At 27.8% G+C, this 70,581-nt stretch overlaps 4 protein-coding genes across 4 annotated transcripts in view; 2 read left to right on the top strand and 2 right to left on the bottom strand.

Moving 5' to 3' along the window:
* Positions 1-40,641: 40,641 nt before the first annotated feature.
* On the bottom strand, positions 40,642-42,761 carry Seipin (lipid droplet biogenesis associated protein seipin). Its single transcript, XM_011498995.1, has 5 exons — positions 42,445-42,761; positions 42,223-42,368; positions 41,674-41,876; positions 41,051-41,336; positions 40,642-40,981 (listed from the first exon to the last, which is right to left on the bottom strand). The coding sequence occupies exons 1-5, from the start codon at positions 42,666-42,668 to the stop codon at positions 40,839-40,841; spliced, it is 1,002 nt and encodes a 333-aa protein (XP_011497297.1). The 5' UTR covers positions 42,669-42,761; the 3' UTR covers positions 40,642-40,838.
* A 909-nt stretch (positions 42,762-43,670) lies between these two features.
* Syngr (synaptogyrin) lies at positions 43,671-47,022 on the top strand. The gene is made up of 4 exons (XM_011498994.1): positions 43,671-44,076; positions 45,926-46,149; positions 46,298-46,445; positions 46,544-47,022. Exons 1-4 carry the CDS (start codon positions 43,975-43,977, stop codon positions 46,739-46,741), a joined length of 672 nt encoding a protein of 223 aa, XP_011497296.1. The 5' UTR covers positions 43,671-43,974; the 3' UTR covers positions 46,742-47,022.
* A 10,404-nt stretch (positions 47,023-57,426) lies between these two features.
* SCCRO3 (defective in cullin neddylation 1 domain containing SCCRO3) lies at positions 57,427-60,889 on the bottom strand. Its single transcript, XM_011498992.1, has 4 exons — positions 60,318-60,889; positions 59,447-59,610; positions 58,956-59,269; positions 57,427-58,169 (listed from the first exon to the last, which is right to left on the bottom strand). The coding sequence occupies exons 2-4, from the start codon at positions 59,526-59,528 to the stop codon at positions 57,570-57,572; spliced, it is 996 nt and encodes a 331-aa protein (XP_011497294.1). The 5' UTR covers positions 59,529-59,610; positions 60,318-60,889; the 3' UTR covers positions 57,427-57,569.
* A 9,285-nt stretch (positions 60,890-70,174) lies between these two features.
* LOC105361987 (calcium-activated potassium channel slowpoke-like) overlaps positions 70,175-70,581 on the top strand; it is a 41,321-nt gene continuing 40,914 nt past the window's right edge. Inside the window, exon 1 of the mRNA XM_011499313.1 lies at positions 70,175-70,477. Coding sequence (XP_011497615.1) covers positions 70,175-70,477 — 303 coding nt within the window. The remainder of the gene's footprint in view (positions 70,478-70,581) is intronic.

Below are 70,581 nucleotides of genomic sequence, written 5' to 3'. Positions count from 1 at the left end.
AGCTCCTTGCATAACTGTGTAATTTTACTCTTCTAGAAAAAGATTTTATATCAAGACAAAGTAAAAAGAATAAAAAGTGTTATAAAAAGATAGGCAATGAAATGAGAATAAGAGATGGGAATGAGAGAGATGGACAAATAATGTGTATACGTAGAGAGAGAGAGAGAGAGAGAGAGAGAGAGAGAGGGATGGGGCAGTGGAGAGATTACAATCAAAATAGCGGAAAAGAGAAACGGCGATATTATAGAATTCGTTTTTAACTACCAGGCCAGTCAAATTATGCTGTGCTAGATTTACACAAAGTTTAGCTTTACAGTCTTTATTGTCTAGTGAACAATGTAATTTATCTTACCTTATTAAAGTGATTAAAGCTTTTCAGTACTTGCTGCTATAAAAGTGTATTATTTCTATAAAATAGAATAATTTATTTGTATTACAACTAATTTTGTAATATTAAATAAGTATATAATAACCTATTCTCTTCGAACGCATAGTTTAAATTTATATTAGTATTTACAATTAATATTTATAATTAACGTATAATTAATGTCAGCATAAATAATTTTGAAGTATATATTTAATAAATATAACGTGAATAGGTTGCAAACTTAAAATATATACTTTAAACAACAAAAATTTTAATACTGCCGAAGCATGAATTGTAAAATTTAATAAATTTTAAGAAAAATTAAATAAATTTAAAAGTTTTATGGCAATGATTACTCTATTTAAATGATTACTTTATTTAAATTGAAATAATAGTTTTTAAAATGTCTCATTTCTACGAAGTAGTTAATATAAAGTATAACTGTTTAGTATATTATTGTAATATTACATATATATATACAATTTTAATATTTAATATTTTAGTTTATTAATTGTATATTTTTATAAATAACCATATAATCTGTAATAACTCAAGTATCAGTAAATTTTCATTGCATTATTTATATTTATGAAAATTTCATAATTTTATTCATATTAAATTATATCCTTAATTTAAAAAATTCTTGTAAATTTAATAAGAATAAATATCATTTTACAAACATATTTTTTTTTTGTTATGTTCAATTACAATTAAAGCCTACATGTTATATTATAAATTTTAGCATAATACAATTAACAATTATTTATATAATAATATTAGTGCTTATATATTAAAATCGTATACTTTATGTATCTAAATATGTTATTCGTTATAATTGACAATCGAATATTTATCAGTTTTTTTGTTTAAATTAATAGTCAGAATTTTTAATTATAACTAGATTATTATCACTTATAAATTTTTTAAAATTTATATATTACTATATACGTATAAATAAGTTATGACAATTTATCATCAGAATAAATTTGTTATATATTATAATAAATTTAGATTAAATCAGATTCATGTTTACATTAGAATTCGAAAATTCATTTATTTATAAAAATATACAGGAATAAAATGTTATTTCTGCTGAAAAGAAAAAGATCTAAATTCTTAATTATTATCATTACTACCTGCATATAATTTCTTTTTCAACATTTTCGTGTCCAAGTAAGCGACTTTTCTATCATCATTATAGTTTATGAAATGAAACCAATAAAAGTTTCTAACACAGATACATACTGTTCACTGCCGTACTCGTTTTAATTACATGAAACATATATCCACACAGCGTATAATCGTAAGCGAGTTTCTAAACCATTAAACTGGCTCTTCTCGTGGTATCTATGAGACCCACACATATACCCTACATTACCAATGTTGTACTTCGTCTGATCAGTTCATTTTCACACACTTTACGCATATGCGATAACTGTATGGGTGCGCATGAGTAACCGAATAAAACTCGAATTTCACATGCCTCGAGATACATATAGAGAAATATTTTATGTAAAAGTAATAAGAAGATTACGCGAACTCTTTTGCACTAACGTGCACAGGTCCATGCAGACGCGCGCACGAGCGCATAAAGAATATCGAAACCGCGATGCTCTCATATTCCATCGCACGATTGCGCCCTTATGAAATGGATCCAGACTTGGTGCAAATGCCAACCGGACATATGCAAAAAGAGGAAAATAAGAAGACGCATAGATAGATTGTAATTACAGTAAAATATAGACAGACTCATCGTCTTTGATGTAATTCTAATCTTATTCTAAGGTCGTTGAGAGACATAATAACGTAATAACGAATAATTACCATTTACAGGTAGGCGGAAATGTATTAACAGTTCAACTAAATCACAATTTGACATATAAATTGATTGTAATAATATGTATCTGTATATTATTATCCGTCAATGTTTTATACGTTTAAATAAAATGTCATTTTTACTTACGATCTTATGACACTCGAGAAATAATAATATATAAACGTTTTTTAATGTCAAATATATGACCCTGTTACACACTCATTTACATGATCCCTAACTATGTAAACACAGCATCCCTATGTCAGTTTCTACACTTCACAGACAAATGTCACCATAGGTCTTTCTGGTTTTAGAAACTCGTTACTCGTAGTTCTATTATCACTCGTGTTATTTTATATTGGAATATTAAAGGATTGCGTGTGAACACTGATTTTCAAAACTTTATAATATGGTAGAATATATACGTATAATTAAGTGTCATATAAGATGGAAGCTACGATAAGTTCATAAATCAGTTGTTAAGTATCAGGTGTCTTATTAATGGCATAATAGTAAAAAAAAATTTAACTTTCATAAGTTCTATGTGATATACAATAGAATTGACAGTATTTTTATTTCGTTAAAATGTAAATGTAGCGTATGCGATCACCGAACTAAGTAAATTTTTAAAAAGTAGCGTGTAACGCATGGCAACATTAAACCACACATGTAGACTTTCGCGAAAAGTGCAACGCATATGCACGTACTTATGTATATATGATATACGCATGGTGAAAAGAAGAAAAGTCCCTTCTAACATACTTGAATAATCAATCGAATTGTCGAATACGTCGAAAATTTATTCCTACCTTCTCTAGAATTTTTTTTTATTCATTTTTTTATCTCCACCCCCCCCCCCTTATACATGTCTTTGTTTCTCTATTAGCATCGTACATTCTATAATACATATGCATGGGTATACGTGGGTACATATGTATGTGTATATGCAAGTATGTATCTATGCACATGTATATATATATATATATATATATATATATATATAAGTCGTTTGAGCAGGAATAAGAATCTGAAGAGGAGAATTGGATTCTCAAGATAGATATATCTCAATATGAGATAAGGCATTGAACCGTAGCCAATAATGCATCTCTTTCTTCTGATCAGCGGTGCATAAAAATATCCTTTTCCCTTGCGATAGTACTATGCGACTACGTCATCGACAAAGAGTACGATTTTGGACTATTTCTTCTCCCTTTACACCCAGACACTGTTGAAGGAGGGAATGGAAAATAGAGGCAAAAAAGTCCAATGGGTAAAAATTCGTCGCCTAGACGGCGAGAAAAATATGATTGGGTGAATTTTAAGATGCCACCACCTAATACTTCTCGGCACAAGTGCAGCTAAAATTTTCGCATAATAAATTCAGAAGCCAATATTGAAAAAATATGAGATAATCAGGACTCGGAGAATTAGCCAGTATTTATTCAGTTTCGATGAAAGACTTTTAAAATTCAAATTTTTCAGATTGTACCTACAATATTAAAGTCTTTCATTATTTCACATTAATAGCGATTAATATTATGTAAGCCACATTAGGAACGGATTCGTATGTTAAATTCGTATGTTGGTCATGTTTTTTTTAACTATTTGCTTCGATCTTTTGTTTCAATTTTTTTTCATTTAAAATATTTAAAAAATTGAAGATTTTTCAACTCGTAAATACGTTGTTAATAAATGTATTAAGAATTAATGATTGAATGTTCATCATCGAATCTTAAAATCATAGAATCATAAAAATATTAACGTCCAGTAGATATTTATTTCATAAGAAAATAGTATTCTTTTGCATTCGATATATAATAGATCATATTAATAAGAATTGTATTTATCCTTAATTAGTAATGCTATAAAACTCTTTATAACGTTGCGCACAAAGTATTGATGATTAATTTACTGTGAACTAATTTACTTTGAATCTAGCAAACGTATAATTTATAACGAACTAAAAAGAAAATTTTCTGAATTTACATAGTTATTCAATCTATAAATAATGGCTACTATTTTTTGTTTTTTTTTTTTTTAATATATTTTCAATAAATTTTATTAACTATTATTGTTGAAAATGTTTATAATAAATTTATTATATATATATCTGATGTCACTAAATAAACACGCAAAACAAACTTAAAATTTATAATAATTAATATAATAACTTGTAAAAAAAACATTTATTTAAAAAAGTGTTAATTAAATGTACTAATAAATTAAATACTATATATATACTTTTTTTCTCTTTGTTTATTTTTATTATTTTTATTAAAAGTATATTGAAATTCAATCGGTGTACCTTTTTGTAGAATTATTAATTTTATATGGCAAAGCAAATATATGTAAATTCAAAGACAACTTAATTAATTACTTACAGAATATACATATGATAGCCGAGAGAATGTAAACTAAGAGAGAAAAATTTTATGAAAATTGTATGACAATGTATGACATGTATTGTATGAAATGACGCAAAAACCGCGACGGAAACATTGAGATGTACCTTTATTTTTAATTAATCTAAAGATTTATCGTGCTTGTTGCAATGCTTTTAAATCATTTATTCTATTAATTGTTTCAATTTTATTGAGTGATATAATATTAAAAAATTCATATAACATATTTTATTTCATAAACAATATAATTAAATAATACATTGATTTAATTATATTTTATTCAATTATTAAAGATATTAATTGATAAATGATTATTAACAAATAAATTAGAGGTGCAATATTGATGAGTATGAAGTGCACTTTCTTAAATTGTAAACAATTCATGAATGATATTGTAACACTGAAGTAATTTCATCTAATTATATATCAAAAAGGATCGTTTATAAATTGCTTGCTTGTACGCGTAAATAAATCTAGACGCAACAAAGAAAAATTTTATATAATAAGATACACGGTCAATTTTTCAAAAAGATAGTTGCATTGGTAACTTGTCAATTATTTTTATTTATTAATAAATAATTCTTTATTTACACGACACATCTGCTATTGTATATATATATATATATATATATATTAATATTTGTGTAAATGTAATTTATAAAATTATATTCATCAAATACTAGAGATTTTAAATAATTATTATTTAATGAAAATACAACACTCGTAAAAGTTTCGTATGTTTACATTACATAGATTGAATAGATTTTAATGCTTAACATAAAAAAATGTATGAATCTTAAATTATTGTATCGAAATCATTTTCATACGGTTATATTCAGAAGTCCATCATTAATGCATATAAAGTACCATTATTACATAATCAATATAGTATTTATAAGTATTAATATCAATCATAATAAAATTTTAATAAAACCGTATTCATAAAAACGTTGACATCAGCATAATATATGATGTACAAAATTTTATATAGAAATGAATAATTTTATATGCCAAATTTTTTTTTGCATACGTACGAACCCAATATAATTATAATATTAAAAAAATATGAATAATATTAAAATAGTAGTCCGTAATAAAATTGTGAATTTTATTTAACTCCGACGTTCCTTTGACCAGATTATTAAAAATAAAGATTGAATATTTTTCCAAAAATTAAATTTGGGTTTGGAATTCTGATTATTTTTATTTTTTTTTTATAAAAATTTTAGTTTTCCTAATTTAATAATCTCACTTTGTGAATTAAATAAATAAAAAAAAATTATTAAAATGGCATAGTTTCAATTTTTTAAGCAAAGCTTGTAGATTTGATAGTATATGGTAAATGTATTTGTAGATATAAATTTATGCGTAAATTGATAATTAAAAACACATACCGAAATTACCATTGAAATACATAATGTACGAACAAATAGAATTGATATTTTGCACAAGTAATTTAATATACATGACGGTAATATGAATCAATTTAATTTATAATAAAAGTAAATGTAAGAAAAATCTTATTTTTAACCGTAACGACCAAACCTTTAAAAGTTTCAAAACGAAACAGAATCTAAAAGCAATATATAATGCAGGTTCTGTTTTAAAAAAATGATTCGAATAAGAAGCTTTTCACATAAAATGTATATATTTACAAATTAATGTGCATTTGTCTTGGAGCTTTATCCAGAAAATTATTCGCAGAATGATCACAATGGAGCTATAAAAGCTTGGGAAAAAAAACAAAAGAGAAGGAATAAAGCATTACCGAAACACTAACACAACGTCTTCGTGAAAAGCCAATGTCGAAAGAAAAAATGCGATGGAAACGAAGTGCACGAATTTTGTCTTCGCGAAAGCATTCTATAAATATCGATGGTCATTACTCGAGAGAGTTGAGGTCCAGCGCGGACGCCACTAGCACCTGTCGTGTGGCTCGTTCTCTCAGGTAGGAGAGATACAGTGCGCTGATCTCGCCATAAACGAGAGAGACACGTAGGATTTACGAGCCTCTTAAGTAGCAAAAGAGAGAAGAGCGAAGAAACGGGAGAGGTGAGAGAGAAAGAGGGAGAGACTGAGACTACGATCTCTATATAGTAACCGTGTAATGTACATGAACGTAAGAAAGAGACAGGGCGAAGGAAAGAAAGCTTAAAAAATAAGAGGAAAAAAAGAGCGAAAGGAGAGGGAGAAGATCTGGTCACGCGGGCGCGCGCCGTACGGATGCAGGAACCGGTCCAGGAATCCAGGGCCACGCTTACGAACCAGTGACTATCAACTTGCACGTATCTTCCTTCACCTGCTCCTCCTCTTGAAAGTATCATCCATTACACTTTACACTCGCACGCTCGCACACATGAACTTCCATATATATATATATGCATATGAATATGTATACGCGCGCGCGCGCGCGTGTGTGTATCCCATCTATAATAACTTATGCATAAAACAGAAAACCCCTTCGCGGTATATGTCGTGGAGTAGGTGTGCACCGTCGAACTAGAATCCAGTTCGAAAGTTAAACTTAATTTACGTAAGACTGTGGTGTAGTTATTTATCATCCGAAGTCCGAATCGAACCATACTACATAACACCCAGATAATTTACGAATGACGTGGAAAATTTGAAAAAAATTCTGAAAAATGGAGCCCCGCTCAAGCTTTCCAATGAGATTATACGATGTTATAGATAATAAAATATTGCGACGCGCGATATCTTTCAATAGCTTTGCTTTATACCAAAGTTATTTGCACTCGAATATCATACTGACACGTTATATATCAATTTTACAGTTTTTCGAAAAATCATTTTGGATAAGCTACGACTTAATGCACGATCTGGAAAGCACCAGGGCATATTTTGAAAATTTGATAATACTTATATACGATAATTTGTCCACAACCTTGGAGGGATATAACTTTGGCAAAAAGCGGAAATTAGTCTCTTTAATATAAAACCTGAAACTGAAAATTAATGTCTCTTTCTTTCAAAAGACATTCGAATTTATACCATCACTACTGTAGAAATATATATACATTGTGGAAAAGGGAAGAGGAGAAAAAAATTTGTGCTTGGCAAAAGAATCAACGAGCGGTCGCTCTTGTACCACCGCGCAAGTGAACATATTTCCGTGTACAGGTATACGAACTTAGGTTGGTGCGAGTGTTGGCGAAGTGCGTAATACAAGCCAAGCAGGTTACTGCTAAAGCTACTATATATCTCTGCCGGCCAAGTGCGTTCATTCGCTCCACTTCTAACCACCAGCACATGCTGTTGATACTGCAAGAAGCTGGAAAGAAGTCGAAGGAGATATATATATATATATAAAGAGAGAGAGAGAGAGATAGATAGATAGATAGATAGATAGATAGATAGATAGAGAGAGAGAGAGAGAGAGAGAGAGAGAGAGAGAGAAAGATATAGGATACGAACTATATAGGCATCCATTAGACAACCTATATGTGTAGTTATATACAGATAAATTGAATTTGATCGAACGGTTGGATTTATTTATAGATTTTCTATAGTACACTTTTGTTTTCGGCTTTCAAGATATGAAGATCGGTGCTTTTTCAATTCAGGCTAGATGTCCAATACGTATTGTGTATACAAGCTTCTGTATGCCGTTTTTTTTCTTTTTTTTTTTGACATATGTGCTAAAAGATTATACGGCTAAAACTAGCACAGGTAAAGTATCTAAATATTCTATGAATATTCTACATTAATTGAGTAACCATTCGAAATGAACGGAAAAATATTAATTTATTATGATATGACATGGACAATGGCAATGACAATTAAGAATTACGGTGACTATTTTATAATATATCATTATAATATCCATTAAAGAATGTTAAAATAATACATGCAAATGGCGACAAAATTTTAATATGTCTACATTTTCATTATGATAATATAAAATTTAATTTTCGGATTTACTTTATAATCTCTTGAACAGTGTATTTTATTCATTTAAACAATTTATTACATGCACTCATTACTAAAATATCCATAACATAAATCCATCTAAACATTTTAAATAGCTGATTAATTACAAATACAGCTTTATAAACTCAAAAGTTACTACGCTATTATTACAAGTTAGTGCGAATAAGTACTACCAAATTTTCAAAATGTAGTCTCCACATTTTATAAATATTTTAAATAATAATGTTTCTAAAACACATAAACAGTTGAGAAAGCATATTTTTCCCTACCGATACTATAACAATGTGATTAGGTGATTGCACAAACAAAAAATTTCTAAACGTATTTCATTCCTTCTTGAAATATAGGAAGCAGTGCGCCCTCTATTGAAAATTCGAGACAATACATTCTAAGTCGGAATACGTAGTAAAGTAAAATTTATAATCAACCAATATATTTGAGCGTTATTATTAATACGGTGATCCATATAACAATGATGAACTTTAAAATAATTCATTTAAAAATAATCATATTAATATTTATAACTTTAAATCTGTTTAATTTGTATGTTTGTTTCTTTTCATACAAAATTTAAAGACTTTTAATACCATAAATAGCATTAATATAAAAAGAACTAAATTTCTGCAATTAATATTAATAAATATATACATCATTTGCATTCAGCTTATGAAAGCTATATCATTTTTATTAATAATTCAGTTAGTGTTATTTAATTATTTGAACGCATAAAGAATATATTAGTCAAAATTTCAGTTTTTGAATTATAAAATAATTTGAGTTCATGATTAGAATAATTTATCAATATTAATTATTTCTAGTGTTGTTTTCAATTTTCAAGTAATCTAAACACTTTTAATATAGATTTCCTATTAATTGCATTTATTATACTTATTATCCATAATATTTAAAATAAATACGATAGCGCACTAATTAATTATTAATCAAATGTTTTTTATATAAAATTTAAATATTGATAAAATTATTAATTATTATTAATTATTAATTAGATATAAAGATTTAATAACTATTCCAAAAAATCATTGAAAAACCGATTTTAATTAATATTGTAAAACATTAAAAGAAAACTACAAGCAAACAAAAATATAATGTACAGAAACAAATAAGATAGTACTATTTTCAATAAAATAAAGTACTAAGGAATCGAGCAATGCATGTATCGTGATTATCGCTATTTTCTTACATTGTATATGGTTGGTTAATTATTTTATTCCCTTGTTTTCTGAAAAACGAATTGAGGAAGAGAAAACTGTAATGAAATATTTAAGTACTTTCGACTCATGATGGCGTGCACCCGTAAAAGGAATCTTCTTTTGCGTGTTTTCCGTTAGACTCAAAATTTTGGACTAAAAAGGGCTCGACAGCAAGAGAGAGAAAGAGAGAGAGAGAGAGAGAGAGAGAGTGAGGCACAAAGAAAGAGGGGAAGAGAGATAGTATAAGATACAAATACATAGAGGATACTCGTATCTACGGTTTTTCGTGCATTGACCATAATGATTAGACCATAATAGTGGGCAGAGTTCGTTGAAGCACAATTACAGTTATATACTTTTAATATATTTAAACCGATTTTTTAAAAATATTTTCTTTCTTTAGCTTTTCTCATAAACAGTAATTGCACATTTGATTTTGTACACATGTCAACTTGAACAAATTCAAGGTATTAATGAAGTGACTAGAAAACTAAACTGTAATTTGTTGAAAGTTTTTAATAAAAATTTAGTTTTTATGTATTTTATATTTATTCTGTAAATAGAGTTTATAATAATAATCAATAAAGTTCAAAGGTTATCGAACCAATGATGCTATAATAGTGTATTATTTTGGTTATTGATAAATTAAAATGCTTTTTAAAATTTCAATATTCTGAAGTAATTTTTTATGCTATTCATAATCTACCAAATATAATTATTTTTATAAATGAAAAGCTATAAAATAATTTCATATGTACAGCGAATTCACTGTTTCATTCATCAGACATTCTCGATGAATTATTTAATAGAAACAGTGCTTGTGACTTTTAGAATAATGCGTGCTAAATTCAGATGCTAACTTTAACATGACACACGTGATTATTTAAAAAGTTTCATATCATAAATTCGTTGCTAGAATTTATTCTTTACATTTTGATTTTTATAGTGTATTTAGACAAATATATTGGCAATAAGAAGTATTAGTGTTGAATTATCAAAATTATCTATAAAATCTAGAAGCTTACATTAAGGAAGTGTGATTATTAGGCATGTAACTAAATATTTGATTTCGAGATAAATTTACAGTACTATACTTCATAAATTGATATACATACAAGTATATTTGTGTATGTGTAGGGTCGATATATAGTATATGCGACTATATTATGCAATTACCCAAATAATTTGACTAACAATGTGTTCTGGAACCAATTTAAGCAATACCAAAGTCTGCGCTCGCACGACTATAAATGCAAATGAAAAAGTCCGCTGTCTCCTTTTTGCGGCACTGTAGTGAATCATTCGCGGCTCTTGAGCTTTTCATAGTCAACACAAATTGCGAGACGAATTTGCAATTGCATGGCGAGTGATTATAGTAGCCGTCCATGACCAATCACTCGACAGGCCGGAAAAATGTCCTTGGAACAATAACAAATTGCACGTAGAGTGCTCGTCCTGTGGATCCTCCTCATCCCTACCCTGATAATCTACGTATGATGCAGGTGTAACTCCAATTCGACAATCCTTTCGATGCTCGGCCACGGCAATCCATTAAATTCTCGATCAATATCACGCGATAATCGTCTGCCTGATCGAACATATCCTTCGGCTACTCCATGCTTCCATCCTAACATCATACCCTTCGGTCCACATCGATCTGTGTTGGCGGATCTTGGATACCTAATGTCCGTTTTTGCTGCCCGGAGAATCACACACATCAATTTTGTGAAAGAAATCATGGAAGCGCTGGACGGGTCAAGATTTTGATAAGACGATCGCAAGCCACTGATACGCGACGGGGTTCGATTGACAAACACATGGCTAGATCTTCGGATGAATGGATAAATCGTTATATAATTAGATAGTTAATGTATCGTTTAAACACTCAGCAATATATTTGCACTTGATAGATAAATAAAGATAGCTATATCGATAGATAAAATTAGGCCTACACAGTTAGAGTGATAGTTAGTTGGAATTCGATAAGCAGATAAACAGATAAATGGAAAGATTTATAAATAGTTATATTAATAGATACACGGACAGGTAGATAAATAGATAGATAATCAGAGAAGAGGTGAGAGAAAAAACAAGAATTTGGATAAACATGGTTAAATAGATACAATTTATGGGCAAACGCAATATTGTATCGAAGTTTTACTAAACATCGAATTTTTTACTCAATTTTACTCTCTCTCTCTCTCTCTCTCTCTCTATATATATATATATATATATATATATATATATATATCTATCTATCTATCTATCTATCTATCTCATTCTCTTTCTTTCATTAACTTTCCCTATTTTATCTTCAATTATTTTATGTATTATCGATTTAATGTCTTTACACTTGAGTTAAATATTGAAGATTATACGTTTTCACAATAAAATGAATTTAAAAAATTCATTTATATTTGAATATAAACATTTTCTAATCCTATATTTAAGATTTTCAAATGCTAATAGTCAAAATCAACAGAAATATAACCATAAGATTTTATTTCTAATTTTATATGTAAATATCATAAATTAACTTGAGCAATAAGAAATACAAAAAAAATAAATTATATTTCTTATCGCGTTTGTTGAATATAACGTAATTATAATCACAAAGTAATCATAGATCGTATAAATTTCTGTTGTTGGAATAAAATAAATTACATTTCTTCTTCTACTATCATTTCTTCTACGAACTACAATAAGATATTAAACGTTGATATTAGACTTTACAGAAATATCCGTACAAAGCCCATTTTGGTCTACAAGTTCTTTAAAAGTAAATGACTTTCGCATATAAGAAAATGTTATACAAGATGATAAAACGAAGTTACCAACTAGAATTTATGTAAAATTTGATGTTTATGATAAAAAGTATATTATTTTTAACATAATTTTAGAAAAATATTTCATTTAACGCCCGAGACTTTGAATACTTTCGCATAATATAAAAAAAAAACATATTTCCTTTGGCGCGTGAAATTTTTGAATTCACGATTTTGGCTCGAATTTTACTTCGTGATTCAATATTTCGACAGCATAAATATCAACATAAATCTATAGATATAAAGTATAAAGCCGAAATGAGAGCAAATGAAGCACGGATTCTCACTCTAATAAAGACCCAAGTGCAACTCATTATGTGGCCGTCGTTTCGTGGAATAAAAAATTTTATGTCCGCGAGCTACCGTCAGCTTGTTGCGTGTGCGCATATTATACCCGCCACCCTCACCCCTCATATTATTCTAGTGGCCATTACCGTAGTTGCATAAGACAGCCTGATCCGGACGCCCTACTCTTCTTCTGCCACGCTGGCATCATTTCGACTAGCGCAGGATGAGGTTTTTTATTATGCAGTTTTCGTTTTTCAACTTACTCCCGCAGCACACCGCCTATAATTTTTATAAGCCCAACTTTTAATGCTGCTTAATGAAAATTCATAAGTTGTCGCCATTTTGCCAATATACTTTTACTGTTTAACCACTATAATGTTATTATAATTTATTCATTTAATGGGCGATCGCAAATATTTAAAAATACGTCGATTCGGCTTAAAACTTAGATTTCGGCGATTTCATATTCGACTTTAACTGACAGAGGCATTTTCAACATATATTAGAATAGAAAAATCTTTTCATTGTTCATTTATTTATGTAAGAATTTCCGCGTTACAAGAGTTCTACAAATATTTGTGAAATTCAAAGTGCAACGAAATCTAAGTATTTTCGTATTATCACGCATATAAATATAATTTATATAAGTATGTGTTAAAAAAATTCAATTTATTTCATGCACCTTCAATAAGCAGATCCAGTTTGCTAATGAAATTTAATAAATAAGTGAAATCGCTCGAATTAATAGTTTTTAAAAATGTAACGTATACAACAGTATCTATTAAAAAAATCCTATAATATTATAACATATTATGAACAATATTATTAAATTTCATCGAAGAGAATATAAATGAAAATATTAAAAAATAATCATTGTATCTTGAAAGAGCTTTGACAAATTTTCAAAATTACCGTTGAAATATAATAGTTTAAATTTAGTAAAATTTTAATAATCATATCCAATATTAATCACTGTATGATTATTGAGTTTTAATATTGAAAATAAGTAGTATTAAGAAATAATACGAAATAGTCAGTAGTGAATTAAAAGATAAAAAAACGAAACAGTGAAATGTTAATATTTTATATAACAATAGGCAAGAGAATTTTTACTAGAACAGCTAACTAAAAAACAATAATCATACGGATAATTTTTATTCGTAAATCTGTATAAAATCGGACAAGTTTATCAATGAAAAAAAAACTAATTTGATACCATAATAATATATATACGTTTGATTTTTCAAAAGATAACAGTAATGAACTTGTGATCGAAAATGAAGATAAAGAAATATTTGTAAAAGTAAAAAATCAAATAATCACTGATACGATTAAATTGCTAAAACACCAGTCTACAAAGTCATTTAACATGCTAATTAAACTTATCTTTTAAGAAGTAATAATAAACAATAAAAGTAAAAGGTAAGAAGGAAAGATTAGACTGCACAAAATTTTTCTTCGTTTAAATTAACTAAGAAAATATGTATGATGTAGTTATTTATAAATGCAATACATAAGTGAGCAGCAAATTTTTCAGTTGACTTTTAAATAAAAGTTATTAAATATATTGTGAAATATAATAAAAAATGAAAGTATCTGAGATTTTCTAATAAAATAGCAAATGAAATATTGATGTACATAATTAGATTCTGTTTTTGAATCTGAAATTGTTTCTATTTCTAAAAAAAATATATATAATGAATAATAAGAATCAATATAGAGAATATATCATATATAAGATTTATATAATTCAAAGTTTCATTTGTAAAATCGATTTTAATCATTATTTATATAATACATAATATAATATAACTAACTTTTTTATAAATAGAATAATTATGTGATTTGATTTATCTAATAGAGAAAAGCTTATTTGGTTTATTATCATTCCATTATTCTAATTAAGTTCTACCCAATACACGACAAAATATCATTACGAATCTATAATAATGTTGTAATAAATTAGGTCCTTACATAAAGAAACTACTTAATACATCGAATAACTAATATTGCATTAGTAAATGTGCGTCATATTTAGCTATTTCTTTACCACATCCCAAGATTTAAATAAAATATTTTTATTATTCTCTTAATCAACCACATCATAAAATTTGTTCTTGTTATCAGTAAATTTAAGAAACAAACGTTGGAGTGCTATATTTTACTATAAAAGGTACTTTTTTTTTTTTAATATAATTTAAAGACAAACATATTAAATTTACATTCACGATTACTAATATATATTGCATTCGCTAAAAGATATCAAGAATAATTTCCATTAGTACAGTAAGACGAGTAAAAGTAACTTTTATAAAATTAAATTCATATATGAAAATATTTATACATAAAGGTAATTCAAATATGTTTTTTTTATAGTGTAGACGGTCTTACACTATTAAAAGAGAAAAACTCATTATAACGATCGCGCCCTGCTTCCAACTGTATTTTTTTATTCTTCTTTCATTTCATTATCCTTCAACAATTCAAAAAGACGCGCAATCTTTTATGTTTTATCCAGAACAAACATCAAAAAATGCTAATAAAGTAAATTAGGCAGTCAGAAATTTGTACCTGTAATGTATATATATTCACACACGCACGTATAGGGCAAGTTAAGGGAAAATGAGCCAATAAATATTCTTTAACTGTTATTACAATTCAAGTTATTGCGTTTCCTATTACTTTCTCGAATGTAGACTGCGATTTATCTATCCCATTTCTTTTCCCTCCAATCTTTTAATGCGATTCAAATGCGTAAAATCGTATAAAATTCTGAAAGAAAAAGATAGACTTGCCACAGAACAACTGACAATTGCAGGCCGAAACAAGGGAGTTGCCGCCAAGCCTTCTTACCATAAAACAATCGGACGGGTAGAGTAATATAGCATGAAAGAAAACCAGACGAGCCTTCTTCTCTTCTCAACGCATATGTATATATATATATATATATACGTAAACTTGCATCTTCGTTAAAGATCGTTTCGCTTCGTTAACGAGATCCTTAAAGCGGTGTCGTCGTTGTTGCAATGAACAAGAACGACAGCTCGACCGCCGACGTAGATTATCACCACATGGACTTAACATTCTTAACGCGTTTGAGATTCCTTTTTCAAAAAACATACGTATTGGGTGTTCGATTTTAAGTCAAGTGATTATGTATTGTATTGGAAATGCAAGATTACTTGACAGAATGGGTTGTGAAACAGTTGGGTTTTTTTCAATATTATCCATATATGTGAATATGTTTATATTTTGTACGTCACTGAGCTTTTAAGGAAGAGAATTTTCGTTTGAAGTATTTAATCACTTACAATGCTACGGAAGAAGAATAAAATGTTTTTCGATACATGAAAACTATTTTCATTGAACTAACTTTCGTATCTAATCTCGTGAAATCCTAATTAAGAATTATACATTAAGTTTGTGTTATAATGAAATATGTGTAATTATACTTTGGCGATCGAAAAAAAGAGAACAAAGTAATTAGATTGAAAACATTTGAAATGAAAAAATGATCTGTTATAGATATTTCTATATTAAATTACATTATATTCTAAATTTTAAATATTTATATATTCTAATAGCATTACATATTATAATGAATTTTAATTTTACACATAATTAGGAAAATTGAACAAATGTAAAATAATAAAAAATTTTCATATATATTCTTAATCATTAATTTATAATAAATGATATCACTAAATATAAACAACCGTATTTTAAGGTTTAAAGAATTTCTTGATAATATCTTTCAATTTAGTAATTATCTTGAAACTGGTTTCTTTTCGTTCGCCATTTTTTATTAGGTCCACTCGGTATATATATATATATATATATAAGAATATATATAAAGATATAGAAAGATATATATAGAAAGATATATATATATAAGAATAATAATACGATGCGAATTTGAGATTGAATTGTGTGTATATATATATATACACAATTCAATCTCAAATTCGCATCGTATTATTATTCTTCTGAATATTTTATATAACGCTATTGCAACGCAATAATACACTAATTATATTTGTTGAATATATATAATCAAACGCATCATTCATTTACTAATATTTATTGAAAAAAAATATTGTCATCCAATGAGAATTGTTACACTTTCTTTATATTTATTATTAAAATAACGTATACATTTTTAGTGATTAAAAATATTTCTTTCTCGTGTTTGTAATTGATACTTATATACGCATAAAGTAGGAATAACTCCTCACTCTTTTATGGAAATGTAAGTTTTTTTTTCACAGCGTGCTGAAGCATGAATTTATACGGTGATAAAAGAAATAAAAAGGAAGCGTATCATGATATAAATGGCGATTGAGTCCGCGTCAAGGTGTTTTACTATCTAACTATTAAAGAAAAATTAAGATCTGATCCCAATCAATCGGTAAATGACCTCATAGAGGTAAGATTTACCATCGGCAAAGTAAAAACACATGACACCTCTTGAAGGTCTAATAAATGAGCAATATAACTCTAACTCAAATTGCTATTTTATATATCTTTGACGAGAATTAACAACTCACTGATGCATCAGATTAAAGATTTAAATTTATCTTATTTATAGTTAAAAATAATTTGCATTTCTGACACTTATTTATTATATTCATTTGGTCAATTTCTTGTATAATTAAAAGAACATTTGTAATTTTCCCATTTTTTCATTGCAGATTAAAATGAGTATAAATATTAAGCTCACAATTAATTAATATTAATTATTTTTATAATTTGTATCTTAACTCAATAAAATAAAAATTAAAAAAAAAAAAAAAAAAAAAAAAAAAAAAATCATTACAATAAATTCAAATGCCTTCACACGAACTCGTGATAAGATCAACTAAACATTGATTTAGAGAGGTAAATATTTTGTTATAAATTATTATAGGCTTGTATTTAGTCAAATCTACTTGCAATTTGAATTAGATTTATAGACACACATTGATTATAGGCTTTCTTGTCTTATTTATGCCAACTCTTACATTTTTAAATAGTAACTCGCCTATAAAATATTAATTAATAAACAATAATACTTGTCTTCTAGTTATCTGCAATAAATATTCCCTAAATTAACGATATAATTTATCTGAGAAACTACATCTATAAATATTTTGCTCCCTTTTAACTTTGTTAATATTCATATAATTTTTTTTACCTTTTTAAATTGTATGCTCATTTAAAACTTCTATCTAATGATTTCTCATTATAAGTTTTTAATTAATAAATACAGTATTCATGAAAGGTGATTATTCGGAAATCATTTTGAGTGGACAGTCTAAGTAACGACCATTAATGAAGTAATTTATTTTAACTGATTCATCAAATTTTTCTAATTCTACACTGCGAATAAAAGTTCGTAGGATTAATTTATGAGCGTAGACTATAATTTTGAGTTGAAACTATAAGTTGAAATTACCTCTCAAACTTAATTAAAATTCATTTTTCATATGAGATTTTAAAAAATCATTATAGCATTATCGATTAGATAATTTAAATCTGACTGCCATGATAATACAGTGTATGATAGTTACAGCAATTTGAAATGTAAAAATATGAAGTAGTTTTTCTTCAATCTCTTAAAAAAAATCACGAAATACTTATTAATACTTTTTAATGCACGAAACTCATTTCAAATTAGTTTTCACGATAATTTTCTTAAAATTCCCTTTTTATAATAATTTTTTTAATTACAACTACCCTATTAACTACATTCATTATCGATTGTATTATTAAAAGCTATAACTTCTTTCTACGAATTTTAACAGATATCCTAACAGATAAAAAATATTACATATTGCATCCTATTGTATATACCGATTCTATTTTTCACCTACAACATTGCTCAGTTTTAGGGAAATATATTTTATTGAAATATATATGAAAAACTCGGGCTAAAATACTCTCCCCGATTTTAAAATGAAAAGAATAAAATTTCGATGTGAATACAAAAATCAGTGGAAATTCATTTATAATATTTATGTACGAGTTACCGGTTACATACAAACACTGTAATCTACTATATAAACTACTCGCGTATAATATAGTATCATTGTCAGGCGCCGCACGTGGTATTACAAGATATTCGTCAAGTTTGCTGATCCTGTGCCTCGCTTGCTAAAGAGTTTGTTTATATTGCGTTTGATATTCTTCATTAATAAGTTTGAGCGATAATGAGTTCGATTAGAAATAGATATGTATGCAATATTTAGGAATTCTCGATTTTCATATCTATAATTAGAGTAATGTAATATTCAGAATAATAAAATTAATTCCCATAGCCATGCAAAAGACTAATTTATTTTTATAGGAAAAACATACTATACTATTAATTTTATTAATACTACGAGAATGTTTAAAAGTAAAATTATTTATCCAATTAGAATGTTATTGTTTAATAGATGAAAGAGTAATTTATTTTGTACTATTGTTCGGGACATTTATTATGTATTTCATTATTTCATGTACTTATTATTTCGTATCATTAAATATAATAATTTTTAAATATTACTGTTAAATAATGAAATACCATATATTCACGTCACTTGCCAGTAGATAATTATGTATTATATATTTTTACAAAAGAATATTTAACATAGTTTTGAATTGCTTTTAAAGTTAGACATTCAAAACATTATTTGTTTTATATTCCTTTCTTATAAATTACTTCAAATATTACTTCAAATATTCTCAAGTACATTAATATTTATGTACTTTTAATTTAAATATAATTAGTATTCCAGAAAAATTCATTCCCTACATAAATAATTTACCAGAATTTTGTATAAAATAATTTCATAATAAAATTTACATAACAGATTGCTGAACTATTTAAGAATTTAATATTATTTATCATGCGAGCTATTAAACGTATAAATGTGCAATAATTATATTCGGTTTTTTTCTCAGGTATTATGCGTACTTAATATGAAATTGTTAAATTATTATTATTCATAATTTTGATATTGTTCTTGTTGAATTTTGATAGCCAAGTACAATTCCATAAAATATATATGAAATCTAGATAGAAATTATATTAAAAATTATCAATACAGGTTACACAAATGTAAAAAGTATAAATAAAGTTAAATAAAAAAAATAATTTATTAAATATGATTGAAATATCCGAATAAATATAACACAGGCACGACTGTAACACACAACCCCACACTCATAAACTATTGCACACACATATATAGAAGAAAATACGAAAGTTTGTAAAATGAATTTTCTTTAGTGCGAAGGTACGTATGTATCCTGCCATAGAGTTAAATGAAAAAACTATAAGTTATTGCAATGAAAACCACTGTTATTACATTTTGCAAAAGGAAAAGTGAATCTGTAGCAGAACTACTGCTACCGTTAACCAAAAGAAAATCTTCTATTTGTACACAATCTGTGTCACAATCAGTTTCAGAAAACATGCAATAACATTACTTAGCTTATAGAAAATATTCCTAAGATATACTAATATAATTAGATATACTAATATATAGAGTAGCGTGTGAATGGTTTTCAATATGTGATGTCTTGTATTATTACAGATGCTAGTGTACGCAGCAAGAGAAATTATAAATAAAATTTTCGAAATTCTAATCTTATTTATTCGCTAAAGCATATGTTTTTTTTTAATTTTTACATCCGTTACACGATTTCCTGTGAAATTAATCATAAACATCACAATGATTTATATATTTTCATTAATAATTACATATTTAAAAGTGAACCAAATTGTAATAATCTAATATACATTAATTATGTGAAAAATTCTAATGTGATAATAAAAAGAATTTTATTCTTTAAATAAGGCTGTATGAAAATAGATAAAATACATATTTTAGATAATAAAAAATCATATTTCATTTCGCGTAATGTCTCACACAGACTATAAAAATTTTATTCATTTAATAATTTGAATTTTATAATGTGTAAGTTTTTTTTTTATATAAATAGAATTATACAGAATATTTTTAAATTAATAAAACGTTAATCTATATTCGACTTATAAATATAACAAAATATAATAAAAGATTTGTGTATGCAACTAAATCTGCTTATAATCTTTCGCCGAGACATATTTCATGATATTTAATTTACCAACTATTGATATTTAATTTGTCCTTTAATAATCTTTGAAACAATGTGCGTGAATATTTAAATATTCCAAAATACCATATGAACATACAATATCGATTTATTAACATCTAATTTTTTAACAAACAGTTTTTACTTTACAAGTGCTTTATTTTAAAAATTTTAATGCACGAATCATAATATTTACCATATAGGCAATAACTGATATCAATATAGGTAAAATTTATGAATAAAATCTATCATGCAAAAGTGAAATACATAAATCACCTCTTGTATTTGATAAAAACACTAAAATGAAATATTTTTATTTATAAATCGATAATATTTTTTAAACTTTTATGTCTTAAATTATATATCTTAAAATTTTGTATAAAATATAAATTAGTAAATATCAATTAGTAAAAATATTCGAGCAATAGGAAAAGACCGAGTGATAAATATTTTATAAACTTATTCATGCGCCGCAGAGCTATAACGCTTCTTTTGAATAACAAATGAACGGTATACGAGTAATACAAATATTTTTATGAAATATATAAATTATTGTAAATGAAATAAAGCAATGGAAATTTGTACAGAATATATTATATATTATAATGCTATAATAAAGCTTGCTTTTACTAAAATGCTTTGTCACATAATATTTCTCTTAACAATTATATAATACGTACGTAGCCTTAAGGTAGGTTGGACACGTATACACAGTATACATTGATACATATGATATATGCGTGTATACGCGAATGCGTATGTGCTATAAAATTTGAATTTCAATTTAGATTGTTTGGATCGCTTGATTTTTCTTTGGTTATACATATAAATCAACAAAGTATATTATATTTACAGTGTGTAATTAGAGATGCATTCACAAATAATTAAGTCGAATTACAATTGAATTCTATGCTCAATTTGTATTCGTGAATTTTCTCTTCTTCATCTTCTACAAGTCATTGTTTTTCTTCTTTTATGCCAAGTACAATTGAAGCATTAATATAAAGCAGTTGAACTCTCCTTCCGTAAGCTCATACCAATTGAAACCAAATTCGACTTTATTGTTCGATTACGAATGTTATTATACATGACCAGGGAAATATCAATAGGAGCTTACGTGCATATGACCATATGATTTTAGCAGATTAAATTTTGTCTACTTGCAATGTAACTATTGAGTACAACTAAAATTACATCCATGATCTCTACAAATTTGTGCTATATAACATTCATCATAATTTGTATTGTATACACGGTTACATAAAACAAAAACAAAAAACATTACGTCGATGATTTACAACTGTGTAATTAAATTTTGGAAATCATTTCATAAGTTATGGTTTTATAAAGTTGTTTCTCATTCGTTTTTACGATACATATAGTTTTATCCTTGTAAAAATAAAGAATTTATGAAATAACACAATGTCGTGCATGTAACATATAAGCTATAACTGGTATGAGATATCCCTGTCTAAGAAAATGTAGTAAATCAATTTTATAAAATAATAATTCAAGAATATTTCAACGCAAGTATTTATCTTGAAGTTTTTTGGTTATTTTCATTAAAATAATGTAGGATAACGTTCCTAGAATTTAAATATTAAATAAGTAATAAAGTTAGTTTAAATTATTTAAAAAAAAAAAAAAAAAAAAAAACAATTTAAAAAGATATTTTTTACATGCTACATATGCTATTTATTTATTCAGTAATTATTCAGTAATTTTATTTATATATAATTGAATTATTTTACGAAATATGATGCGAAAGATCTAGGCGTATCAAAGTAATAGCAGGTATAATACCATGAATAGAGTATCCGAGAATACTAGAGCTTCTAGGTGCAATGATGTACTATTTTAATTAAAATAAATTGCTTTACTATTTTTAAAGTCAGAATGTTAATGAATTATAGTTCATAAACAGTGATATCCTATTATTTTTTTATTGAATAATATATTCCACAAAATAAAATACTTTTACAAATTTAGTGATGAATAATTTCATTGTACTTGTCATTTAACCAATAATAATAATAATAATAATGATATTATTATTATAATAATAAGATTATATTTTAAATTAATTTTTTTTAAAAATGGCCATGTATTTGTCGTATTGTAGCCGTTCGTTTGAACTATTCAATTTCAAGTGTACACTTTTTAAAAATATACAGATTGCAGGATTTATTGTTACACTATATTTGAATCGAATATTATATTAATACAATGTAACTAGTATACAAATAGTTCAATTATAATTATATATTTCAATATATATTATGTAATAATTTACTTACATATATATCTAATAATAGTTAATGTCATCTAATAGAACATAAAGTTTAATACTTGCGAGTTGCGACTGCATCTAGTTGTATTCGATATAGTTAAATGTAATTCTCTAGTTAATCGATATATGTTAATTGTACTTGTCTTGGTTATATTTGAAAATATTCTGAAATAAATAAAATACTTTTATTCCAAATAAAACTATTGTACATTGTTTAATTTTAGTATATTTTATAATTTAGGAAGTATATTATGTAACATTTATATGCAATACATATATATTGAATTGTTAATTAACCGTAAATATTAATGTCATATTGTATCTAAATCTTATACATTTCTACTATTTAATTAATTTATTTACTTTGCTATTTGCAGAATAAAAATTAACTATTTTAATATTTTATTTGTTTTTTATAATTTATTAATTTATAATAATTTTATACAATTTCATTATTGTTTATTGTTAAGCTTAGTAAAGTTGTTAAATTTACATAATTATATTACGATTGTTCAAATTAGTAATAGTGATTCTCATTTAAAATTCCATAAGCGGACAAGCATCCTTTTAAACTAATAAAAGGGTATATATACTTACCATTTGTTTAGTTAAACAAAAACTAAAACACATACATTATCGTGTAAATTAAATGAATTCTATTAGACTATGTTTTTCATTTTATATGTTAATTACTTGTACTATAATTTATTAAATAAATAGTATTTTTAAATGGTTTTTTATAATTCTGTTTTGTATGAAATATTTCATGTTCAAACAAGTCTCAGCAAGTGTAACTATGAATCTACTAATAGTTTTAATATGTAAATAATTTTTGTTTTAATATTTCAAATTTTTAAAATTGACTTTTATTCTATTAAAAATTATTAATACAAAATTATATTACAATTGTTGTTACAATTTCTGAACTTCAAATTTAAAATTTTTTTCAATTTAATAATTAAACAATTTTAATTTTGAAATATGATTCCTATCTATTTGTGCTTCTAAAAATTTGCTAGGTATTATAAGTTCATAAAGATTTCTTTATGATTGAAAATAAATTTTTTAATAAATATAATTCATGCAAATGTACACATAAAAAATTATAGATGATTGGTTCAGATGAAGAATATAATGAGTTGAAACTGTTATATTTACTATATCTAAACTGTTATTGAGGTATAAGAATAAATAAACTATAAAGAAATTTTTTAAATGTAGAATGATTTAGTTTAATTATAGAAGAACTTTCTAGTTGATAGATGATTTAAAAAAATTTACTTAATAAATAAATAAAAAATATCAACGCTTACATATACGAATAAAATGTATTAAAACTATTTAGAGAAAAAAAAGATGATTTATTTATGAAACTAATAGAATATGAATTTGGTATATTATATATATATATATATATATATATATATATATAGTGTATATAAAATTCTAGTGTGTCTAATAATTTTATTACTAAGCATATACTGAAACCATTAAAACATACATAAAATTTCTGAATCTACTTAAATAAATATATATGCGATTGAAAAAATTGTTATTTCACTATAAATATGAATATTTAAATAATGTTCAATGTTTAATCCACAATTATAATAAGCTTTAAATAATTACTATAATTAACTACTATAATTATAATGTTATCACGTGTATGAAAATGCTACCAAATAGATAACATAATAAATTTCAATATAAAAATTAAAAATATAATAAAACATTAATTAGTAAATTAAATTCTGTAATAGTATCGAAGTACATAATTCAAATAGTATGAAAAATTTGCATGAAGATATGAAGTACTTATCAAGTTAGAGTTTAGTTATGAAATTGTGTTGCAAGAATATTAAAATATTATTATTCATATTAAAAAATCGTTATATATATTTAAAAGTATGAAGAAATCATATTAAAAATTGTTATACATTAAACATTATATTCCCACAAACATTTCGTAAATTAGTTTTAATATATAATAAAGACAATAACTGACATCGAGCAAACATCTAATTGATCAAAAGAACTAATGTCGCATTCTATAGTTACAATTCATAGTGTAAGATCAAGAAAGATAGAATATAATTTGTGTAGAATCGGAAAAAACGCAAAATTTGTTTAAAAATATACTTTGTATGATGTTTCATAAATTAAAATAGAAACATTAAAAAATTAAATATTAATAAATTGATAAAGATAAAAATTGATAATATTGATAAAGATGACACAAATAGAGAAGAAGATAAATTCAGAAATAAAATTAATAATAATAATAATGACATAGAAATTATTTTCTAAAATATCTCTATATATAATATAATATAATCTATATTTTCTAAAATTATATTAGTAAATATAAAACAAAAGGGCTTAATATACAGTTTTAATAAATAATAATGGGAAGTACAATGTCTTAATATGAGCTAGATAAAGTCAAGAAGACAATATTAAAATCGATTCGATGAGGTCGGGTATGATTGTGTTCCCGGATGAGTTTAGTATATAATGAGAGTGGGTACCACTATTGTAGTTATAAAGTTAAAAGCCTTCGAGTTCTACTAACTAAATGAATATCAATTAAATAATGATAATTAGTAGAATGTAATGTCATATTCAACCATTATATGAAAATGAATAAGCATTTAAATTTACATTTCTAAACACATATTACTGTGCCAAATATTGCAATAAAAATATGATTGTAATTAATTTTTGAAAATCAATAATTTAATTGTTTTGATAAGAAATTCGTCGAGTTTTACTATGGAAAAATATATCTGCACAAATAATTTTGCAATATAAATATAATTATCATATTTAATAAAAAATTATGTATCTATTGAACAATAATAATCTTAACTGAATGCCAGAATTAATTTTATTTCGTGCATTGTATAATGCTATTGACGAATTTACAATTAAGCTTATTTTTGTAAATAAGAAAAAAAATAAAATAAGCAAAAATCTTTATTTTCATTTGTAAAAATGTTTTGTTAATTTCCAAACTCGACTTCTATTAAGATGAATTAAACCTTAAACGACTCAACTATCATAAGTATCTCGATTCTCTGTAAAAATAAACTTTCATTCATTTCTCCGTCTCCTTCTACCCAATAACTCTTCAGATCACTCTAATATGTGTGTGTGCGCATATATATGAATGCCGAATTAATGCTTCAATTAAGTACCTTGACACGCGCATGTAATCCGGAACGAATATGAAGTCTTCCAGATTAGAGTATATCTTTATATGCGCACGCATGTGCCTGCATACGCATACCCGCGAGCGTATAGAATGAGAAGGCGTATCAGAAATTTCAACATATGATTAAACGTAGCAGTGGTCGCGGTTCCTCGATAAACTCAATGGATATTATAGGTTTTGCCATTAGCTTGATCAGATGATAAATTATTGTCCCCCCACGGGCGTACGGCTCATAGTCAGTCACTCGTACACAAACACGCGCACTCGCGCGCACAAACACACATGGGCTTCTTTTAAACTGAAGGGAAACATACGTAGATGTCCCATAGTTGTCACTGTATTTTATTATATTGTTAGCAGTAAATATGTTATTAAGCGAATAAGAATATTTATTTTAAAGATTAGTCGCATTATACTAATTAATTAAAAAGCAAATTTTTAAATCAAGGCATACGTTTGGAGATTATAAAAATAAAAAATACTAAATAATTATATAGCTGTAGTAGGAAAACAGAGTAACTGTTCGAATATTGTGACATAATGTTCATAAAATTGTTATTCTGTCTTTTCTAAGCTACTTATAATTTTATTTATAAAAATTTTAAAATCATGCTTTATTGTTATTGAAAATATTGTTGATATAATTTAATTCATGTCAATACATATGTTGACAATCTTTTATAAATATATTTTATACGCATATACAAGAAAGTATATCTGTAAGAAAAATACTTTATTTATTTTAAATATATCTATAATTTTTATTAAACAATAAGATTTAAAATGTACGTGTGTATTTCAAAATATTTTATTTTTAAATACAAATATTTCATAACAAAATAACTTCATAAATAAGATTTAAACTTTTTATAGAATTTGGCTTTATTAATAATCTTTTAAAGTACATTTTAACATTTATTTACCCCAACTAAAAAGAACAAATTGATGGAAATAGTTTCGAAATTCATTAATAATGTTTATAATTATTTATAAATACTTATTGTATAAAAGCAATCATTTTTTTTACAGTAATTCAAAATATTTATACATTTAATAATTCTGATTATTAAATATACTCAACATATGAAACTATGTGTATTGTATAAAATAAAATCTATTGTTATTTAAGTATACTTCAGTTATACATTTTATCTGAAAATTCCAAGTATTATTTTCATTTGTAAGCATAGGATTTCTATCTATATAAAGAAATGGAAAAATTAATTTATATTTTTAGTAATACTACTGATAGTTACCAGTTTACGGAATAAATTTATTAACTTTTTTTGTTATTTGCTCAACGTATACCATCATTATTATTAAATAAATTACAAACATTATTTATAAAATAAATTATTGTATAAGTTAGCTTATAACTATTGTTATGTACTTTGCAGGGCAGTAAATAGAAGAAAAATAACAACATTTCTTTAGATGAAAATATAAAAAGCAATTGTTTCAGTACTATAAACATGAAAAAATCGAATAATATGTATAGTTTTTATGTTAATTTAAATTGTCTGCATTCATTATTTTTTATAATATTATTTATTTAAAAGTAAAGAAGATGTACTCTATCGTATAGCATATGGCAATATCCACGTAGTAAATAATTTAGTTTTATATTATTCGCTTTAAAATCATCAGTAAGAATAAAAGTATTTCGACTAAAAAGAGCATAATAATAATTATAAACATTGATTTTACTTCTACGTAAGGTTTTGAATTATTTCAAATATATATATATATATATATATATATATAAAGCTACATTTAATTAATAATCAATTTATATAATGTTCTCAAATACTACTAATGAATTAAATAGTAACAAATATTGATAATAATTTACCTTAGCATATCCATCGAGATTCTAAGTTTTGAACTTCAGTGCATTAGATAAGAATAATAATCAATTAAACTTTAGCACGTAAAATTTTAATTTTTAATTTCAACCGATACTTCTTTAACGTCAATTTTATCATAAATCTTTCAATTTTACAGAATAATTTATTAATTTCAAATTAAAAAAATTATTGTTATCATTATTCGTATTTTGTATTATACATTCTTTATTTGTTTTCTTTATTTTTACTTTAAATCTATTTTACTTTATCACGCCTAATTAATTAAGTTTACGGCATTAATCTTACCCACTAACTAACATCTTATTACATCATACTTCTAAACTTATTAATAACCAATTAAGTGCTTACTGCATTTCGTATGAAACTATTTATTAGTTACTTTAGAATTCATGATTATAAAATAATCAAAATTACTTTGGATTTTATAGTAAACGCACGTCTAAATTTAAAGTTACAACCCAATTAAAGTTGACGGATGCTGTTTGTAACTTTGAACATTAATTAAACTTGTTAAATAGATTAACGCATTTATAGATTATAATAATCATATATTGTATAAATCTTTTTACGTATCTAAACAAATGTAATAAATCAAAGTTAATAGGCTAAAAAAGTATACAATATTTTGGCTCTTTTGAAACGATTTCAAAGTTGATATTGGATAAAACTAACAAATCTCGCATATCTTCAAAACGAAAGAAAAAAATTCTGTATTCAGAATGCACCGATGTAAACTTTAAATCATCCCAATCGTGCGAGAGCAGCTTACAAATATACACACAAAAGAAGTTTGAATTCCCAGCGGCTTAAAAGGGCCGCTACCTTCTAAAGGGTCGAGAAAAGATGGAGAGGGAGAAGCTCTATAAGTTCAATCGACGTGATTTGAGGCTGGCAAAGTCGAATTAAGATCCGATAACAGCCAAGTTTTCTACGTATGGCCAATTCCCAATTTATGCTGTTCTCTGTGTGCAGCAGCGTTGTCTCCTCCTTCTGGTAGTGCTTCTTCGCATTTTTTTTTTTGTTTTTTTAATCTTTTTTCGTCGAACCTTTCAAGGTTTGAGATCGAATTTCTTGATGAGCTAGATTGCGAAAAATGAACTTATTTTTTACGTAGTTATTCCATTTTTTTTTTAACTCGACATTCTAAACGTTTTTAAATTTATCTTGAATATTAAAAATACACTCTTGAATAAAATTGACTTATATCAGATTTGTATAATTTTGAAATTTTTTTATCTTCCAACTTAACTTTACTTACTTTTTAAAAATACTTTTAATCTGCTTTTTTACTTAATCACTCAATGTACATTAAAGATTTATGTGATAGACAAATTTAATTTAAATAAATAATTAATGTATGTATGAGATATACGGATGTTCTGAAATGTGATATTACGTAATTATAAGGCCGTTTTCATATAATTATAATTGTACATTTGACTATTACAAGCCTTTAGAATTAATAACTTAATTAAAAGTTTAATTATTAATGAGTAGCTATAATTGACAAGTAACATAAAAAGACATTAAATTAGATGAAACAATGTATTGAAGTTATTATCTACATACGGAGAAAATTTACGAGGAAGTCAACTTTACTGCAATTAGTCGGCATTTTAATACTCATGAAATTTATATTTTACATTCTCTTCGAATTTACTTATTGCCTTCATAGTACAATTCGTCTGCTCTTGGGATTTTCGTACAACTCTGATTCATATCCAATCAATCAATATATAATATCCAATCTGAGTGCTTTAATTTCATCTTGTTAGGGAAATCATTTGAATTACAATATTGAATATATCACAAACAAGCTTATTGTCATGCTCAATAATCTCCGAACATGATAAACAAAATGGTTTTATAACGAGTATTTCCCTTAAATTATACTTTAGCATAATTAAAATTTATATATATTTATAATCCAATTATTTTTGTTATTTTAATTATTAAATGCATCGTATTTCTAACCAATAATTATCTTATTTTTAGAGTTTCTCTTTACAAGTACCAAGTACTTACACTGTAAAGATTGTTCTTCATTGTAATATGTATTATAATTTATCTAAAAACATTCAAATTAATGCCAATTTTCCAATCTTACTTGAAACGTGAATATTAATAAATTGATAGTGTTATTTTATATTTAAAGGGGAAAATAATTCTACATGTCATGTTATAGCGAATACAGTTCATATTTAAATATCCAAAATACATCACCATTCTACCGATTGCAAATGCAATGAGAATGATCCTGATTACAAAAATTGAGGTAAACTCGAGGATTGACAAATATAAAGGAAAAACTGAGACATTATATTTTCCGTTTATATTCTTAAAACTAAATTTAGATAGTAAATATTTTGTATTCAAAATTTCTGCCATAATAGTTTAAAACTAATTCAATAATATGAATTATTATTAGTATTCGTAAATTATTTTATCATTCGTATATCATTTTTTTCTATTTAATTCACATAATACATATTGATGTGAATTTTTTTGTGATACCAATAATTTTTTATTAGATTAAAAATCATTTAATTACAAAATAATATCTTACATTAAATGAATGTTTCGTACTGATAAAAAAAGTTCAAAGGTAACGTTACTCAATAAAGGATTCTCAAATCACATAATTTTCTGTATAATCAAAGCAAATAATATTTTTTTTTTATTTATGTCTATATCAATTAACGTTTATATAATTTATTATATAGATATTAGTTTATATAGATATTATTTAATATATTAATGTCTATATAATTTTCTGTATAATCAAAGCAAATAAATTTTTTTTTAATTCTGTCTATATCAATTACCAAAGTTATATATAAATTAATAAGTTACATATACCAGTAAATTTTGATTGCACAGAAAATGAAAATTTTTATACTGTTATGTCTGTCAAAATATATTTTTTATCACTACTAACCATAAAAGTTTATAAATACATAATTATTTAAAAATATTAATCAGAAAATTGTACGATCAATTAATAGATTAAGTAGATAATTTAATATTTTCATTTCTTAAACAAAAATATTAATCATTTAATGAAAAAACATAAATAATAATGTACAGTACGATAATATATTGGAACAATTATTATTATTATATCTAAATAAAAATAATGTTTTACTCTAATTTATTTATATTTAAATAATCATTTTCAAATATAAAAGAGAACATGTTAAATACTATGAATATTTAAGTATTATGAAAAAATTATTTCAAAAGAATCAAATTATTTAATTTTAATTTTTATATATTTTATAAATATATGTATATTTAATATAATATTTACATCATATAACAAATTTTAATTTAATATTCATTTCATATCCCTAAACTATAATATGCGATTTATTATACTTTATTATTAAAATTGTATGTTTAAACAGTATATTGCTACGTAATATGGAAAAAGAACCCGTAATGTTGTAAACAGAAATGCGTACATATATTATTAGTTTCTATTGACTGTCACCTCATGCCCCTTTCTATTTGATAGTTAACCACACTAAGTCTCCAGCAACTATCGTAAGCATTATCCGCTAAACTCTGTCATCCTCCAAGTTGTACAAGAGTTCAACATCATATATAATCCCTTGTTGAAACTATATCGAATCCTTGAAGTAATTGTAATTATGAAACAGAAACTAATAGCGAGAAATAATAATAACGTATCAAGGTTACTGTTTACACTTGGTAACCAATTAAAAAAAAAAGGTTAACATGATGAAATACAGTTGTTAATTGATAACTTAAAATAAAGTTTGTATATGACTTAGTATAATTAAAATATTTAAATGAATGTACTTTTCCTTTCTAAAATGTAAATTTAATAATATATGAAATATTTATATATATTGATATATACTGTTACTGAAATTTCTTTGTTACTACGATCTTCTGAACAAACAATCCCATTCTGCTTACACTGACACTATTTACAATAAGTTTTAAAAAATAATTTTAAAAATCTTCTTTTAATTAAAATATTCTACGAAAAGTGTTGATAGAGCTAAATTATTAAATTATAATCATGCTATGCTACATAGCCTCGAGCGCGCGCGCGCTCATATGCACGCACGCACACATATACACCCAGCATGTAAAGAAACGCAGAACTTTATAATTTAAAATGTATTAATCATATCTTCTTTATACAATTTAAAATAAATTAAATGAAAATTATTTTCATTAAATTATCAGTTTTTGTTTGAAATGAAAGGAAGCCAATCAATTGATATCTATAATAAAAAAAAAAATATATATATATATATATGTAAAATATTCAATTCCTTTCAAGCTAAAACCAAGTACATTAATTTTTATAATGTATGTAAATAGTCTAAAACTTTGCAAGATATATATATATATTGCAAGTAAATAAAAAAAAATTGAAGTTATAGTTGAGTAGACAGAATAACTGTATATATCAAGTACTCCTGATATACTTTCACATGCCATGTTATACAGGAAGTCGGAACGCAAAAGAAATTTCAGAGCTCAGTGAAATATTAAGTATATCCAACTTGGAAGCGGCCTAACGGCTCTACTTCCGTCCGCATATACACAACTTGTGCAGTACTTACCTCTACATATAAATATATATATATATATATATATTTATATATATGCATCAATCTCGCAAGAGCAACTCTCTATACTTCTCTTATCAGATGGACAAATCGTTGTATATAGGTAGATGCACACATGACAAAGCAGTAAACGAGGCGTATAGTCGAGCCGATTATGGAAAAGCCCTTGTTAAATGGAATTGTTAATCCAGATTCGCGTACGCCGGAACGCATTCGTCCTTTTGAGCATAAGAAGAAGAAGAGGAGGAGGAGGAGGAGGAGGTGGAGAGGCAGAGTCAGACGAAGGTAGATTTGTCAATAAACATAGTTCATAAAACGAAATGAACAATTGATTATTGCTAATCGAATTGAAATGACTAAATATTCTTTCAGATCAACACATTTTGAAGTAAAACTATAAATTAAAAGAGAGTATAAATTTATATTCAATATTTACCATTGATCATCATTCTTGTAATAAATTTCAAATTCATTAATGTAAACAAGGAAATTCTTAAATTATTCATTTTTGTTAAAATAATTATTTATAACTATTTAAGATGTTTGCTAACTATACAATTAATATTGGTAATTAAATTTTATATATTATATAAATCTTAGTTTAAAAAAATATTTTGATTAAATTATATGATGTCTAGTTGGAAATCATTACTACTATGATAAATATTAAAAGATTGCAAATAATTAACAATAAATTATGACTTACATTTCAATGTATATTTTGAAAATATTAAGCAGAATAAAAAGAAAATTGCACGCGCACATGTTTGCTTCGAAACTCAGTAAACGATTTATTTTATCAAGATTCTTGTTACGAGCTAAATTCATAGATAGTCAGACTATCTAAGAATTTTATAATTGTTTTACAATTGATAATTACACATACAGCCAGATATAATTATAAAATTGTTTAAATATATATATATATATATATATATATACCACAAACTCAAAGATATTTACAATTCTTTCTCAAATATTTTACTAAAATTTAATAATTTGTTGTATCAATTATAATGATTATTCTTGTTTTATAATTTAAATTTGGATGCATTTTTAAAAATTTACTTCATCAGAAAGCCAATGTTGTATTTATTGCAATCATAGTAGAACATTTCAGAAAAAAGTTTGTTTTTCAATAAAAATACTTCAAATAATGAAATGGAAACAAATTATGTCAAAAGATACAATTTTAATTTTATAGTAGGTTGAAAAAAAAATAACAAATTGATAAACAAATAAACGAGTACGCTGACAGAAAAAAGAAGATTATTAAAAATTTAAATTTTTTCCATTCATCTACTTATTTTACATTTATGCATTTTGACCATGAAAATCAAATTATCATTAATCTTTCCATTAACTATATTCTAATACAATTATAAAAACGTCTTAAGATTTTAATGACGAAACAATTTTTCATACCTCTAAAAAGTTTATTTCACTTGCGTGTTTTAAATTATATGAAAATATTTAAGTCCGAGGGGGTTTTAAATAATCATTTCATTGTAATTTACATATTCAAATTTTAAATTATTGTCACAAGTAAATATTTTTTACCATTTAATTTTTAATTTTTATGGCGCTCAAGAGCTCGTTACAATAAATAAAAGTTGTTATGCTACCTTATATTTTACTAAGGCATAAAGGCATTTAATAATAGTTAACTAATAATTTATATTTCATTTATAATCATTTTATATACCTTGCATTTATCTTACGTTCGATAAATCATCGATAATTTATATGCTTTATAAGTTCGCTTCATAAGTTAGAAGGACAGAATTATGTTGCTTCTATACCCATCACACTTATTTTGCGCCGGATAAAAATGTAGGCACTTATACCTTTATTCATTATAATCTTATCCTCTCAAAAAAATATAGATACATTATTTACAGCCGATTCATCTAATACGTCAACGTTCCAAAACTTTCCTGCATAACGTAAAAATTGAAAAGAAAGCTTCGGCGGCTTACAAAATCTATCAAATGTGGAACATTCATCATTCTGTATAACGTTTAAAGCTATAAGAAGGATTCATTTCCTAGCTTAAGGTACATCAATACGCAAATATAAAAATAAAGTAGTTTCAAAAATAAAATTTTTGGAATAATAGCTTCGTTATAAAGCCATATGTTAATTACTCAACGTATGCGAGAAAAATTCAGCGAGGTGCGGTTGATGCAGTGACTTAGGGGATCCGCTCGTGGGAAAAAAATATACAGAGAAAAACACGAAGATGAGGAGGAGGAGGAGGAGGAAGAATAAGGTGGAGGATGAGAACGAGGAGAAGTCTCGGAGCCGCGCTGCGGAACACCTGTCTGAATCTCAAGTAACGAGGTCCGAGGAGAGAAGCAGCCGGCACGCAGCGACGAATTTGCAGTAACTCGTTGGCAAGGGAGTGAGCGAGTGGAAAGAGGGGAGATGAAGCCTCCTCGGTGCGGCACTTTAAGCAACACTCCTCCATCGTCTTTGTGTGGCAGGCGAATCTGGCCCCCTGATTTTAATCGCAATTTTTATTTCAAAATAAGATAAGCCGACAATTGTATCGATGCTGATTTTTACAGAGACGTCGATGGTCACGTATAAAAAGATGAAGGCACGCGAATCTTACGTATTATGCACTTGTGCATTACATTTCGACGATTACTCTTCGTTTTATTAGTTCGCGAAAGCAAGAAGAGTATTGGAAACAGTTAAGATGCTCTCTATTAGGGTTGTCGTGCGAGACGTTTTCCTTAAAATGGACCGTATGGATCCCATAATCATCAATTTCTTTAAAACGTGACTTTAAAAGTTAATTACCAAATGAATAAAGATGTTAAGGAGATGGGAAAAATGTGAGAGGACGCTCTCGCAAATCTTAATAGTAAAATAGATTTTAATTTAAAATGCATACGTTTAATTATAAGTTTTTATTCATTTCAAATTATAGGACCATAAATTTAAATGAATGTGTGCGCTTGCATAAAATGTACGCGTGCGCGCGCTCGCGAGGAAGTGTAAATTATATGTGTATATATTTTGCATATGAATATATGTGAAAATTTAATATAATCCCGTATTTAAGAAAAATAAATTTCACGACATTTTTCGAATTAATATCAAAGTGCAGGGAAACTTTTTGCCAAATAATTTTTTTGCCGATGATATAAAAATACAAAAAAAAATATAAACTGCATTCAACTAAGTAATACTTGCATGCAAATTTAATAATTGGATAACTTTAGGAATCATAAATATATGCGTGCGTGGGTGCCAACTCGTGTATATATAGACTCGTTTACGCGTTACATTTACCTAATGAAGAATATGCTAAATACTTGTAAAAAGTGTGATATACATTTTAAATATAAAAAGTGTTATTTAATTTATATAAGAATATAAGAATTTGGGTTCTTAAAGCCCTTCAATTATGCGGGAACGTACAGAAGTTTTACTGTTTAAATTTAAGTTTTTTCTTGAAAAAGTTGCGGTCGTACATTTTAAAGTTTCAATCGTTTGTATGGATCGTATTACTTTGTTCACGTTTTAATGAAGTGGCAGCATTATGGATAATGCCATTGTCATCCTTAATTTAAAATCTGATATTTAAAAGCCGCAGCGAGCCCAAAGAGGCCAATGTTCACCAAGTACAACCGATTGAAAATTCATCGTGAACTTTTCAAATTTATCAACTTCATAAAAATCAACGCTACGGCCTTTAAGCATGTTTTTCCCCCTCGCAATATCGCTTCTTACAACATCGACATTTGCAAGAAAATGTTTAAGAAGTCGGCATTCACTCCCCCTACCACCCAGCGGCCGCCGTCACCGCCGCACACCTCCGCAACCCCCGCCACGACCGACCCCTTGCCATCAGCCTCGCGCCCACCGACCAACTTGCGATTTTTCACATCGGATAGTGTAACGTCATCGGCCTCCGCGATATCCCCCTGTATCCTCATAATTTTATCGATCTCTCTCGGTTGACCGCAAAAACGCGCGACAAAAACGTCGGTCGCGCACGCACGACGAAATAAAAAAAAAAAAAAAGGCATTCCAGACTCGTTGGAGAAACGAGCTCGCCAACCGATCCTCGTTGACGCGCGCAACAACGAAACCGCGGCGTCATGGATAAAGAATCGGGAAACGCACACCGGGTTGTTCTAAAGTGCCGCGGCAGCTTTTGCGCGCGCGAGAACCGCGCCGTTGCTCCCGTTGGGGAGCCGCGCGTGTGCGTGCGCCTGTGCCCCCGGGGATGAGGCGAGCGCAGGAAACCGGTTACCCGTTTGCGTGCGCACGCGCAAGGATAAATAAATAAGGTTTCCTTTGGCTGGCGTTGCGGCCCGATCGTCCCTCATGTACAGCGTTATGCGTTTCTTTGTCGAGGCACTGAAGGTGCAATCGAGCGAATCAAAGCTCACTCCGAGCTCACCGGCACACCGACGTACGCACCTGTGCCTGTGGGTGAAGCACCGAGCCCATAAGCGGGCTCTCGAGGAAAGATAAAAGAAGAAAAATTACGTATGTGCCTTTCGCCGCGGCACTGCATTATATCCGCTACGCCTGAGAATTCACCCAATGAGCGAAAAAGAGAATCACATATAGTATGGGGCAGAGAGCGGAAGAGTGTTATAAAAATTAATTCGCATTGTACAATCACGTGACTGATAATCCGCATCGGCGAGAGGCCCTTTGTAAATGACTGCGAAAAGTATAAAAGGAGAAAAGGGAGAAAAGCGGCACGTGCTCGGGTTGGATGCATATATTTAAAAGTTATAGGATTGGTAGGCAGGAACTCGTCTCTTTAAATATGCAATACATCGGTCATGCCGAGTAAAGAAAAGCTGAGGATCTTATCGTCGTTTCGTCGTTGGTCGTCTTTTTACTTTTGGGTTCGCCGTAGGAACTTACATTGAGGAGATAAGACGCGGGCTATTCATCCCAAGTATTTATATCGCGGACAGTTGTTTAAATATAAAAGCCCTTTAGACTGTGCAATCTGTAGTGGTAGAAGCTAATAATAATACTTGTTCGCAGTAAGTTTATCGTCTTGTATTTTAAGCGTTGCTCAAGTCATCGGATCAACAACTCCGAACAATTATCTACGTAAAGCAAATTACAGATTTAACACGGAACTTAAATTTTCTTCTTACGAGTAGCCATATAATTATCAACGGGTGATCGCTTGGCAACTATATGGCTTTTTCGGGATTTTTTTTCGTTTGTAATCAATGTCCATTATGCTTTAGAAATAATGAGGGGATAAAAATTGCGACGCACTTTATTCAATATCGTAAATCTAATAAGTATTTTGATATAAATTAAGAATACTTATATGGTAATTAATACATAAGTATACAGAATGAGTAAATGTTAAGATTACAATAATCGAGGATGATATGCTATAGCGGCAGGATACCATTTGACTTCCTCAATTAATATGGTAATTAATTTTGCCCATTTGCTAATAATCTTTCATGATAATAGATCGTTTCACCACCTAATACCAATGTTGAAAAGTATTTGCAATTCTGTTATAATTAATCACTATTGTAGTCGAATGCTATTGGGATGCTCTATTATAGGGCTCCAGCAGGATTCAATCATCGCTAATTAACTAAGGATTGAGCCCTTAATACCTTATGCTTAGACAAGCGCACAGATGTAAAATGAACATAATAGAAAATTTAATTTAGTGTGAATATAATTATTTCATTCAATTTAATTATAGGTAGATCAGATCGGCAACGCAACTTTATTAAAAAAAATAAGTATAGATGCATTATAAAATTGATCTGGTAGTTACTGGCAAAGTGTCTTGTCTTTCTTATAAAAACGTTCGTCTAATCACAAATTCAGTAACAAAATATAAATTGTAAAACTTTGTACATTTTGGCAATATTTTGACATTAAGAATTTAGCATTAAAAATATGAACTCGTTGTTCGTTCAATTATTTATAATTAACTTAATTAGACTTGACAGCAAATATTCAACAAATAATATTACCTTATTTATTCCCAGTTCAAATGATCTCTAATGATTTTCGATATAAAAACCATTTCTTTATTGAACGATAAAAGTATTTCGATTCGTTACGGAATTCAGACCTGCATACGATAGAAGATAAATCTAATTCAAGAAACTATTCTCCTGTTATTTATATTAATAGATATTTTGCAAATATTATTTTCATTCTGTAATGCACATAAAATATTTTTATTTTATTCTTGTTTCTTAATTATGAGCATTAAATTCGTCGCTTCGATGTTTCAACTCTTTCTAAAGAAATATAGTATTCCGAGTATAAAATTTTCATTTATAAAATGACGGTATTTTTTCTAGACTTCACCTATTTTATTTTATTAAATAAGTTTAAAATTTTGTTATGGTTAAATACAAAAGTTCAACAGAATAATTATCATAAATTTTTATTAATTTTTTTTGTTTTTATTATAATAATTTACAAGGTATTCCCAATAATACGAAATCATATGATTCCGAATAATAACAATCAATTAATAAATTATTATTAACGTATTCGAACAATTATTGACAGTTAAATAAATTACTCTTACAAGAGTATTTCTATAGGACAAATATAATTAAAACATTAAATATTGATAAAGATGCCATACGATATTATTGAGTATTCGGTTTCATAGGCTTTCAAATAGTTTGAAAAATATTTGTTTCACAACAAATTATTTAGATTCATACATAAATTTATGTGTACAAAATTAATAAACCAATTAAAGCTACAGAAAAACAGTTATAAGATGTAATAATACAAAATAGTACACGATATCAGTTTCTTTTGGTAATCACTAATTAAAATTCTTTTGTCAAAAATAAATTAAAATGGTATAACATTTTAAATGGATCGACATTTATTTAATAATAATATAAAACAAAACTATATTATTAAATATTATTTTATTATTATCTAAATAAATAATAAATTAAACTATCAAAAGTATTCTTTTTTATGTAACAGAATTTTCATTTTCATACAATTTGAATAAAATATTTCTAAAAAAATATATTTGACATTTAAATATTTTAAATAACTGAAGATTTTGAACATTAATAAAATAATTTTTTTTAAGATATATCCCATTGTATAATATTATATTGAATAGATTGTATAATTAATTCTATAAAAAACTTATTAATTTAATTAAAGAACCGTTTGATTATTTAATATACAAATTAATTTATTTTTAATGAATTCAGCAAATTAATTAATATTCTTAACTAGACTTAAATTAAAATATTCTATAAATATATAAAATTTGTTTCTACCAAAATTGAGTAAGGTAACTTTATAACTTTCCAAACTTATTTCTTATGTAGGAAAACAATTATATTAATAAACAGAAGATAATGCTGATAATATCGAAATTATATTTCGTCTTACAGATAAAAATTTGAATAATCAAGAATGTGTACATATAAAAATCCACTTCGATTACAAAATAACTAATTTCCAAAATTTATACAAATTTTCATTTCGATTTGAATAGTCTTTATATTATAAATCTTGTGATTTGAATAAAAATATAGTAATTAAATTATATTCATTTAAAAAATGTAATTACTGATTACATTACTAAAATTTTAACAGTATTTCTAATATTTACCATTATATGTTAATAAGATCAATAGGTATATTACAACAGTATAAAATATTTTATAAAATACACAAAAACATCAATATTGAAAAAACATATATCACAAATCATTAATTGGAATGTAAGCTGACTTTTATAATAAAGATGTCAAAAATTTATACTATATTAGTATAAAATCAAACAATCCCCCCTCCCTCATATAGATATAATTGGTAACAACAGTCTATATCTCTTTTTTACAAATGTACAATGTTACATACAGTAAGTGAACTATGTAATTAGTTAATTTGAACTTTGTCTGTAATATCTTCGATAAAACTTGATTTACCTAAAATTGGATCTGTTACATGCAGTGAACTTTCACCTTCTGACATTTCTTCCTGTAATGATATGTGTTCAACAGAAGGAACATCCGAGTTTGCTGTAAAAAAGTAGAATTTTAAAAATAAAACAAGTATAGTGATCTGATACAATTAATATGTGGACTTACAGTCATCGGATAGTGTTTTATTCTTTTCTTCATTCACTTCACCTTTCTCATAACTAAAGGTTTCGTCAAAATTTTCTTCTTCGCTGGCAAAATGTATATACGATAATATACAAATTAGTACTATGAAAAACAAGTTGGTGCTAATGCCAACAATAGCTGATAATAGGGGCCAATGAAACATCAAATATCGTAAACCAGATAGATGAGCATTTATCATTATAGATGCGGAATAGAACTCGATGTGACGAGATTGAATTTCAACATAAATAATGGTTACTGGATGACTCTATAAAAAGGAACGATACAAATTTAAAATAAATCTCATGAATATTCAAATTTTAAAATAAAATCCAAGCAAGCAATTATTATTCAATATTGAACTTATATTTTGATATTTAAAACAATTTACAATTTAAAACAATACTTTTTCAAAAATTACCTAAAAATAAAATTTCCTATGAATCATTTTCCAATTTTTAATTAACTGGTTAATTATACAATTATACAAAATCAGATATACAATACATTATATATTTTGTTATTAATGTTATAACAAATGTTCATGATATATATTTAGTTTATACATTTAATTAAATTTTTAACTTTAAATTTTATTTACTAACTTGATCTTCCTCAAAACTACCAAATAATTCAAGAACGATATTTTGTTTTTCTTCAGTTGTTCCAAATATCATCATAGGTGAAAAAGTGAAAGTTGTTAACATGTGTAGTAAGGAGCTGCGATAATGTAGCATAGCAGACCTACAGGCATGTTCAACCAATACTCCATCTCGACTGCGTAATTGTGCACAAACCATAAACATGCCTAAAACATGTTATATCAATATAATAAGTATTTTTTTTTTACTATTCTATGTATTATCGTACAGCCTAAAAGAAATTAATGGTCTATCTATCAATCTCATAGAGTAAATAATTAATATTCATTAAAGTACATTTACAAAAGTAAATATATGTATATAATATATTTGAAGGTAATCTAAGACTTATGAAGAAGTATTTCAAAAGTCCAAACTATAGTATTAACTCTCATTTATAAATATCTAATAACTATGATATTATATTAAATGAATAAAATAATAATATATGCTGAAAATGGCGAATATGCTAAATAGTTATTTAAATTTTCTAATAGCTATTTCAATTATTACCAAGTTCTTTATTGGCAGGGGATTCAGGCATTTCTAATTGTAAATTCACTCGATACGGTTGTCCAACCATTAACAGTTGTTGTTTCTTTGTCAACTGAACATATCCCGATGGATAACTGCACACACCTTTCTCTTGATCGCATGATCTAAAATTATAATATTTAAATTGTTAATTAAAATAAGTATGCAGTAATAATAATTATAATAAAAAATATGTTTTACTCAAATTGTAGATGAACTGGCCTGACATACGTCATATTTGGCATATATGCATAATAAAATGCTGTGTATAAAAAAATTGAAATCCATATTATAAGTATAGCACAGATAATTATCAGTCCACCTCGAAATACAGCATCTTTTGCTGACTGAACTCCTTCAGTAGTTTTTTTTTGAACATTGAACCATTTTTCGTGTATTCGTTGAATTAAATTTGAAATAATCATGTTCTTTGGAGATGCAAATCCACTTTAAGAAATTCTTCTTAGAAAATTATTCGATACTTGACGTGACTTTGCAGAAGATAAGATAGGCTATCAGCTTTCCTTCGCACAAAATTCGATAAAAACAGTATGATTTTATTTTAAAATTGAAAATTATAATAAAAAGTATTAAAAAAAATTTAATTACATTTTATGAGAAATCTAATTTATTTATTTGTAAATAAAAATTTAATCCTTGATAGGCGTTATTCCTGTAACCAATATACATCTTATTTTTTAAGAATAATCGTCTTTTTTTGTTTTGTTTTTATACTGATATATAAATAAAAGAACAAAAAGGTATTAAATTCTGAAAATAATGTTTATTAGGTTATTGCAAGTCGGAGAAAACAAAAATGATGAGTATGTTATGATAGCATTAACATTGGCAACACTGTTAGTAAGTATGTAACGCGCTAATATTTTAAATTACTTATTATTTTCTCGTTAATATTACTTCAACGTTTCACATTAATGCAAAATGAATTCAATTCTGAGTGTGAAAAACGATAATATAACGACCCACATATGAATGTTTATGGAGTCACAATGCATTTAATTGCTTTAAATTAATGTCTATATAAACGAGCGTTTACTTATTATTACCAATTATTTTATTCATGCTTTATTATATATATATATATGTAACAAAATAATTTCTATCCAAAGTAGATTCAAAGTCGATGAGTTTAATGAGAAAAAGTGCTTTTCAAATTTAGAAATAATATAATTAAGGCACATTGTGCCTTAGCCTTTTAGGATTTATTAACACTTTCATTTAATTCAAGGGACACTGAATAATCACTGGCATCTTCGCCAACTGTCATCGCTCCGACTCCCGCAGCCTTGCATTTGGCAACTTCAACAATGATCTCGGCCAATCGCTGTCAGCCGGTCTCTCTTGACATGCGCCACAACCGGGGCACAGAGAGAGAGAGAGCGAGAGAGAAAGAGAGAGAGAGAGATAGATAAGCGCGACACTCGGCAAAGAGAGTAGCGAGTTGGCTGAAGTACAGTTTCAAAATGGTCGTGCAGTCGATTACGTGGCTATTATATATCTATGCAGAGTGCACATAGATATACTTATCGTACCTACGATGATCGCCATATTCGCATTAGTCGAGTAACGATCCTCCACCCACTATCCAGAGCCGAGTGTCAGCGAGTGCCTCGCTTATCGCAGACCGGTGGAGGAGCAGAAGCTCCCTCTCTCATCGAGCTTACGAAAAGTTTTGTTCTGCTGGTCAATTGAATCGTCAGTCGCGTTAAAATGGACGGCGGTGGAGCTTACGGCGGTGGTAAGGCTGGAGCCCCGTTCGATCCCATTGCATTCGTGCAAAGGCCACAAGTTATTCTCAGGGCAGTATGTCTGGTGAGCAGCAGCATTGTTATTATTTTCACTATTCACCATGGATAATTTGACTTACACCCCCCACGCCCCTTCACACACACACACGCACGAAACGCACGCACACACACACTTTATTCTCTCGAATTTTCTTCTTATTTTTTTGTTTCCATTATTTGTTGTCTTCTTGTCGATGAAAAGCATCGCTGGAACGAGATAGTGTGTGTGCGTACGTTTCGTGCGTGTGTGAAAAAGTGAGAGAGAGAGAGAGAGAGAGAGCATCGATTTTGAGAGAGGATTCCCCTCCGTCATTGCTCTTACTTGTGTGATACGCGTACGTGTGAATCGCACGCGAAACAGCGCCGCAAGTGATGTCGTTGATGGGGTTGTTCTTTATTGATTTTCCGTGAATTACAGCGAGACGTGCGGCCACACACGCGCTCGATGTCGCATGCTCTAATAACAGTGCGGCGGGGGAGAAAGAGAAAGAGCCCTCAAAAATAGTGCCTACAGGCAGGCAACTTGCATTGTTCTTTATAATGTCTAATGAAGTGACTCGCTGATTCGCAATATCCAAGAGAAAAAATGGATGCTAGATATTTTCTCAAACAATATCCTTCGACAATATAAGATCGTTTAAGATCGTAAGTATGAGAGAGAGAGAGAGAGAGAGAGAGTAGCCGTCTCGTTTTACGTCCCGGCATAAATCCTCTTCTTGGAGATACCCGTCTTTATCGTGAAATCGACAAAATGAACAGTGAATAAGAAAGGGCGAAAAGTAGCTTATTCCACTTGCTATTATTATGCAATGACTGTCTCGACTAATTTTTTTTCTCGATACAAATTTTGTGATCGATGCTTTCCTTTTTAGGGGAGAGTCCTAGTTTTGGTATTCGCACGCGTTCGAAAATTTATATTGATGCTAGAAGGACGTTGGGGGCGTATAGGAAAATGTTTGCTTCTTAAGCGTTAAGTATTGATTGATATTCGCCTTTGCTCGATAAACTTAACACAAGTCATATCTCTTTTCTTTACAAGTGGAAGAAAATCACATTGACAAGGATCTGAGACGGTGTGAACTCAATTTTAATAGTAAATTCAATAATGTGTATTCAGAATAATTTAGTAATTTTTAGTCACTTGATTACTTAATATTTGCAAATTAGTTTTACTTTGATAATTTTTCTTTGATAATTTACTTTGATTATTTTCGTCGTCTGATACAATTATCATTTACCATTCAAACATTATAATCTTTAATTTAATATTATTAACACGATCTGTTTTTCTTTACTATAATACTTTTTATTTTTATATCAATTTCATATTTGTTTGAGTAAATAGGTAAATCATCGACGATAGTTTATATAGAAAGTACAAATTATTTATAATTAATGTAAATTATATAACAACTTATGTACACACACGCACACACGGGCACGCATTAATACAGGCGCGCGCGCACGCACGCACGCACGCACGCACGCACGCACGCACACACACACACACACATTATGTAATAAGAATTTTTATTTTTTTTTAAATTTAGTTTCAGTTTCAGTTTTACTAGAATATGTAGCTTGTCATAAAATATCGTAGATAGAATAACTAGATGTTGAATATTGATTGAATTTTACTATTTAAAACACGTAATTTTATTAGCAAGAATGAATGATTTACGTGCTTTAAAATTTTTTAAATAATTTTTTAAATAAATTTTTTTAATATATTTTTATAATTAATATGTATATATATATATCATGTATTATCTTCAATATCTTGTTATACCAAGTTCCAAGTTGAAGATATTAGGCATAGATTTTAGAGAGATGTAATTATTGTAACAAGAAACTTATAAAATAATTTTTTTCAGCTGTTTGCAATCATTGTTTTTGGATGCATAAGCAGCAAAGGATATATAGAAAAAGGAGGAAAAGAAGTGTGTTTATATAACAATGATGCAAATGCATGCAATTATGGAACAGGAATCGGTGTTATTGCCTTTTTAGCAAGTATTGGCTTTTTAGCAGGTGAATACTTGTTTGAACAAATGTCCTCTGTTAAAACTCGGAAACACTATGTTCTTGGTGACCTTGGGTATGTATAAATATATATAATTATAATGTATATGAATAAAATTTACAAACATACGCTGACACATGCATGCACACACACACACAGATACATTTATATTTACTATTAAGTATATTCTATTTATTAATTATCATTATAATTAATTGTCTAGCTTCTCTGGATTTTGGGCATTCCTTTATTTTGTTGGATTTTGCTATTTGACCAATGCGTGGAACAAATCTGACCGACCAAAAGATGGATATGGTATTAACAATGTTCAAGGGGCTATTGCATTCTCCTTCTTTTCTATCTTTACCTGGGTACGTCTCACATAAAATTACGCTCTTATAAATAGTTATGTTTGATTCATAGTTTATCGAAGTTTAATTAATGTTGACAATGTGTTTGTCTACTATAGGCAGGGTGCGCATGGTTTGCATTTCAAAGATTTAAACAAGGAACCGATGCGGCGTTTGCTCCAAGCTACGAAGCTGATCCTACAGGAGGACAAGGCTACACAAGTTATCCGGATGCCACTGACGCTGCTTATCAGGAGCCTCCATTTGCTCAGCAACAACAAAAAGGTATGGGTGACTTTCAAGCTCCAGCTTATTAGAGTCATCCATAGTCGTTATAAAATGTATATTACAAGGCCACTGCAGCGAACTAATAATGATAGGAGTTTTTTTGTTAATTATTGTTATCTTGCGTTTAAAAAAGAATGTTACAACAAAAATCTCATACTATCGCGTATCGTGATCTAAAGAAGAAAAGTATTAATATTTTACAGGAACTCATTTGTTTCCCCTATTAGTTTTGTAAAATCATTTATACATTAACATTGTAGATAAACGAAAATATAGATTACCTTTTTGTTACTTTGGCAGATATTCCAAGATTATTTATATTTATTATGTATACATAACATTGTAAAAATGTAATTTGAAATCTTGTATATTTATATTGAGTAAGGAATTTTATTTAATATAAAAATTCTGATTTATAATTATATTCTATTTATTGCTTTGATAACAGTTTTTATACCAGTAAATATTTGTTATAAATAAGTAAAGAGAAGATAAAAAGAAGGTATCCATAACTTGTATTGCATATGAAAGACTTCACAAGAGCTTCTTTGCTCATAGCAGTGAATTGCTCCTTTCACTGATAGATCGCTATCCATGTTGGTCTTAAATTAACTCTGCATAGCAAGATATAAGAATCAAGAAAACCTATTTGTTGAATAGTGGCAATAATTGTTAGCCACTTGTAAGTTGTACTTAATTGTATGTCTGAAAAGAAAACAATACAATGTAATTAAGGTGTACTATGTGAGGCACTATATGAAAACTTTGACCATTTATCTATTAATACAAAAATATAAGATTAACATCATTTCTCATAAAAAAAAGAAAAAACAAAGATAATACGTATGTATTAATATTAAATGTTAGTACATTCACCAGCTATGTATATTTTAATGTCGTGACGTGTTTAAAATATTCACAAGCGAGATGTATAAATACTGCGTCATATTTGAAAGGAAACAAATAAATAAAGTGGTCGGTATAAGTCTGCTTAAAATGCACATATCCTACGTTGTCGAGAAATAAATAATTTTTAGTTTATTTACGTTTCAGAAAAAATATTTTTTACCAGAGATCGGGGAGTGAAAATATTGCCAAATGTACTTTTCAATTTATACAATAATATAAATATCTAATATTTTTAATTATATTACACTAAAACAATATTATATAATAATTTTCATTGTTTTAAATGATAATTAAATTTTGCTTTATCGGACATATATTAAATACAATTTTATTTAGAAGGTTTAAAATTAGTTGAAGAAAAGGAAATGTCGATAATATCGTTAAAATAAAAGAGAATATTTGTATTACTATATAAAGTGAAATCAATATTTGTTAGTAATTACTTCATAATTATTCAATTTATTATTTGAATAGTTATTTAACATTAAGAATGTGAAAAATGTTTCAACAACTTTCTGAAAAGTATTAGCAGAAGAATATTTTTAAAATACTTTTCAATTAGTCAACGGCATTTGAGTGACATGATGATATGGACAACGGATAAATATTATAATCGCAAGCCAATTGAATTACAGTTGCTACTTGAGTTAAACTTGGTTAAATTAATAAAAAATGAAATTATAGATATATATCGATACTAGTTCATGTTTGACTGAATGCAATTATTAATGTTAAATGGTTAGAAACTTTTGTTGACGATATTTATTTATTGGTTTATTAAAGAGGCTGTAATCAGATTGAATGGTAAAATATTTTTTCTATTAATTTACTTTACAACGCTGCACCCATTAATATATGAAGAAATGAAATTATAATAAGCCAATTATTACTTATTATAGTATTATAAGTTTTGTTTTCTATAAATGCGATTTGTCAAGTATTTAAAAGAAAATCGGGCAACTTGTACAATTTAATTTTTACATAAGCATTTGTCGAGAAACATTAGAAGAAACGAGTATGCTATAAACATTTGCTCCAATGGTATCTCAAAACAATGGATAAGGCCATTATATAAAAAAAAAATTTAACACTTTCATTGAATGTTCATATAAATACATATAAGAAACTATTCATACAAATACTTTTCAAATTATTCATGTATTATTTAGTGAAGTTTTCAAGCCGAAAATAAAGAGATACATCATTTGCGCGGATGTAAAGCAACACGAAACAAATATAGTTATTGCAATGGACATTAATACAGTAGCGTGTATAAAACGAACAAAAATTAAACATTTATTAAAGCGAAATAATTTATGAAAATAAAATATATACTTATGGATGTAGCCAATAAACATTTATTCTAGTTATATAAGAGATGCCCCTGTGCAGTACAGAGATCTCAGTGTTTACATACAATTCTAGTCTAGTGAATGTATGATTTACAATAGCGATTATGAAACGAAACTAAATATCCGTAATTATTTTAACTTGTAATTTATAATCTTTCCAAATTATCATATAAGAAGTTCCATAGCCACATGATGATTATTTTTATCCTTAGTAACGATTATTGCAATAATCTAGAAAATTATAGGCTGTGGAGTTTCCGTTAAAACAAAATTCATTGCATTTATATTTTTTATAGTATTTACGTTGTGCGTTATAGAAGCTGGTGGTACATTTATGAGATGCCAAAACGTGCGGTCAAATTATATTGTGGATTTTTAATATTTGATTATGTTATTTCGATAATACTCATTTTTAAATTGAAAAAAAAATGTACTGTTATTTTATAAAACTTCATTATTTTTGTTTAAGGATTAAAATATGCAGTTTAAAAATCGTTCAATACTGCTTAATGTTAATTTTCTATTACTCTATGTAAATAGAATCTACAATACCAATTAGGGCAGCAGATGATCATCCCATAAATAACGTCAAGGCTTCCATAATTATAGACAAAACTTTGGACTGCACTCATACCGTCAAAAAATGTAATCTATGTACATGATGTCAAGCAATACGCGGAATTTTGCAGTCTGTAAATTTTGATGCATGATAGTCATTAATCGATTCTTAATTGAATTATTCGATTGATTGTTTAGAAATGTGACCATTATTTCTTTTATTTTCTGACAATTGAACTGTATAATACATGGTGATGTCAGAACCTACCCCGAATTGCAAATAAATGTTATTATTTATTGTGTTAAAGATTTTTTCATTATAATCACAATGTGAACCTTGCCACGAAAGAATTTTCAGCGTTCGCTTTATTATATAATATAATTTATTAATTATATTGTATAGTTAATGCCGTATGACTGCTTAAATGTGCTTTGATATTGAGCGCTTCAACTAGTTCATAGTTAGCTCAATCATATCCATTCTATCTGTTAAATCCACAGCAACGGATTTAATGCTGAAAACAGCCAGCAATTAATTCACGATATGATGCCAAGAAATTGTTACCCTACGTATTTGATTTTCTTGCCCGTTGCTTACATAGTGCCCAGCGTGGTTTATAAGAAATTGATATGGTCAAGGTAAGTCTCTCACGAGTAATAATAATTTTTTATTACCATAAGTTTCTTTACTCTTTAAAAACCCTATTTGTACAGCATCAACGTGACAGTTTGTCTAGGCTTCGAGTTCACCCTTGGCCAATCATTGAAAGTAGCATAGTTTTCTACATTAAAGATCGTGAATCATAAATCTCTTAAGTTAACACCAATTTTCATTTTCATAATTCATAATATTCCAAGATGTACCATGTTCCCAGTCATTTTAGTATCAATATTACTAATTATCTAACCGATGAATTTGAGTACAATCATTAAATTTTTATTCTCCAAATCATTAATTTTTGTTCATGAAAAATGAATAGCTCACAGTAATCGCGATAAAATCGCGATATTCAGAATAACGTTAAATGAAACATAAATTTATACAATTAAATTTAGATCGAAAAGAAAAAAACACATTTGTAAATAAAAAATCTAAAATAACGATGCATTTTGAGAAAAATAACAATATCATTGCTACTTCATAAAAGGGGCAATAAAAAATCTAATTGCATTAAAATTACTCCCGTTATACATTAAAACTGAATTTCTAAAGCCTTATGGAATAAATGCTATGAATTTTTCTTTCTCCATGTGGGTCAGAAAGGACTGGATCATACGAAAAAGGAAAACCGATCAAGAACGATAAAATGCTGCCTGGGTAGAGACAAAATAATTGTCTGAAATTTATAACAAGGAAAAACTCGGTGAAAATAGAAGAAGATGGGATCTTAACTGGCAAACGGCGACGTTACAAGCGTTATTATCTAGTTGAATAAATAATGTGAGATACTGAAAGAACTTGGTTGTTCTCGACGCCTTAGCAAGAAATGTAGCGACGAAGTCTAGAAAATGAAACGAGTGAAGGCGATAATCAAGACATCGATATAGCGGACTTGAAGGGTTTGACAAATTATAGAAGGGCCTTGATCTAGCGCCTATCAATGTGTGTGTATATGCAGACGACTGTTGAATGGTAAGGCGAAGGTGTAATGGAAATAACAACATTTATTCGGTATTAAAAAAATTATAATTTAAAAATACACATTTTTAGATTATTACATTTGCATGTATTAATTTTAGATATCAAAATGAAAGCCGAGTTATTGATTATCATTTTTTTTTTTTTATTTATTTAATTTATATATTTGTCTACTCCAAGACTGATAAAACTAAAATGAAGAAATGAAGGGAAAGAAAGTAAATAAACAATTTGTTTTTATAAATACACATGTATTATGTAATATATTAATTAGTAAGCACACATTGCTCTGTAGGCTTAATATTAACATTTTTTAGCTCGTTGGCACTTTCCATAATAGGATGTGAATATACAATTATATTTTGTGCTCTAGTTAATGGTTTTCGTCCCTCGAAATATTCTTCTTAAATCAAACTTTTTACATTCGAAGAACTTTTTCAAGCTAAATTGGTACATGTTAATTATAAACTTTAGGATTTTTTATATTATACATACAAACATACACGTACATAAATAATTTTACATGCGCGCGCGCACACATACAAATAATTATGTTCAGATAGATATATATATATATATATATATATATATATATATATATATATGTATGTATTTATGAATGTATGCATGTACGCATGTATGTATATTAATACAATTCTTTTGCCGATACATATCTTTCCTCTTTTCTTTTCGATCACATTATAATAAACTGTGATGATAAAGGCCACATATGTTTGTAGAGAAGGAAGTATTACTATTTCAAACTACATGGGATCGAACTAACGTGATGTTTCAATTGTTTCTCTCTTTTTTTAAATCAGGATATTTTACGCAGTAAAACTTTTTATAATCTCGCAGAAAAATACGTATATTTACATGAAATATGTGTATTCACTTATATAAATATTTGTAATCATATCAGAACTTACAAAATTCAATCAATTTTTTATCACTTTTAGGAAAAATGTTTGTAGACTGTTACATATTTAATTATACACGCTTAAATAATAATAGAATGTGTATTTAATATTATGTTCTAACTAATACTCAAAAAGCTATTGTGAACTCTAATTTGCGTTTAGTACTTGAAATATTAAACAAATTTCATATTTTTAATTCATTTAATGTTTACGAATGAATTATAAGCATAAATGATTGATTTAAAAATAGTTGTAGAAATTTTGGTTCATAAAAATTCTCATTGTTTACAATTTCATTTAGAATATATACAATTTTTATATATATAATACAACCAGTAAAGTCATAATTAATATACAATTGTAATTTAATTAAATTTTCCTAAATAAATTTGTATTTTTATTCTGTATAATCATATATGCTTATTTTGTATGATAATTAATCACCTGGAAACTTTCTTTCTGACTCGTGTTGCATATGTTTTTGTTTATTAATCTAATGCAGTTAATATATTTTTCGTTCTTTTATTTTATCACATAATCGTTCATTTATTTACGATATAAAAGAAACCATTAAAAATTTAATAAATAATATTAAATTCAAGCGGTCCTTGAGATATTCAAAAATTATTTTTAAACTATTTTGAAAATGTACAGCTTCAAATTATACACTTGAGTATGAAAATTGAAAAAAATTGACATACTTGAAAACAAACCTACAATTATTAATTGTGAATAATAATGTTAAAAGCCATTTTAAATCAAAGGATAAAAATATGCTAAATTTTATCAAAATCACACATTCAATTTTTCTCTTAATATAGATTTTCTTTTTACTTATAACTCTTTCTAAATAGTCTTTTATAATAAGTTAGTACATCTGAAATTTTTAGTTGCATAAATTTCTATTATTTATATAACACTATTCTCTCTTCTGAGTTCACTACATACTACCAACGTTATAAAAAATATGTAAAGCTGAAAATACGTTTAAGCAGTGTATGGCTTAGCTGTCTTTTTGTATTAATAAATTATCGAATCAATTTAAAATACACACACCATAACTTAATTATACAAATGATTGCTTGTATCATAATACGAGATCAAACGCATAGGTAAATGATAAAATGAATTTGGTTTGAGAAACTAAAAATAGCTAACGTATTTCAATTTAACAAGATAATGTCTAAGTTTTTTTTAATACGCTTTAATTTTGCAACCTGATTGTAAGTTTATGTTTGTGGCAGTAGAAAATTTTTTCGCTCTTCTTTTTTTGTGAAGAATCTGATTAGCATAAAAAATATTATAATCTTAGGTACATATGACATTAAGTTATACTGAAATTAAGGCCAGTCCTTGGTAGCACCTCTCTAAATAAATCATTTATCTAATTTACCATTATACCTTTCATTTGAATATTTCTTCAGACCATATTCGAAACGAAACGGAAGAGCTATTCTTTATAAATACATACAATAAACACAATCAACAAATTAACCCTTTAACCAAATGGTTAAAGGAAATATAATTTATTCATAATGATGCATTTATTACTTAATTCTTTTTCGTATAAAACTTAATAACAAAATTGTCGATACTTTCGTTAGTCAGTATTAATTTATATCTTAAATAAAATATCTTATATATTTTTATCTATTTTAATTTTAAATGGGCGCCAGGAAAATAATTAAAATTTAAAGACTAGAAACCATTTTAATAGACATTGCACATTTTGTACCAGATTTTCAAGTTATTAAAAATTATTTTACTTTTCCTGTCGATAATTTTATATCACTAAATTCTGAATTTTAAAATACAGATGATTTAAAAAAAAAAGAAGCAATTCTAGGTTAAAGGGTTAAAGAGTTGTTGCATTGGACTAAATAATTTAGTTACAACTTTTTTTAATGAAATATTTTTTTCGATTAAATATAATCGTTTACGTTATTAAAATAACTGCGAGAGTCGATATTAATCGAACTAGTCCTTTTATACAAAATATCGTAAATCACTGGACTTTTTGTCTATACAACTTTCATTAATTTTTATTATTCTTTTAGACTATCTTACACTTAGAGACAATAAGTGAATGATAAATAGATTCGAGCGTATGTGTATCACAAGTTTGGATCAGTGTAATTTTAATTTAAATATCTGCACTGTTCTATTTATAAACTAATATACCTTTATATGCATTCGTACACACATACATATATGTATTTGAATATATATAAAATAATATTTTATATTATCATGGACTGGAAGTATTTTGTTTAAATCTTAATGGAAAGACATAAAATACAGCTTATTAAAAGCTAAATAGTATAATTTAAAATATATTACATTAAAACACAACATAAACACAAATTACACGTAAAATTCATGTTTTAGTCAGATATTAATTAGAATTTTAAATTAAGAAATAAAAAAAAATAAAAAAAAAATTATATCTTGTTTTCAGTTGTTGTCAAATTGCAAAAATTGAAAAATCAGACTTACAAAAAAGCGAATTTTCTCAAAAAACAATGTCAACAATTAAAAAAATAGGATTGAAGCATATACAAAGAAAATGAAAGGATCGGAAAGCTTTGTAAATATACTGGTGAATACGTATGGGAGAAAATTCAGTTTTTTATACAGCTGGTTTTAAACGGTACAGCAATTACGTTGTTTAAATAAGTATTCAAAGTGCTAATGTTGCCACAGCCATGGAAGTTTACAAAATGAAAATTATTTAAATATTCGTGAACGATTCTGATTCATGATTTTCTAACCATATTCATTGGCTATCAAAAATAAAATTATCTATTTGAGTGCTTAAGAGGGAGTAATTTTTATGTCGATTACTACAATTCCTAGTGTTTACAGTATGAATTCAAGTACACGAAAAATAATAATACTGCATTTGAATTATCAGAGTATTAAATCTGTCTCCTTATGAAGCCGCTATAATTCTGCTACTAATGCCATAAACATAAATATGTAAAGTTCTCACTTGTCAAAATTGACTTTTTATATAAATAAATATAGATTTAAAATATTTCTAATGGATTTGATATGCGTTAGATTTCTGATTATTAACTCTTAATTATTTCATTATGTTTTATTTTATTCTATTAATAACGATGAAATTAGTATGATGAATCATTTGATTGAATTAGACAAGTCGTAATCAGTATCCTCGCATACCTTTACGCTATAGTCACTTCAGCAATTACTATTTCTGTTAACAGTATAGATACAATTTTGTCATTAACTCAAATGAGCAAACATAATTTTTGGATACTTTTATATTAAATATCTCACTATAAATGACAAGAATATTAATAATTATCAGCAAACAATCATTGCAATAATAAGTTATAAAAAAACACATCGTAAACGACGGTATCTACCATTATAATTGCTGCAGTTTGTGTCATATTTGAAATTCCAAACGCTAATGGAGTCCATTGGATCCGAAGCAAGTTACCGGATTCTATGATTTTAGAGTTGGTGCCTCTGCATAGACCATTGTACCAATTATAATATTGATAATACGTAAATGGCAAAGGATTTCTATTTTTACATTTCAATTTTCGAAATTAAATACTGAATTTAATATACTTATCGCCTCTTTAAGCCTCATTTTAATTGGCTATTATATAATTCTCTAATTGATTATCTATTTTAATTAACTAATGGCTATAATTTCTAATAGCCCCAAAGAATTAATTACAGCATCAATTTTCTAATATATTTCTTTGAGAAATCCGACAAGATGTTCAAAAAGTCAAGTTGAAATGACAACTGCTTTCATTAAAAGCTCAATTCAAATAAACTGTTATAGTATTTGTGATATCCTCATTTTATAGTCGGAAAACCGTTGTAGGAATACATTGCCATATAATTGACAAAAAGTTGCCGGATCTGGACGAAATGTAGACATTAGTGGATATTCTATTATATCATAAAATAAACTCGAGATAAATAGCGTAGACGACTTATTTCAAACTCACTTATTCGTACGTCGAATTAGGCTTGCTTATACTGTTTTTGTTTTTGTTACACGTACATCTACAAAGGCTTTTAAAAGACCATTAAATATGTGAACTTAATACAAGGGATTTTTAATGGGAATCAGAACCTTAGCCAAGCGAAGCAAATCCTAATCAACAGAGATCGTTAGGTGTAACTTATTGAATTTAAATTCTGCAGTTTCTTGAACACTGCGACTAATATACTTAAAAAAATTAATAATTTTATGCGCTAAACTTTCATCGTACCATTTAATGTCAACTGTAAATAAAACTGAATTTTTACTTTTCCTGTTCATTCGTTTCTTTTTATTCTTTGACTATTGGCATAGCTTTGCTAAAATATTTCGTCACCTGCTAATCCACTTTTATACATTTCCAAGCTTTGCAAAAAGCACGAACAACTATATTTCGCAAAATTATCTATCTAATGACGTGTTATTATCATTGGACAGCATCAATATAAACAAAATTAATTTGTTAATATACATGTATAAATATATACATATACATATATATCACGATTATTAAATTGCTACAAAATTGTCATAAACTTGTTCTCAATAAAAACAATCCTGTTAATAGAAAAGAACGAAGAGATCACAAGCTGAGCTAAATATGTTAAAAGAATTCTATTCTAAGCTTGCATTTAAGTGTAAGTGACTTTACAGAAGTGAATGGTGCTATCGAACCATAAAAAACGAGCATTTTTATTGTTTTGTTTTCATTTAAATTTCACCTTATGAGTAAAGATTTTTAATAATTATTAATAATAAATTATTATTCTAATAAATAAAAATTTTTATATATTTGAAAATGCAATTTTTCAATAATCTGCAGAACATGTATTCGACAATTATTCATTTTACACCTTCAGATTATTTATCTGAGTACGCATATTGTTAAAAAAAAAAATCATTATTACTGTATAGATAATGATGAATTAATTACACATAAGAGACTTGCAAAGGCCAAAATGAAATAAAATATAAAATGTTTCAATTATACTTATTACTTTTTTAATATGCACTTTATTTTTTGCTATTTATTTTTTGCCATGGATATTATGTAATTTTTTAATATTACTGTATAGATGCCAAATAAATTAAGAAAAAAATTGATTTAATACTCTAATCTAGATGCATCCTAACTCCATCTCCAATTTATGAAAATATATGTTATCATTTTCATATCTTTCTATACATTGCAAATAAAAAATAATAAATAAACATTATCTCTAGACTAATTGCGATAAAAATTCGTAGTAAATAATCGATGTAAAATACCTACATGGACATAATGTAAAACATTCTCCACGCTCGACTATCGTAAATGAAATTTTATAATTTTAAATAAATAAGCTCGTTTTTTAGACTCAGAAGCTTAAAAAACTTCTCAAAAAATATATATATAAAAAAAAACATTAAAAACGGGATGAACATCCCGCATGAAAAAATGTCAAATGACTATTCGTTCTCAGCCGATGAATCTTTGATAAATTCATCCTTGGTAATGTTCTGGTTCATCTGGTCATTTTCATATTCGACAAAGTCGTCGAACAGGCTTGGCCAGGCTTCCGCGTCATCATAGGCCCCTAAATCGTCACCTATACTTTCTGCGAAGTTCAGGAACATGTTCCACGTATCCCGCGGTATACCCCGAACGTGATGGCATTCGAGGAATTTCAACCACCTACTGAGTAAAGGAGGCTCACGAATCGTGAAAACGAGCCTCCAGAGAACGATAGCCATATCGGCGGGTAAAATACGCTGACCCGAATTAACATCGAGTCCGAAGCGGAATGTAAATCGATATAGATCTTTGAAGAATTCTCCATTCGTTGCTAGTTCCTGAACAATTTCGGGCAATTGAAGCTGAATCCCACGGATACTATCTACCCTCATGGATTTCAAACCTTGAACAAACTCTTGACGTGTAAACTGGCACATTTGCTCCGCATTCAGCTTCCACGCGAGTACCAACACCTTGAATTCATCTGGAGATAATTGAAGATCGTCGCAGAGTCGCTCAATTCCATCTGCTAATATAATGTCCTCGTGTGGATCCTGCATGGGCACGATAAATATTCAGTGAAATAAACAATTTCTTTTTTAATGGATAACGAGTTAATCAATACGAAGAGTTGCTTTTAAATATTAACTGAAAGATTTTTGTAATATTTTCAAGTATTAATTATTTTATGGGACAAGTATTATCATCAGTCGGTGTATTCAAAATAAATAATATTTAAAGTTTTAGAAAGAATATTTTATTGGTTAACGCGTATAATATTTCTATATAAAATTCAGACGAATATTTCAATAAATTTATACTTGAATGTATATTTTTGGAAGATCGATAAAAAGAACGTATTCGTTATTGATGGATCGAAGCTTTCTATTAATTAACTGTAACTGAAATATACTATTTAGCCAAAATATTAAGCACAGTATATAATATTATTAATGTAAACACAATCTGTAGATAAACTAAAGTTCTCGACTTTTCTTGACAAATCCTATCTCTATTTAGTATTTATCATTATAATGTTTAATATTGCATTTAACATAAATTTTATAAATCACTTTAATATTTAGTTTTCAATATATAACCAATATATAATTGTAAAAGATTAAAAAAAAACTTTCGTAAGAGAATGAATTGAATCATTAAGATTGACAATTAAAAATTCTACATTATAGGATCTAAAACACCTTCTTCCTTTTGATATATTTTAATTATACATAGATAGGCCACTGATTCAAATATTTTGAATAAAAATTTTTAAATAAAATTATCAAAGATAATCTATGTATGCAAATTAATTTGTAATTGAAACAAGAAATATTTACCTTATACTGATCAAAAAGGCAATTGATTTTGCTTTCTGAAGGTTCTTTTTGCTGTTTACAATCAATCACCGAATTAAGACCAGAGTTGTTTCCTGTCCGTCCTAACGGTGGTAATCGTGCATAAAAGCCACGGGATAAACGTAAGTTACCTGGAACTATAGGTACAGAGCCACAATTATCAGAACCTACACCATTAAATGTTGACATTGCATTTAACGATGATTTTTTATTTCCATTGGCATGAGATTCTATAGCTGTGTGTGGATGGTTTTGACTGGCATTTTGTGGAAACAAAGTACGTAACTCCATTGTTTCTGTGTAAAGATAATACACTTAGTTCGTTTCCTTACTTGAAATTACTATTTGTAATAGGTAGTATAATCGTATACACTATTACCATAATATTTTTTTAAAAACAATTAAACAATTATTTCCATTAGCGTTAATCAAATTAATTCATTTGAGAAATTGGTTTATAGAAAAGTTTATACCATCTTTTTGTTCCAAAATAGTCGACTGATTAGTTGTAGATGGTGGGGGAGGCACCTTAAAACATGAAAAACAGTTTCCCATTGATGCTGTCTGTATCCAATAAGAACAGCAATTACTTCTTGCATCAGTAATTCAGTCTTAAATTGGCAGTCTTAATCAAAAGCTGTAGACAATTTTTAAATAAATATATAGATTTTTATAGATGCATAAATTTTGTTGGTTATTTTGAATATTGTAAACTTTAATATTCTTAGGAATATCAACAATTTAATCCTTAATAATAACGAGAATACATTATCAATATGTTTATAAAAAAAAAATAAATATAAAATATTAAGATTTTAATTAGATATAATATTATTTGATACTATTAAAATAATTTTTATTATATGTTATTATAATTAAATCCATACTATGGTATAACTTGTATGTTCTATTATTTGAACTAAATAGAATTATTTTGCTAACAAAAAAGTCATAAAAATTATAAATTTAATACCAATGCAATTAATTAGACAAAAGAATAAAGAATGAAAACATTAAATACAATCTACGGAGGAAATCATATCTAAATATTGAGTATAGTTTCATCATCATGTTTTAAAGTAATTTATTATTGTAGCATTATTTTATGAAAAACTTATGAAGTCATCAAGGCTTTTTATGCAAACAAATATTTAATTATTAATTTGAAATGCAACTTGCAATATTTATTTAAATTAAAATAGAAGGTTATCAATTGTTCATGCGTACATGTAGCTATGTCTTAAGAAGTAAACATCTCCAGTATTCAAAACAAAAAAAATCTTAAAATAATTAAATATTTAAGTTGAATGAAAATAAAATTGACAGGAAAAAAGAAAAGAATACCTTATTGTTATGAAAGATGTTGAGGGTATTGACGGATCGGTAGCCTCCTTCAAGGCATCCCGGACGAAGCTTTTGTGCTGGAAACTGCATTAATGTGGTTTCACTTTAAACGTTTTTTCAAAAAAAAATGATGCTAGAGTGTAAGGGCTGGCGTGTTCTCTCTCTCTCCCTCTCTCTCGAACCCCTTTATGCTCTCGGCGAAATCAGCAGGTGATGTGCGCGCTTCTGCATCCTCGTTCTCGCAGTTCCCATCAAATATGCCACTCCGTTCTTTCTTCTTTGAACTTATTGGCTCAATGAAAACGCGACTTAAGCCAGTGTCAAGTTGAAAATAGATTGGAAATAATTGTTAGAACGGTAAGTAGCTGCCGAACAAATTACGCTCGTGCTCCCCTCAGCCTATCGACGTTGTTATTTCTTTTTCTCACGTGTCCTTGTCATTTATCCCCGGAGGTATTTCGCTGCTCCGCTCTGTCGCGCTTACGACGATTGAAGATAACATGTAGGAACTGGAAGGTAAAAATAATGGGACACGAAGAGTTTATAAAGTCGTCGCCGTCGCGCGTCGCCGTTGTCGGTCCTTCTCACACAGCAGTACGCGGACGGAGCAGGTATTATAGCATTTGCCCCAGCCATAGTCCAGCCATAGACTTGCGCGAGGCCTAAGATCAGAATACTTGAGCAGCTGCTATTGAGGACACTATAGGCTTTTCAGGATTTTAGGTTACCGCAATTGGCCGCTAGGTGTGCTAGTAGCCGCACGACATCCCATAATGGTTTTATTAAATATTGCCCACGATTTATAATTTATATATATATATATATATATATATATATATATATGGATATGCTAATATAGGCGGGCGCACGTGGCCTGTGTACCATAGGATGCGTAGAGAAATTTTTAATAGTTACTCAACATAACATTCAATGTCATTACTACATAAGACGGATTTTATGACAGATTGATATTCATATTTTTAATTTGTAAATGTTAACTATCATTGATTATTATATGCTTCTATAAAGATAGTCAATAGTTAAGCTGTATGAATGGGGCTTTCATAGATCTCAAAGATAACAAGCAACAATAAACAACTGTGGATCGTATGATCTACAATTCTTTATTTTTACAAATTGAACTTCAACTGAAAGCAATTGTAATTTTATGTATAACTAAGCCATCATCTAGTGATTTTATTTTATTACTAGAATTTATTTTATTTTATTCGCTAGAATTTTACAGATTCGACAGTCATTTATTAAATTCTATACATAACTCCTACATTCGAAATAATATTAAATCAAATAATAACGATAGTTGTACTTTGATTTATAATTTTCTTTCACATCGAATTGGAAATAATTTAGATTTATTACAACAATTGTTATTCAGCAATTATGCTCTTGGCTTATTAATTATAATAAACAAAGAAAATATTAAACATTAAGGATACCCTATCAAATAGTAAAAATAAGTAAATCTATCAAATAGTAAAAATTAAATTAAATAAAAACAGAGTAAGCTATTACATATCAGCTTACGTTTATAGATTAAACTAAACTAAGTAATTTATAAAATCAAAATTTTAGACCATAAATTTCAGTATGTTTGTGATAAAAATAACCATCGTAATTACTTTTGGCTATATATAGAGTAACATTACTCACTAATCCATATACAGGACATTATAATTAATTAATCAATTACATTTCCTTTTTATTTTATATTTAAATACACAATAAAATACACTATCTCAATAAAAATAATAAACCAGTAGATTTTAAAGAAAGTTTGAAATAAATATTTTATTCAATACTAAAAAGTTTTAAATATTAATTTTAAATATTAATTCCACAAATTTACCCTCGATATACAAAATCTAAGATGTCCAAATGATAGTTAAACAAAAATTCTCATGCCCATACACGCACTTTTAATAACTTTTATTAAAAAATCTTAATGACATACTCGATATTATTGCACGGATATGTTGTAAATTGAGTAAATGTAATAGATAAACTATTTCATTTATTAATGTTAAATTATTTTTTTTGTATAACTGAAAAAAGTGTTTTCTCAAAAATGCATATTACGTTTATAAAATAAAAACTACCACTATTTATAAAATTGATGAAGTTATAAATATTACTTTTTCTATAATTCTGAGTATACGTTAATATATAATTAAGTTCTTGACTCATAATATTATGGAATTACGAATGCTACTAATTTTCAACCTACGATTTTAAAATCTACATAAATATTAGTTGCATATGTTTAGTTTGTAAGTGTCCTGAGGCAAAGATTACCGATATGTAGGCCCTACTAATGAGTTAGATTGCAAAAATAGATATACGAAAATATTCACATGATATTTATAGCAGAAATCAGAAATAAAATATTAAATGAATTTATCCACATTTAATTTCATCATCTTATGTAGAGAAATACTTTTAAATACAAATATAATTAATTTTATATAGAATACTTAACAAATCATTAGACATTTTAAAGTTTTACACGTAATTAACACAGTAAAAAAAAAAAGTTATTTACTTATTTATTATTTAGTTTCTTATGATATAAACCAATTAATAAGGATAACAAATCGTTTTCATTCGCAATTGATAGTTGTTTTGTCATATTTTTTGTCATTTCGCCAGTAATTTTCGTTTATAAATAATTATAAAATTTTGTATAAATCATAATATTATTTTTATGACTTTTTTTTATGAAAAGATATTCCAGAATTATTTTTTCACAAATAAAGGAAATCCAAAGGAAATTTTTCCTAAAATACAAAAATGAAACCAAGTAATTTATGTTCATAGTATGCGATTTGGTCCAGTCTTAACTAGTGTCAGTGGTCATGTATATATCTCGCCTATTTATATCACTATTTAAATTACCTTGGCTTTATTGTTAGTATCATACATACTAATTTTAAAATCATTTAATTCAGTTATCTTATTACTCATTAATTATGAAAATAAAAAAAACATCGATTGCTTATAAATGATTAAATATCATTAATATACATATTATAATTTATAAATATCAATAATTGTATCGGAATAATTCTTTTTGAATTCAACTATTGAATTAAATTATTAAGAGTATTAATTTACTTATAAAATCAGCATTATACATAATAAATAATCATTTTAATTCTAACTGAATATCTTATAAGACTTTTGCAAATTCAAAAATCTTATATAAAAATCGCAAATAAATTTTTTTATTTTATATTTTATTAGTTTTAATATTACATTTAGTCTAGTATTACTACACTAGTAGTATAGATTTTAATATCAATCTTAGTATTCAGTTAACAATCTAAGAATTTCCATAATAATTTTGTATATTTATTTTAATTGTCTGGTATTAATTATTAACAGAGAGTTAATTTTTATAAGTATATTTATGTATATAATAATTATCAATTCATTTGATTTTCCCGAAACACTATAATAAACGAATAAACAATAAATATTTTAATATTTACTTTAATGCTTATGTATGTAAGATTCTAATGTAATTTAAATAAATATTAATATTTAATCTAAACATTACAATAATATGTAAGTCTTTTTAAATAATGTTATTCCATATTTATAAAATAATGATGCAGTAAATGAAAGTTTTGGTAAATTAGTTCAAACGTAGAAGGTATTAAAAAATTTTTAAATTATATGTAGATTTTGAAATTGTTTAACCAGTTATTAAAAATAATCACAATTACAAATATTTCAGTTAATTCTGTAGTTTTCAATAGTCTATTTTAATATTTGATTATTTAATATTCATGTTTGTTATATATGTGTGTATGTGTGTGTGCGTGCGTGTGTGTTGTATGTGTAGTGTGTATGTATTATTATAAAAGGTTTTTTATTAATTCAACATTCTTCATTATTGATAATAATAATAGTATAAATTATCAAAGCCATAATAGTAGTATACACTACATATCTTTAATTACTATTAAATTAAAATAATTATGATCTATATTTAATACAAATATTGTTAAATGTGAAAATGTATTAGCATTTAAACTATTTTTAAAAACTTATGAGCAATACATTACTAGAGCAATGAAAATTCAAGAATTCAGGTAAACTATTGTAATTTTAAAGAAGGAATACTTAGAAAATGAAAAAACCATAAAACGAATCAAAAGCTATATTTTTATAATTTAATTTTGAAATAGTCACTTAATATTTCGATTTATATTCTTATTAATATATTTAATATCAAAGATTCATCAAACTATTTTAATTAGATAAATGGATTATATAAAAAAGATTATATTTTAATTTATGAATTAAAAAATAGTATAATTATTCAGAAATACACTTTGTTATAATTTGTAAGTATTGTACATATTACCTTATTAAATGGTTTTTATTAAAACAACTTATTAAATATTTTTAAACTAACTTAAAAATTAATTATTATACTATTCCAGATAATCTTCACCATTTTCATCATTTTAAATTAAATATATTTAAGTATTTTATAACAATATCGTCTTCATCTACGTATGCTACGATCATTCTGCCGTACAATAATTCACTCTTTAATAATTCAAGAATCCATTAAGGAGGTGATAAATTTTTTCGTGGAAAATAACATTTCATTTTGTACATTTAACTGGTGAATTTAATTGTTTAATTACGTTTTTCTAAAATATTCTTGGACATATTGACTATTATCTAACATATTTGTTGCCTATTACTGCCATTATTGTTAAGATAAAGATTTAATTTAAGGTAATAAATTAGAACTAAGAATATAGACTATATTAGCTCTTTCGGAAACACTGATTAATAATTAAATAAAATATTAGCGACTACTTTATAAACATTATTTTTTAATGATTTATTATTTATATTAAAAATCGCCAAAGCAGAAAAACCTGGCCTTTAAAAATATTTTTTTTTAATAAACAATCTAGGAATTTCTTTTTTTATTCATTTAAGCAAAATCTACTTATGTATTTTTAAAATATATGTATATTTAAAATATATATATATATATAAATAGATATATATGTTTATTTATTTTGTTTATATATATTGTTGTATATATTTATATGTTTCCAACTAGTTGGATATTGCAAGCTTCGGTAACTAATAAATAATAATTTAGTAGATAATTATATATCATTATTATTTAATTTTTTATTTATTATATTAATAATCTTAAAGAAAATAACAGGTTATTTGTATATAATTATTTGAACGAATTGACGCTTGGTAAATTTTTAAGCCTATATTTGTAATTATTGATAGTAGTTCGAAAATCTTCTTATAATAAATAATATGAATTTAACAAACCAATATATAAATATATAAATAAATATATAAATATATAAATATATTATATAAAAATTTATTTACCGTTTGAATATTTTATACTCAACAAATGTTAATTCTTTTATGTAATATTATTTTATAATAGAATACCAAGAATATTTTTAAAAAAAGGATGATTTTTTTTTACCCGCCATTAGCCTAAATTAAACTGTGGATATCAATAATACTGTGTATACAGTTTTATTACTTTTCAAAATGATTTTTTATTACATATTTCATGGATCACTAAGGCTTCTATTAAATCATGCGTAATATTTTATTAATGTTCTCTTAATATTAAGGCAATATAATATTATGCATTTAAGTTAATTAATTAGCGAATATTTCTTTAATATTTCGCAATTAACTACAGTTTATAATATGTAAACGTATGCATAATTAATTCATTTTAATAGAATGTGTGTAAATTGTATCAATAATCATTGAAAATTATTAATTTCTCTTTATTGAATGTATTTATTATTATTTTGCATTAAACATTTTTATTTTAAAACTATTATTATTTTAATTATTTTATTTCTTTAACGATATTAATTTTAAAGATATAATGAAATTTTTATACATAATAAATTTGTAATATAATAAATAAATTAATATAATAAATTTGTTAAATTGGATCTTTATAAGGTATCCTTCCTCATTAAATAATGTTTATTCATATTTTTGATAATTGTCAATCCATCAAATTTAATTGTATGTAACGTGTTTATTTTCATTAAAATGATTCAAATATTATTTCAATCAAGTATCATTGCGCTTTCATAAATTTTACATTCAAATGATTGTTGATTCATTGTACGCTTATTAATAATAATAATTAAAAATGTTGATTATCGATTAATTCGCAAATGTGGAAATTTTGCAATGTTGCTGATTTTTTGTTTTTCATGATACAACTGATCTTATAATAATAACATGGCACCTTGATAATAAACTGTTTTATAAGAAATAATTTTAATATTTTTCATTTTCTATCTCTTATTAAGCTTTATTTAATTAATTTTTTTAACATTGTAAAATCTTATTACTACACTGAAAATCTAATAATTATATATCTTTATCAATATCTGTAACAGTTTTAGCGCACTTATAATTCAACAACCGTATGAATGGTATAGCAAATCCTAATCTCTTGCTTTCTCTGTCTCTATCATCGTTCTTAATTCGCCGTATTAAATTTTCTTTCTAAATTTAAAAATTGTCGATCAACTGTGCGGTATAAATCAAGCAATAAAATTCATGAGGTACCGAGAAGAGGTATGTTTATAGTAATTTTCTAAGTCTTGAAACTTATACTTCAAGTCTTGAATTTTCTTATTAGACTTTTTTCAACTGGAAGCAATGTTTTAAAATTTATGAAATTATTCGTTGCATACTTTATGATTTATTTTGGATCCTTTAAAAGAAATCTTATTTAAATTAATAGTAGTAATTTAAGTAAAAGAATATTGGTTAAATACTGCCCATATTTTAATTTTAATATTTTATTAAAGAGGTCTTTGTAGTCTGTAAATGAAGTAAGCATGAAATATTTTCATTTTTCCTTGTATTTGCATGTCTTTGAGCTGAAATTAAAAGTAGCATCATATTCCGTGAACCAATTTTCTTTGAAACAGTTTGATTCGGACGAGAGTAAAGAATGCGGAATGATGATAATCTGACTGAAAGTGTCAAAAAGTCAAAGGGGAGAGAGAGAGAGAGAGAGAAAGTATAATTTATAATAACAAGGCAACATTTTATAATAACAACAATTTATAATAACAGGCAATAAGAGTATGAATATTAGCAACTGATGAAAGATTCATTTCGATCATGAACAATCGGATATACATTTTACATAAGAATTTAACATGTCAATACACATGCATACTACGGTCAACACGTTTGCATGGACTTACAAAAGTGCAAATGTACTGACATTAGAATGTATATCGCGTACGTGTATCGCGCAGAATCGACGCAACCGGGACGCCAGGGTGACGCGTCAGCGGCGTCGCAAAGTGCTCACGCGCAGCATGGCCGCGTTTTACCGTAAAACGAATAGAAGTGATAGAGACAGACTGAGAGAGTAAGAGAGCAGAAAAAGAACGATAAAGAGAGGAAGAGTGTGATGCATGATTCGATATAGATGGGATTTTTTATGTTTATGTAATTAGTGTTATGCCCCTTTTACTTAAGTCACCGAGGTTTTAAGATTCGCCAAATAGATTTTGTATAGTATTTGACAGATCAATCAACAAGGAAAAAAAAGATATATTATAGATAGATAGATAGATGAATAGATAGATACACATGGATAGATAGATAGATAGATAAATAGATAGATATATAGATTGACAGATAGGGAGAGGGGCGGGGAGCGATGTTCTCATTACATAAGAAAAGGTGAACGGAGAGGATAGTAACCGAATGATAGTAAATATAAAAGAAGGAGATGAAATCATAGAGAGAGAAGTAGATATAGAATGGATCTAAGCAAAAAATGCATATATAGGCGGGAAGAGAAGGAATGAGAAAGTAAAAGGAGAAAGAGGGTCTGTGACGAGCAGTGAGGGGGTGTAAGGGTGCGAGAGAAAGAGAGAGAGAGAGAGAGAGAGGAGTGTGTCTCTACGTCAGGAAAAGCTCGGCAAGCTTATTGGTCCCGGTCCATTGTTGCGTATTGATTGCCACCCGTGTCTGCGCATAGCGGCAGTAGCAGCAACGGCGGGACCCGCGCGTTCGGTAACCCCCACTTTTCATTATTTTTCTCTCTCTTGCGACTGATACCTCTCTGTCTATCTTCCTTCCCTCCCACTCGCCCTCCCGCTCGCTCTTGCTCTGTTTCAAGCGCGCGCACGACGACTCGCGGACTCAACCAAACGCAAAGACAAGAAGAGCTACAAAGCTCCGTGTGTGCACGGACAGTCACCGCCGCCGTCGTCGTCGTCATCGTCGTCGTCGTCGTCGTCGTCGTCGTCGTCGTCGTCGTCGTCGTCGTCGTTGTCGTCGTCCTCGTCATCGTCGTTGTGGTCGTCATCGTTGCCGCCGCCGTCGTCACGCGGAAGCACACATTCAAACCAAGATACGGCTCTACCCATCAAACCGCCTTCGCACGTTTATGCTCGAGTATTTGTGTATATTTCTGTCAGGGAGAGAGCGAGCGAGCGAAATAGCGGGCCAAGGAGTATACGTGCGCCTAGTCCGCATTTGCAAGCGGCCAGAGACAGCTGCGGTTGCGGAGCCATTGCGAGCGGCAGCAGAATTCTCGGAGTCTCTGTCTATCGTCCACGTTGAGACGTTGCACGCGTACAAGGGCCTTCAGATCAAAAACCTCTCGAGGACGAGGGTACGTTCGGAGGCGCGCGAACGCGCGCTAAGCGCTCCCCCTATCCCTCTTAGCGCCTCGTAGCTCCTCGTGCGTCGTGGGAGAGAAGAAGGGAGCAGCCGCCAATCGAGTTTTCGGAGAGGACGGAGGATGCGCTATTCGTAACTAAGCTCGAATAATAGAGCCGAGCGGAGCGGGCAGCGGCAACGCGCTTATATATGCGTAAGCGCGCGGGCGCTCACACGCAGTAAGGTACACAGGTCGGGTACACATTCGAGGGCCCGAATCCCGGTTTCGAACGTGGATTCCGTCAGTGCGCGAGTGTTGAATAACGGCGTGTATATCCTTGGTGTTGGAGTGCTCGAGCTTGGAGTTAGACTCAGGGAGAAGCTCCAGAGTATAGTGAGCTTATACGAGGGCTGAGATCCTCTCTGTAATTGTCCCCTCTCCTCTATCTATCTTCCTATCAGTCGCCCCTCTTCCTCTCTCTCTCTCTCTCTCTTTCTCTCTCTTTCTCTCTCTTACAGTCTGCCTCCTTCACCGACCCTCGCTCATTCCCTCACCTTCCCTCTCGCGCCCACCTACACTCTGCACCTGCCCCCCATCCGCCCTTCCCCAACCCCATCACACTATCACTCACACACTCTCTCTGTTTCCTGCAGTGCTCGCCATTAGGTTGGGATTAGGTCAACGCGCGACAGCCGTGGCGTGTCCGTCCGCAGTAGTAACGGGCGCGCAACGGCTGGCCGTCGCGAGTCGGGGGCAAAACAGCAGTCAAGGCCGCGGCGCGTGCCCACATCGCCGATAATTATGAAGCGGGCGAGGGCCGGTCGCAGGAGCAGCCAGAGCAGCCAAAGCAGCGGCAGCAGTAGCAGCAGCAACAACAACAGCGGCAGCAGCAGCAGCGGCGGCGGTGGCAAGAGTGGCAGCGGCACCGGCAGCGTGAGCAACGGTAGCGGCTGGGGCTGTGCCGGGGGGAGAGGTGGTGCGAGAGCCGGGCCTCGCACGCGGCGGTGAATGTGCTTACCGGGGGCATCGGTCGCGGGAGCAGCTGCTCTGCTGGTCGTGTTTACGGGGTTGGAGGGCCGGCGCGGTGGCGAGCTCCAAGGGTACTGGGACGGGCCAGGGCTTGATACGACGAGGCCACGCGGGTGGTTAGAAAGCAGCCGCGACAATGACGTGCGAGGACCCGAGCGAGCAGCCCCCGGTGGACGACTGTCTCAAGGTGAGGAGGTGGTGGTGCTTCCTCCTGTCGAGCATTTTCACCTTCCTCGCGGGCCTCCTCATAGTCCTCCTTTGGCGGGCCTTTGCCTTCCTCTGCTGTCGGAAGGAGCCGGAGTTCGCGCCCAATGACCCCAAGCAAAAGGAGCAGAAGGCCGCGCGCCAAAGTAAGGAGTTCGAGGGGACGTTTATGACCGAGGCCAAAGACTGGGCTGGCGAGCTCATATCTGGACAGACGACTACTGGACGCATCCTCGTGAGTACACATTTATCTCGATTAATCTGCTTAATCGTTACGCTAGTATCCTGTGGGATTGGGAGACAATTCGATAATTACGAGTAATGGAAAATCACTCTTTC

This window comes from Ceratosolen solmsi, unplaced genomic scaffold, assembly GCF_000503995.2.
Source record: "Ceratosolen solmsi marchali unplaced genomic scaffold, CerSol_1.0 scaffold2, whole genome shotgun sequence".
Taxonomy (NCBI): Eukaryota; Metazoa; Arthropoda; class Insecta; order Hymenoptera; family Agaonidae; genus Ceratosolen; species Ceratosolen solmsi.
This window is presented reverse-complemented; position numbering and strand designations above follow the sequence as displayed.

Coding starts and splice junctions, on each gene's coding strand:
- Syngr (XM_011498994.1), top strand. CDS start 43,975: ATGGACGGCGGTGGAGCTTACGGCGGTGGTAAGGCTGGAGCCCCGTTC. Junction 46,150..46,297: donor TATGTTCTTGGTGACCTTGG/GTATGTATAAAT, acceptor TTAATTGTCTAG/CTTCTCTGGATTTTGGGCAT. Junction 46,446..46,543: donor TCTTTTCTATCTTTACCTGG/GTACGTCTCACA, acceptor TGTCTACTATAG/GCAGGGTGCGCATGGTTTGC.
- Seipin (XM_011498995.1), bottom strand. CDS start 42,668: ATGATTATTTCAAATTTAATTCAACGAATACACGAAAAATGGTTCAAT. Junction 42,369..42,444: donor CCAGTTCATCTACAATTTGA/GTAAAACATATT, acceptor TTATAATTTTAG/ATCATGCGATCAAGAGAAAG. Junction 41,337..41,673: donor GTAGTTTTGAGGAAGATCAA/GTTAGTAAATAA, acceptor TCCTTTTTATAG/AGTCATCCAGTAACCATTAT.
- SCCRO3 (XM_011498992.1), bottom strand. CDS start 59,528: ATGGGAAACTGTTTTTCATGTTTTAAGGTGCCTCCCCCACCATCTACA. Junction 59,270..59,446: donor TATTTTGGAACAAAAAGATG/GTATAAACTTTT, acceptor ATCTTTACACAG/AAACAATGGAGTTACGTACT. Junction 58,170..58,955: donor GCCTTTTTGATCAGTATAAG/GTAAATATTTCT, acceptor GTGCCCATGCAG/GATCCACACGAGGACATTAT.